The 72,089-nt window shown below is 43.2% G+C and overlaps 1 protein-coding gene across 1 annotated transcript; it reads right to left on the bottom strand.

Annotated features, from left to right (window-relative positions):
• Positions 1-32,375: 32,375 nt before the first annotated feature.
• On the bottom strand, positions 32,376-69,428 carry LOC143986830 (vomeronasal type-2 receptor 26-like). The gene is made up of 7 exons (XM_077485238.1): positions 68,801-69,428; positions 66,769-67,671; positions 60,473-60,795; positions 46,755-47,555; positions 39,798-40,016; positions 34,219-34,342; positions 32,376-33,420 (listed from the first exon to the last, which is right to left on the bottom strand). The coding sequence occupies exons 1-7, from the start codon at positions 69,426-69,428 to the stop codon at positions 32,510-32,512; spliced, it is 3,909 nt and encodes a 1,302-aa protein (XP_077341364.1). The 3' UTR covers positions 32,376-32,509.
• Positions 69,429-72,089: the final 2,661 nt, after the last annotated feature.

The following is a 72,089-nucleotide window of genomic DNA, read 5'->3' as shown; positions in this document are numbered from 1 at the left end:
AAAAGAAAACAGAGAAGGGCTGCTGCATTTCTCTTTTTTCTTTTTTTTTCTAATTGTTTTTATTGAACATGTTCACTTATACAAAATTGGACATGCAACATAGTCAAAGGTGTGATTGAATAAATGGAAGATCAACAAGTGTAAGATAACAATGAATAACATACTGATATTATTTTAAAAGTGAGCAGACATTATAGTGAAAAACATATGAATTTATCAACCTTGGCTATGAATGACTAAAGCTAATTAAACATTAGAAATGGTATAAGGTGAGAAAGAACCATTCGTTCCATACTTCATCAAGACTAGGTTTTTCGTCAGAACAAAAAGACCAATAGCTAAAAATATGAGATTTTTGCCTGCAGATGCTTATGAGTGTACTGAGTATGAGAAGAGACAGGAGTAGAAAAGAATAAGAGAAAAGAGAAACTGAAAATCAGGAGTGAAAGAAGACATACAGGAGAGGTAAAGGGGAAAGGGATCAAACTTCACGGAGAGCTAAATGTGGGGTCTAGGTGTGACGCAGACTGGACTTATGTTGGACAGCCATGACCCTAGAGCTAAAGAGATACTCCTATATGTCGGGCCCAGGGATCCCAGATATGCTTGAATTTCTCCAATGTGTCTAGGATAGTGTTGGAGATTTTTTTCTTGGGACATTATCCAGGATATTTTTTGTTTGGTTAGACTGTATGAAACTGAGGGGGATTTCCAAGCGTGTACGATTGTCAGTTTGGCACCTTGATCAGGGGTCTCCAAACTTTTTAAACAAACGGCCACTTTATTGTCCTTCAGACTTTAGGAGGGCCGGATTGTGGCCAGCAAGGGCAGAAAATGTCACGGGCCCAGCATCAGTGAGAATAAATATGGCCTCAGAGTTGGTGGTTAATAGGAGGAGTATTCCCCCTATTAGTAGAAGGAATAGTATTCCATCATTGGTATCGGTGGAAGATATTATTGTTGGTGTCAGTGAGAGGAATAGTGCCTCATATCGGTGGAAGGAGTTGTGCCCCAAGGGCCACATAAAGGCTAGCAAAGGGCCACATCTGGCCCTCGGGCCGCAGTTTGGAGACCCCTGACCTATTTATGAAGTGAATTAGAATCTGGGCTAATTTAGGAATCTTTGGAATCCGACAGTTGAGAAGTGTGATAGTAGGGTCTTGGTTAACCGCAATCCCAGTGGTCCTGCGGATTAAATTAAAAATTTTGTTCCAGTAGACCCTGATTCTAGGACATTCCCACAAGGTATGGAGGAGTGTGCCTTAGTGACAGCAGCCTCTGAAGCAGAGGGGGGAAGACTGAGGATAATATTTAGCGAGGTGGGCAGGAACCAGGTACCAGTGGGACATGACCTTGAGGTTGGCTTCTATCAAGGAATTGTTGAGAATCCCTTTAAACGATCAGGCAAAGTTAGAGTGCCATGTGTCAAAGTCCCAATCCATCTCAAGGTCACATTCCCAGATCAACATATAGGTCACTTTCTCCGATGGCTCAGCCAGGGCTGAGTATATCAGGGAAATACTCCCTCCCATATCCATCGCTGTGGAGCACCACTGCTCATATGGGGTTACTGATAGAGGGCTCGCATTTTGGTTCCATATCGAGTTCAGGAAATAGGATATTTGGTAATAGCAACTTTTTTCCGAGGGGGGCATTTCTAGTTTGGAGATGCAGTAGCTTAATTTGAGGGGTCCATTCAAATTGAAATAGTAACCAATTCCATAACGCACCCAAAAGCAGAAGGCAGCATTTCTCGAAGCAAGGCCTGAAAGTGCTCCATTCTGAAAGCCCTCTGTGACGGCGGTAACATTTCCGCCATTTTATGTTTGTACCGGGGGTCTAAGTACGTTGCCACCCAGTACTGGTCATTGACCCTTATGCTTTTTATACAGGGGTCCCTATTAAAACACTGGAGCATGAAGGCCCCCATTTGCACTAAACTGGAAGCGGTGTGGTGGCCTGGCTCCTGCTCATCATCCAGGATAATGTCGTCCTCTTCATTCTCCTCTCCCCATCCACGCACAACAACAGGGATCCCAGAAAGGTTTAAAGCATGCTCTTCTTGCTCCTCCTCATCCGCCCCGGCACCATCCTCCTCTGACTCCTCTTCAGACTCCTGTTGTTCACTTGTCTCAGATAGAGTAGCCCCCCCGGTAATTCATCCAGCATTGCGACTTCCTCATCTTCCCGCTCCTGCTCCTCCACAGCTTGATCAATGACACAACGCAATGCACGCTCCATAAAGAAGGCATAAGGTACCATGTCACTGATGGCGCCATGGCTGCAACTGACCAGTTTGGTGATCTCCTCAAATGGCCGCAGAAGTCTGCATGCGTCGCGCATGAGCAGCCACTGGCACGGTGAAAAAAAACCCAGCTCCCCAGAACCTGTTCTGCCGCAGAGTTCATACAGGTAGACGTTAACTGCACGTTTCTGCTGGAGCAGCCTATCAAGCATATGGAAGGTTGAGTTCCATCGCGTCGGGCAATCGCAAATAAGACGTCTGATTGTGTCGCCGCTGAATGTCAGCAAGGCGAGCCATGGCCGTGTAAGATCTTCTGAAATGGGGCAAGATTTTCTTTGCCTGCCGCAAGATGTCCTGGACCCCAGGGTATTTGACAACGAATCGCTGAACGATCAAGTTTAAGACGTATGCCACGCATGGCACGTGCGTGATTTTGCCCTGTTTCAATGCGCTAAGCAGATTGGCACCGTTGTCACACACCACTTTACCAACTGTCAAATAGAGCGGTGTTAGCCACTGATCTGCCTGTGAACGCAAAGCTGAAAGGAGTGGCGGGCCAGTGTGGCTCTTGGCTTCCAGGCACAACAGATGCAGCACAGCATGGCAACGTCTCACCTGGCATGTCGAATAGGTTCTGGGGAGCTTGGGCGGGCAGTGGAAGAGACGCTAGCAGCGGAAAAGGAGGAGTCAGCCGAGGAGGAGAGGAAGGAGGATGGAGTAGGAGGAGGAAGAGAAGAAGAGCCAGGCCTGCATGCAATCCGTGGCGGTAAAACCAAATCTAAACAGGTGCCACGGGTTACATGCTTGACGGCCGACAGAAGGTTCACCCAGTGGGCAGTAAAAGTGATATACCTTCCCTGCCCGTGTTTGCTAGACCACGTGTCTGTGGTCAGATGTATCTTGGCACCGACACTGTGTGGCAGAGATACATTCACTTGCCGTTGAACATGGCCATATAGCTGTGGGATGCCCTTCTCTGAGAAATACTTCCTTCCTGGGACCTTCCATTGTGGTTTTCCAATGGCCACAAATTTTCGAAAGGCCTCCGAGTCCACCAGTTTATATGGCAGTAGTTGGCGGGCTATGAGTTCTGACAAGCCAGCCGACAACCGTTGGGCAAGAGGGTTATCCGGCGTCATCATTTTTTTACGCTCGAACATTAGGCCCACGGAAGCCTGCCTTTTTGCAGAAAAACGTGAGCTTGGCGTGATGGAAGGTGGAGTGGAGGACAATTAAATGAGGAGAAGGAGAAGTAGAAGACGAGGCTGGACGGTGAGAGCCTGGAGTGTGGCTTTGTGTGTTCCATTGCTCCCACTGGGCTCAGTGATGGCTGCTCATGTGCCTTCTAAAGGCGGTCGTCCCTAGGTGAGTGTTGGGCTTACCACGACTAATGCGTTGACTGCAAAGATTGCAGATGGCAACGCTATTGTCAGCAGCGGACACGTTTAAAAAAGCCCACACTGCGGAGCCATGGGCCGGCATACTGGGAGCGCCAGATGTGACCGTACATGGTCGATGACTCGCTCCTGATACATTAGCAGTCTGCTTTGTCCCTCCTGTGCAATGTAAGTTATTCCTGCTTCTCCTCCCTATCTGCTGGTCCATATCTCCCTCTGAACTCCCCTCCTCTTCCTCTCTTGTGGGCACCCAGGTGACATCACTAGACACGTCATCATCTACGTCACGTTCCCCACCACTATAAGTAGAGATCTCAGAGTAGGCAGCAACACCGGGGACCAACCTCGTCCTTGGGCTGATCTGGGTACTGTCGTCAGACTGCTGAGTGGCGGTTCTTGCTACCTCCTCTTCCTGATCCAATGCCAAGAGTGGCTGTGCATCAGAAATGTCTTGATATGGATCGGAAACAATTCCTGTGACTCAAGCGGAAGGTATGTGGTGGTGGTGGTGGTGTTGTTGGTGGTAGTGTCTTTGGGGGTGCACTTTGGGAGATTGAAGAAGAGGGTGCAGATCGAGAGGATGAGGAGGGTGCAGAAGAGTAAGGCTGAGTGAGCCACTCAACCAAGTCTGCTGCGTCCTTTAAAGTAATTGAACGCACCTTCTGCAACTTCCCACTTTGGCTCAAGCCTGTTGCTCCTGCCCTACCCCTACCACCCCTGCGGAAGGGCCTGTCTCTTCCTCTGCCTGTCATTTTTTAAATGACCCTGTGACAAAACTCTCAGTCCCTATACTGATAAAGGACTGCTGCAGAATAGGGCAGCAGTCAGCAGTAGTGCACCTCAACCCTATATATTGTGAACCTATACCAGTCCTTAAGGATTAGCAGACTGTACCTCACTCAACCCTATGTACTGTAGTACTCTATAACTTACCAGTCCTTATAAGGACCTTTGTGGAACTAGTAGGTTGTGAATGATCAGCAGACTGTACCTCAGTCCCTATACTGATAAAGGACTGCTGCAGCAGAAGGGCAGCAGTCAGCAGTAGTGCACCTCAACCCTATATATTGTGGACCTATACCAGTCCTTAAGGAATAGCAGACTGTACCTCACTCAACCCTATGTACTGTAGTACCCTAGACCTTACCAGTCCTTATAAGGATCTTTGTGGAACTAGTAGGTTGTAAATGATTAGCAGACTGTACCTCAGTCCCTATACTGTGTGAGGGGTTAGCTCGGCAGCGGGTGTGTGTGACCCCCTGGATGGGTTCACAACACAAAATCAGGCACAGCAGACAGCGTTGTAGGTGCAAAAAACAAAAGATGCAGTCTATTTATGCTACATGCAGTGAAACATATAACAGCCAAACAAAAATAAAACATGAAAATAAATCCTGGTCAGCTTGACCTCTAATTACACACTTAGATTCCCTGTCTAACAACTGAGTGCAGCCTTGTGCTGCACCAGTCCCTGTTGTAGAGGTTTGCCACACAGGCGTTAACTCACCGCACAGAACAGGTATCACACTCCCCAGTCTATACACACAAAACTGGTTCCAGGATGCAGCATCTCCCTAAGCATGCTGGGGTTTTTTGTAGAGGTCTTAATGAGCCCACTTACTTCAGCTGGGCTCATTAACTCTTCCCCTCTAATTGTAAAAGTCTGCATAAAGCCTGAATCTAGGGCACACATATTTCCCATCCTGGATACAACCAGATGACTTTACCTGCGTGCTGCCACATACCCCCCCCCCCCTCTTGTTTCAACCTTGGGGTTGTAACACAAGCATTCAGACACACATGTATCCGAGACAAAGCATCCACATTCCCCATTTTAACACCAGGGCGATGCTTAACTGTAAAGTTAAATTCCTGTAGGGCCAGGAACCACCTATTTACCCTTCTATTGGTCTCCTTGTTCTGAGCCATCCACTTTAAAGGAGCGTGATCAGTCACCAGGTCAAAGTGCCTACCTAGCAGATAGTACCGAAGGGAATCTAGAGCCCACTTCACTGCTAAACATTCCTTCTCAATCGTGGCGTAATTTACCTCATGGGACTTCAACTTCCTGCTGAGGTAAATGACTGGGTGCTCTTCCCCGTTTCAGACCTGGGATAACACTGCTCCTAACCCAACGTCTGATGCATCAGTTTGTACAACAAAGTCCTTAGAGAAGTCTGGTGAGTACAACACTGGCTGGCTTCATAAGGCTGTTTTTAAGGACTGAAATGCTTCTTCAGCCTCTGGGGACCATTTAACCATGACCGACTCTTTCCCTTTTGTCAGGTTGGTGAGGGGCACAGCCTGAGAAGCAAAATGGGGAATGAATCGTCGATAATAGCCAGCGATTCCCAGAAAGGCTCGTACTTGTTTCTTGCTGTTGGGACGTGGCCAACTCTGTATGGCCTCGACCTTTATTGACTTGGGGTTTTATCACCCCCCTCCCAATAGTGTACCCAAGATATTTGGCCTCCTCCTGTCCAATGGTACACTTCTTTGGATTGGCCGTAAACCCAGCTTCCCGGATAGAGTCTAGGACTGCTTGTACTTTTGGCAAATGTGAGACCCAGTCTGTGCTATGGATAATCACATCATCCAGGTAAGCTGCAGCATATTTCTGATGGGGCCTCAGAATCTTATCCATTTTCCGCTGGAATGTTGCCGGTGCATTCTGTAACCCAAACGGCATTCTCTTATATTGGAATGCCCCATCTGGGGTTACAAACGCAGTTTTCTCCTTGGCCGACTCGGCCAGGGGAATTTGCCAATACCCTTTGGTGAGATCAAGAGTTGTCATATATCGGGCTGTTCCCAGCCGGTCAATCAACTCATCTATACGCGGCATGGGGTAGGTGTCAAATTTTGTAACTTTATTCAATTGTCGAAAATCGTTACAAAACCGCCAGCTCCCATCAGGTTTGGGCACTAGTACGATAGGACTGGACCAGTCACTCTGGGACTCCTCTATCACACCCAATTCCAGCATCCTTTGAACCTCCCCACGTATTGCCTCCCGTCGGGCCTCTGGTATTCTATAAGGTTTTAGTTTTACCCTTTCTCCTGGCGGGGTGATAATGTCATGCTCTACGCCAGATGTTTGTCCCGGCAGCTCAGAGAAAATCTCTTTGTTACGAAGTACAAACTCTTTAACCTCCTGTTGTTGGGCTTTCGATAAGGTGTCTGCTATTCCAACCTCAGGAACTAAGCAATCAGGCTGTGCTTGTGACAAAGTCTCTGCGACTAAGGATTCCCTATACCTCCAGGCTTTCAGCAGATTGACATGATAGATCTGCTCCGGCTTTCGCCTTCCTGGCTGTCTAACCCTGTAGTTCACCTCACTAATTTTTTCAATTACTTCGTATGGACCTTGCCATTAGGCCAGAAATTTGCTTTCAACCGTAGGGACTAGCACCAAGACCCTATCCCCCGGGGAAAAAGTACGGGTCTTGGCCCCACGGTTGTACACTCTCTGCTGTGCTAACTGTGCTTGGGTCAAATGTTCCTTTACGATTGGCATTCTATCTTGCATCAGGGCGACATGCTCAATCACGCTCCTGTGAGGAGAACTCTCATTTTCCCAAGTTTCCTTGGCGATATCCAGCAGCCCTCTTGGGTGTCTCCCATAGAGCAACTCGAAGGGTGAGAAACCCATAGAGGACTGGGGTACCTCCCTAATGGCAAACATCAGATAGGGTATTAGACAGTCCCAATTCTTTCCATCTCTATCCACCACCTTCTTTAACATTTGTTTTAGGGTTTTGTTGAATCTTTCAACCAACCCATCTGTTTGGGGGTGATACACAGATGTACGCAATTGTGTCACTTTGTACAACTTGCATAGTTCTTTCATAACCCTGGACATAAAGGGTGTACCTTGGTCCGTAAGCAGTTCCTTACAAATACCCACGCGGCTAAAAACAAGAGATAGCTCTTTGGCTATAGTTTTGGCCGAGGTATTTCGAAGAGGAATTGCTTCCGGATAACGGGTAGCGTAGTCCAATATAACCCAAATGTACTGATGCCCCCTAGCAGACTTCATTATCGGACCCACCAAATCCATTGCGATCCTCTCAAAGGGGACCTCAATGATAGGAAGAGGTACCAGCGGGTTACGGAAATGTGGCATAGGTGCCGACTTCTGACACACAGGGCAGGAGGAACAATAATTTTCTGTTTCCTTCATGACCCCAGGCCAATAGAATCTCTGCAGTACCCTCTCTCTGGTTTTCTCGGCCCCCAGATGACCTCCCAGAATGTGCCCATGGGCCAATTCTAACACCAACTTCTTGTAAGGTTTGGGCACTACAAGTTGCTCAATGGTTTCTTCTGCCCTTTGAGCCACTCGATACAGCAGGTCCCTTTCCATAGTGAAGTACGGATAAGTGCAAATCTTATCTGGGTTCACTAACTCGCCATCTATTTTCACCACATTTTCCCGTGCCTTTATCAGGGTGGGATCTTTTAACTGTTCTGTGGCAAAATTTTCCCTGTGAACCTCAAGATCTGAAAACTCCACAGACGGCATGTTTTCATCTGAGGATGTTGACTCCTCCCCAGTTTCTCGAGTTTCCCCCGCCAATACCGACAAGGGAAATTCAGGAGAGTCCTCACCACTCCCAGAGGAATTCTGGTCATCTTCCTGGTCTATAGGGGCACCAGTGGGGGGCTCAGGACAATCCCAGAGTTCCCAGAATTTTAGAAAATCCCTTCCCACAATAGCATCATGTGGTAAGTGAGACACTAACCCCACCTGATGAGAGAGGTTACCTTTGGGGGTCTCAAAAAACACTGAAGTTACAGGATACTCTCGGGTGTCCCCATGCACACAAATAACAGCCACCTTGTTCTTCCCAGAGACCTCTGTAGTAACTAATTCAGCTTTTATCAATGTTACCAGGCTACCTGAATCCAGTAACACATCAACATTTCTACCATTAATACACATTTTACATAAATGTTTCTCAGGTCCCCGAATGGCAGTGCATGCAACTGTCGCAAACAGCGACTGACGTCTCTCCCTTATAAAGTCACATTGCATAGGCTCATCCACAACTGGGCAATTGGCTGCAATATGTCCCTCTTGCCGGCAGCGGTAGCAAATAATCTTTTTCGCTGCCTCTTGCAGCCTGGGCTTCCCGGGCTGCTCCCGCCAGACCTTAGGTAGAACTCCTATCCTCTCACTCTCTCCACCCTCACCCCTTGGAGTCATCTTACCCGCCACTGGGAATGATCTGGTCTTAGGGTGGAAAGTCCGTGAGTCCCTGGAAGAGGTGGTCAAGTTCTCTGTAGCCAAGTACCTCTCAACCAGATCCACAAGTTTATCTGCATTTTCTGGGTCTCCATGGCTTACCCATTTTTGGATGACAGTAGGAAGAGCTCTCAGGAAACGATCCATAACCACACGTTCCACAATGTTTGGTGCGGTCAAAATCTCTGGCTGCAGCCACTTCCTGCTCAGGTGAATGAGATCATACATTTGAGATCTGGGGGGTTTTCCAACCTGAAAAGTCCAATTATGCACACGCTGAGCCCGGACGGCCAGGGTGACACCCAGCCATGCCAATATTTCTGTTTTTAGTACCACATAGTCTTTTGCTTGGTCAGGCTCTAGGTCATAATAAGCTTTCTGCGATTCCCCAGTTAACAGAGGGGCCACCAGTCCAGCCCATTGCTCCTTAGGCCACTTTTCCCTTTCAGCAGTCCTTTCAAATGTGGTCAAAAACACCTCCGGATCATCCTCTCCAGTCATTTTTGTCAGTAAACGGCTCACACCAAAGGATGCGGTATTATTGTAACCACTTGCTTCATTGGTCTGCGGACGTTGCTGTATCAATGTCTCTATTTGCTGTTGAAAACTCTGCTCTTGCTTCTGCAACAGGTCTATGAAGCGGGCTTCAGATTGCTGCTGGGCTTGTTGCTGAGCTTCCAAACTCTGCAGGTGAGCGTTCTGCTGAGCTTCCAGACTCTGCTGGTGAGCCTTCTGCTGAGCTTCCAGGCTCTGCTGCAAAGTTGCATTTGTCTGCTGCTGGGCTGCAAGGCTCTGTTGTTGAGCTGCAAGGCTCCTTTGTAAACCCGCATCTGTTTGCTGCTGATTTGCATTTGCTAGAGCCAGCTGTCTCAGTATCTCCTCCATGCTGGCCTTAAAAAAAAATAAAAAAAATAAAACTGCCAAAATTCTCCACCAACTGTGAGGGGTAAGCTCGGCAACGGGTGTGTGTGACCCCCTGGATGGGTTCACAACACAAAATCAGGCACAGCAGACAGCGTTGTAGGTGCAAAAAAAAAACAGAAGATGCGGTTTATTTATGCTACATGCAGTGAAACATATAACAGCCAAACAAAAATAAAACATGAAAATAAATCCTGGTCAGCTTGACCTCTAATTACACACTTAGATTCCCTGTCTAACAACTGAGTGCAGCCTTGTGCTACACCAGTCCCTGTCTCTGTTGTAGAGGTTTGCCACACAGGCGTTAACTCACCGCACAGAACAGGTGTCACACTCCCCAGTCTATACAACACAAAACTGGTTCCAGGATGGAGCATCTCCCTAAGCATGCTGGGGTTTTTTGTAGAGGCCTTAATGAGCCCATTTACTTCAGCTGGGCTCATTAACTCTTCCCCTCTAGTTGTACAAGTCTGCATAAAGCCTGAATCTAGGGCACACATATTTCCCATCCTGGATACAACCAGCATACACACGGTCATACAAAAGTTTGCTGAACTTTCGACTGTCAAGAATGCGGTGACGTACAACACTACGACGAGCTGAGAAAATTAAGTTCAATGCTTCCAAGCATGCTCTCATTGGTCTTTTGCTGGCCGAATTTCCGATCGGGCATAAGTTTACATAACCTGTGATGTGATTCACGTTGGGTTTAGATTGGGGAACAATGTTTTATTCCTAAAATATTTTTAAAAAGGGCTTTGTCATAGTGTCTCTGTATGTTCATTTATTTTACCATTTTTTTTATAAATGAGAAACAAAGAGTAATCAATGATTCACATCGGGACAGATATCTGGGGGCTTATTTATAAGGGGGCTACCCTTTTCCCAACGTATCCTCACATCCAGTATTCAAGTATAATGGCTTGAGGCTCTTTGTCCCCATTAACAAGGGGACAGTGTGCCTTGCCAATGATGTTGCTCCTGGCAAGGAACCCTCCTAAAGTTGGGGACATGTGACCTGGTATGGATTGGGGGGGTATGAACACTCACTGGCCTCCTTTTTTAGGTGCCACTGATATCCAGCACTGATGGGCATTGATAGGCCGCACTGATGGACACTAATGGGTGGCACTGGTGGACACTGAAAGGCTGCACTGATTGGTACTTATTGGTGGTACTGATAGGCGGCACTGCTGGGAACTGATGGGCACTGATAGGTGGCACTGATGGGCACTGTTGGGCATTGATACATGGCACTGATGGGCACTGATGGCATTGATAGGCATCACTGATGGCACTGGCAGGCATTGGGGATGGGCAATGATTGACAGCTGCCTGGGCAGTGGGCACTGATTGGCATTTTCCTGGTGGTCTAGGGTGGCATACCTGGTGGTCCAGTGTGGTGGCCATTCCTGGTGGTCCTGGCGGCATCCTGGTGGTCCTGGGTGGGCATCCAAGGGGCAGGCTGCACTGATAAACAATCAGCACAGACCCTCCTGTCAGAAGAGCAGCCAATAGGCTCTACTTTACTCGTGTCTGTCAGGCACGAGTGAGCAAAAGCTGATCAATAGCTCTTCCCGATTATATCATGATCAGTCATGATTGGACACGGCTGATCACGTAGTAAAGAGCCTCTGTCAGAGATCGGTGTAGCAGTATGTTAGACTGAAACACCGCACCACTGATTGCCGCAATGCGTGCCCCCATGGGCACACAAGAGTGGCCATTCTGGGCTCCGCCATATGGCGTCCACCCAGAACAGGAGCTGCACCACCCCGCCGACAGTGGGGCAGGCAACAAGTAGTTAATAATAAAAGTAAATAGAACAAAAATTGTCTAAACATAGCCAACGTTCGTTATCCGGAACGGATAGTCAGACAAGCCAGAAAGTCAGGAAGCCAGAGATCAGTGTAATGGAACAGCAAGCAGGATCTGGAGCTAGAAGGAATGTCAGCCAAGCAAGTCTTTAACAGGAATGCAGGAGATTTCTGTGATGTTGACCAAGGCAAAAGCAGAGATCATCTGGGCTGGATGGCTTAAGTAGGCAGGACTGACAAGTCCAGCTCAGAGGAAGGAAGGGCTGAGCCCAGCCTTGACAATGGGTCAATTTCAAGAGACAGTAAAGGAATTTTGCCAGTGTTTGTCAGAGTGCAAATAGAGGGCGTTTGAGAGTCAAATAGGCTGTTTAATAATAAGCAAGTGTGGGAGGAAAGGATTTCCTTCTGGATTTTGGATATCATATAACTGTGGGGAGGTTCATGTTTCAGTAGTAGAGTTCTGTTTTACAGGTCCTTCTGTAGGATGACTTCCCCACACAGGCTTCAGTTAACATGCCTATAATTGATATTACATTTATTGCTTTCAAGGGGGGTGGAAAGTATTGGGGAGAGAGGTTGAGTGTTGGAGGAAATGTCTGTTTTGCTACACTGTAAACTACGAAATGTGTGAATAAAAAAAGAAACTTAAAAAAAATAAAAATGAAGTGTTCTGTTTTGAGTATACTAAGTCAAGCAGGCCCAGAGTGGAAGATTAATAGAGAAATCCCTTACTTTCGGTTTAGAGGGAATGTGTAAGGCAATTAAATGAAATAATTTTGACTGATAGTGCCAACAGCACATTTAGGTTTCGTTTGTATTTTAAACTGTACCATGTTTAAACCTTAGTCTAACATACTTAACCAATAAGAAACAATAAGCATGAACACAACTAGATAAAGAGTTTTCCAGAGGGAACCAGAGAGAGCATTCTATGTATAGCTTATCTGGTGATTTATTGTTAGTATTGTGTTTAGGTGTTTATTGATATAGATATGAGAGGGGTTGGCCTGAGGGGTGATTGAGCCATAAATAAGGATGATTGTAGTGAATCACCATGCATCTATTAGTTCCCCTGGGATCCTCATCAGTTTGGAATACATTAAACCAGAGCATGCCATTAGGTTAAAGGCAATAGATGTGATAAATCAGGGAAGGGGTGTACAACTTTATGTTATCTGTTAAATGTGAGTGTAGAATAGTAAAATGTAAATGTAGTGTAAACTCTACATACTCACTCACAGGGGCGTTTCTTAATGAATAGCAAAGTCTTTGTGTAATATGTGAATCAGTAAAGTCTGTCTTCCTTCAAGGCATTTCAAACATACTTTCAGGAGTAGAAATTGAAGAATCCTTCGTTCATCCAATAGTTCGTTTATTGTTCAGAAAGAAAAGCAAAGACAAGATTGACATCTGGTAACATATGGCATGGTGATGGCCTCAGAAGGAGGAAAGGGTCTTCTGATCTACATTCTCCAAAGTGTAGAATCCTTTCTCTTCCCACCAATCCTCCCTTTCCTATAACCCTAGTCCATTCTTATACTGTTTCAAGATGTTTTGTCAGCATATCCTAATAACACCCACATTTGCATATATACCCAATATGGTTCAGTCTATAGATAAGTAGCATAACTCCACCCATTGTTCTGACATAGTAACTCAAAAATATAAATACCTCTCAGCAAAACCACTCCTATCTAAACTCTGTGTTGTTCTGTGACCTTCAGAAACCATCACTTACCACCAAACATATAACTTACATATATTTTCAGAAACTTTTATCTTTTAAGATATTAATTACCTCAAAAACTTCTAACATTCCCCCTCAATGCACTATATTCAACAAATAATAAGTGCATTCATCTTAAATAATAAATGTCTCTGATTCTCTTTTTTCCAATACAAACAATACAATAAACATTAATACAATACTCATTAATACATTTTAGTGAGTCAGAATTTGTACATAAACATTTTCAAAAATTCTGAGATGTTTCTATGAAAAATATTTAAATATTTCATTCCATTGAGAACGTATAAACTATTATATTTAATTTTAATTAATTCTCCATCTAAATCATGTAATATTAAATATTTTCTTCTTTCAACTTTATAAATGTATTTAACTTCTTGTGAAACTCTTATAACTTTAACCATATCATATAAATATTTTATGGATAATCTATGATCTTACTTTAAAAATGATCTTCTTTTCAAGTATATTGTTCCAATATATGACACACTCTCTATGTGTATTCTTATCTGTGAAACCACTGACCTACTGACCTTTAGTCATAAACTCTGGTCATAAAGAACAACTGGTACCAAAATGACATTCACACAACTTGAATATTAGCTAAATCACTCACACTTCACTTATGGCCCTTTCATACACATTTTGAATCAGTTTCTCCAGATGTACCACAGCTAATCACTGGATCAGATAAACCAGAAGTCATTTTCCGACTAAAAATACTTGTCATAATTTTTCATCTTTTTTTCATTTCTTCCTTAATCAATTTATAAAATTGTTTCATTCTAACCCTAATACAGATTTGAAATAAAATAAATAAAAACTTTCCCATTGTTTGATTGTCATATTTTATATATTCTATCATTCTATTTATTTTTCAATTTATTTATCCATCTATCCATGACCAGCAAGCAACTTTTTTATTTTTTTAAACATTCCAAAATTATTTAAATTCAACAATAACTTTGTTTAGACACATTGAATTCCTTTTCTTCATTTACTTCTAATTATACCTTTTTGTCTTTCCTATTATCTTATTACTATCATCATTATTCAGATAATTTATAAAAAAAAATCTTATGAGAAGCACATCCTAACTCCCTCTCACATAATGATCGACCGATCAATATGTCGCTTTTGATGCAAGTTCACCAAAAAATGATAGTCCTAGATAACATAATTAAAAAATAATAATTTTTGAAAAAACAAGAAATAGTAACAAATAGAAATTTTGTTGTGCTTGATTGCATTGTCATGGAAGAATTTAAAAAAAAAAAAAAAAAAAAGTTTTCTTTAAATTTAGAAACAAAAGACGTGTCTATAAAAGAAAATGAAAACAAGTATCAAATTCTTTTAAAAGTTATGTTTTCCTAAATAATTTTCATTAATCAATGTAAACCATTTTAGAATGATAATCCTTTCTGTGTTTACCCATTTTATTCTTATTTTTACCAATTATTTTTATTTTTACCAATTATTTTTGAAACAAAAAACTATAATCCCAACGTACCTTAAAAATAACAAAATAATCTTCCCAATTTATATCCCAGTTGACATTTCTGTTGACACCCTTGGTACCTTCAGATCTAGAATTATTAACCATAACTTTAGCTACTGGAATACATTTCTAAACATACTCATTAGAAGTAAAAATCTCATTCAAGACATCATTTCTATTTAAATTTAGCAAAGGCCTAGCCATGTTTTGTGAACAAACTTCTGAAATACCTATACCTGTTGTTTGCAAAATTTGCAACCACACTACTTTCTATACAACAGATAATATAAAAAAACTAAGTATGCTAATCTCAAAAGACTGTCATTAACTCAAAAAATTAACAAACCCTATGTTTAGAAAATAATAAAGTTTTTAAACTAAAACTATAGCAGGTAAATACGTCACCCAATATATACCTTTATCATCTTAACCAATACTATTCATACGTTCTACAATACCTGAGTACTTAAGATGATAAGAAACAAAAACTTTACTAAACCTAAAATAGCATACATGTCCTTCACTACCTGTCCTATAAAATTTTAAATCATTAACTGATTCCATGGTTTGAAAACCAACCCCAATGGAATATGACATAAGTTCACAACAACTTAGCTTTTATAAAAAATATTATTTTTTCTAGAATTACCTCAATTAATTTATCAAAAAGAAACATTAACTAAAAAAAACAATATTCTTGTAATCCTCCTGTAGCAAATGAAAAAACTAATATAATCAATCTATATATGTTTGCCAAATCCCTCAATACTTTGTAGCATCAGGTTAGGCCTCTTTCACTTTAGATAATTCTATAAACAAATAAAACAATGTTCAGAAGTTTGATGACAAAGTGTTCTAAAATGAGTAGTTCAGAATTTTTATAAGTTAAAACAAACATCAATCAATCAGTCAGGTACCTGGATATGCAAAAATAAATATTTTCATTTAAAAATAACTCTATCAATTATTGTTGGAATACAATTATTTTTACAATAAATTTTATCTCCTTTATCAGTCTGTACTGATTCTAACTAACACAACATGTCATAGTCCCTCTCTTTATCCTATGACTAATATTAAATCTTCTAAAAGAATAATCTTGCCAGATTACTGTTTTTTCCTCTACACTGACAATTTATTTTAATTTTGTATAAGAACATTGATTTAGGTTGGGCTTTCCTAAATATTCTGTTTCTGAAAGAAATTTGATCATGTTGAAGTTTCTTTACAGAACCCAGCATTCTCCTCATACAGTATGATTGAATGAACCACACCTGCTCTGTCACTGACTGCTAAACCAACACATGACAGTCTTAAATTCAGCTTTCAATGCGTCCACTAAAAGTTGAAAAAGTGACATTCTCATGATTAATTTACACAACTGTGGCTCTGTCCCTCACACTACAACTGTTTTTTTTAACATCCAATTTCCATTAGACAAAGCTGTGTGTATTGACACCTCCTATTTTCCTTGAAATAACACCTTTAGTGTAACATAAGATGTTTTTCAAAACAAATGGTGCTAAACCCACAATGTCTCAGATCTGTAGCATTGGACAATGCACCCCTAACACATTTATTTATAAATACAAATGAAATCTTCTCATCATCCACATACACTTAAATGTAAAATGACTGAGAGAGATTTCTATATTTACCAAAAATACTAAATTTATAAGGGCTTTCTTCAGATTTTCAAATGTTAGTATATAAGTTATCTTTTGTTATAAAAAATATATTTGCCCTACAGTAAGCCTATATAATTCATTAAAATTTACTCAGACAGATACTTTGTCTGCAAAAATCTCAATGAACTCTCGAAAAAAGTTATTAAGGCCTAAAAAATCTTATTTTTCAAAACAATTTCTTTTAGTAACTAATAATACCTTTTAAATATATATTTTCCTCATCGATTAACGTATCTGTAAAATTTAACACAAAAATGTATTGTGCTTTGATCCATAAAAGTGAAAAATGTCATGGCATGACTGACCAGTCTGTAACTTGATCTGCATCTCTCTGTTGGTAATACACTCCTCACATGTCACATACTCTTCAGAGAATGATCTGTTACTGACAGTCTTGGCTACCATGCTTTGTACACCCTACACTGTACAATTCGGTAACAATCTTGTTTCTCGTTTTTTAAAATGTTTAACCTTTTTAACACTTTTTAAACATATTTTGTTTGTACATCTACGAAAAATCATGTACACTATGTTATATGACTTTACTGATTATAATAATGACAAAAAATTGTTTAGAAGACAATCTTGTGAAACTCACAGATTGGATCCTTCCCATGACCTGCGATTGACCATTTCCCCGAGAAAACTCCTCCCGCAACCAAAGTTCTTACTTTTACCAGAAATACTCATTTACAAGAACTTTTAACAATAGTTATTTTTTTACAATTTTTTAGATTGAACAAAAACTTTCATATTTTAATATTTTCTCTGGGTAACCTTAAGTAAATTAGAACAATTTACTACTTTTAATTTAATAACCAAATCCAAGTTTGGATTTTTTGTAAAAATTGTTCAATCCTTAACTTATTATTTCCTAAAACCAAATCTGTAGAATTTTTGTAAAACACTAAACATCATGTTTTTTTCCATTATCTCAATTTCATACAGTTCTTTCCACAATCCTAATCAATATTTTTTCTCTGAAAACTTTGTTCAGAGCTTAAATATTCATAAAACATATACATGCAGCATTAAACTTAATTTTCTTCTTAATGAACTTCTTTACACTCTGGCATAAATTAATTAATTACCTTACTACTGCATGTATTCCTATATTCCATACATATGAAATATATACATTTCCCGATCGTACTGAGACTTACTTCTGAGCCTAGAGATGTTAACCATTGCCATATTGCCCTTTTATATTAACAAACACACTCACCCCTTGTTAGTATGATAGTCCTGTGTGTACTTAAAATAAAACAAGAGATGAATAATGTCCTTTTAACTTTGTTGTCCGTTGCTTTATCTTCATTTTTCCGTTCAATTCTTGTAGCTCTTTGCCTTTTTTATGAATTGTGTGCTGTAGTGTGCTGTAGTGTCTTGCCTGTTGATCTATTCTTTGCCTTTGTGCTTGGACCTTCCATCTTCAAACATCAAAATCCGACTTCCATATTAGCTCACCCAAAGTGTACATTTGCTTCTGTACCTACAATGGTGACTTTTTCAAATAACGTGAAGTTTTTGTTCCTATTTCAACACTTTTTTCTTCTTGGGTAACAACCCAATATTTTCTTATGTGAGACTCTCTCACCTTCTTAGGAACTAACCTTGGCAGATATCTTCATGTACGTAACTAAATTACGTCTTCACAAAGTCCTGGATTTTCCAAAAATAACTTGAAGTATACTGTCCAACTGGCCTTGTCAATCAACTTCGTAGGCTGTATCTTTTTTTTATTTTCTGCGTACAGAGAGTTGAGAAAACAAAGAGAAAAAACTCACCCTCCACTGTTTTTCTTCTGGACCGTTTGTCCACATCTGACGCAAACCCCTCCTTCTAGGTTCTTTGATCATTTGTTCCCAAAACTTGAAATTTGTGTGCACATTCCCCCTTTTTCAAGGAGTAGGGAAAATTGATCATTGTGGCTGGCACGACAATGTTAAATGTGAGTGTAGAATAGTAAAATGTAAATGTAGTGTAAACTCTACATACTCACTCACAGGGGCGTTTCTTAATGAATAGCAAAGTCTTTGTGTAATATGTGAATCAGTAAAGTCTGTCTTCCTTCAAGGCATTTCAAACGTACTTTCAGGAGTAGAAATTGAAGAATCCTTCGTTCATCCAATAGTTCGTTTATTGTTCAGAAAGACAAGCAAAGACAAGATTGACATCTGGTAACATATGGCATGGTGATGGCCTCAGAAGGAGGAAAGGGTCTTCTGATCTACATTCTCCAAAGTGTAGAATCCTTTCTCTTCCCACCAATCCTCCCTTTCCTATAACCCTAGTCCATTCTTATACTGTTTCAAGATGTTTTGTCAGCATATCCTAATAACACCCACATTTGCATATATACCCAATATGGTTCAGTCTATAGATAAGTAGCATAACTCCACCCATTGTTCTGACATAGTAACTCAAAAATAGAAATACCTACTCAGCAAAACCACTCCTATCTAAACTCTGTGTTGTTCTGTGACCTTCAGAAACCATCACTTACCACCAAACATATAACTTACGTATATTTTCAGAAACTTTTATCTTTTAAGATATTAATTACCTCAAAAACTTCTAACATTATCTTATGCATTTTTCTGGTTGGTTGTCATTCTGGAAGGCAAGTGGCATACTTACAGGTGATGTAGCTTTATAGAGTGGGTGAAAAAAAATGAAGGTGGAGATGAGGGAAGAAGGTAGAATTAATTGATTGAGGAAATGGGTAAGTAAGGAAAGAGGAGAGAGGAATATAGGGGTGGGGGGAGCTGGAAGTGAGCATTGGGGAGTAGAAAGCCTCATACGATGGATCACAAACATCTGTAAAATATGTAGTTCACAATTAGCAGTCCTTTTTAGGATCCTTTGATTCTGAGGAAACATGGAGATGATGGCAGGTTGAAGGTTTTGGGTGTTCAGTTTGAGCATCTCAGATATGAATGGCCATGTTGAGGTAGTTTGAAGGCATAGAGTCTCAGATTCCATGAGGTTGGGTGTATTTCAGGGGGTAATATGAATAGTTTGGCTCTTATCAGGGGTCAAGATCACTCAACAGTTTTGATTAGTTCAAAGAGGAGAGGTTGAGAGGTATTGCTACTTGTGTAAAGGTTTGTGAAGTGTCTTTGTGGGAAATGTGGAACAAAGCAGGTATCAGTTGAGGTAAAGTTCTCGGGATAGGTGAAATTGGTCTGATAGCCATCTGACCAGTGAGCATCTTTAAGTTTTAGGATGGCATGTGGTGAAGAGTTTTCCAGCTTATTAGGGGCTTGTTGATATGTTTGGAAGTTCCAATCTTTCAAGGGCTTGGGGTATGCTCATAGAGTAAGGGAACATTTGAGTAAATCTTGGGTAGCACTTAGTTGAGGTACACTTGGATAACAGGGGGTGAGAGATAAAAGGATGATAGAAAGATAACCAGAGAACAAGGTGTACAGACCTTAACCAGTGGCATGCAGAGCGTCGAGCCCTACGGTGAGCCAGAGAGGCTGTGGGGATGTCGTTCCTCGGAGTGTCCTGGGCAGCTGGTGGCGGCTAATACGGGGTGAGAGAGCGTCAGCACACAGGGCCGCCATGATATCTTCCATGGAGGTGGCACATCTCACTGGTGATATGCGGAAGTTGCTGTGCCAATCAGATAAATCAATCATCGGGATATTCAAGGCGTTGCAGAAGTGTTCAGGGGCTTCAGGAACTGTCAGGTTAGCTGAGCGGCCGTGAGTGTTTGAAGGAAGGCAGAAAGGGAATTTCGAGTGGTAGTTGATAGACCTTGAGCGTAGTAGGACCAAAAGAGGTCTCAGCTCTTTTTCTTGCATTGCAGGGTTATGTTTGATAGATCTTGATAGATGTTGACTTCAGTGCCCTGTTGTATCAAGTGGCCTCTGTGTGCTTTCCTGAGGATTTATTCTTTTTGAGGGAAACTGACCAGACAGCAAACCACATCTCTTGTCCTGGCCTCGTGGCCTAAGTGCTCTGTGGATGCATTTCGCTTCTATTGAGGCATCTGGTGGCCTCCCAAGAAGGTAGTTAAAAAGGGCTACTGTAGCTTGGGCAAGATGGTTGAGCTCTATAATCTCTGGGGAACCTCTCACCCTTAAGTTATGGTGGGCTGTTGTTCTCCCTACCTCCCCCACTCTAGAGTTCGTGGCACATATGTCGGCTTGTAGACCTGAGATAGCTGCAGACAGGGTATTCTTAAAGTGGAGTTCCATCCCCAAAAAAATAAAAAATCATTAATGTGCATGAAAAAATAAAACAAAAACATTTGGAGAATTATAATTTTTTTTTTACTCACCTCTTTAATGCCTGTTGCTATGGGGTCCCTCGTAATCTGCCTCCTTCAGCGACTGGGCTCCTGACGTCACTTCCCACGGCGCAGGAAGGGAGATCAGTTCTCCCCACTCCCTCTAGGCAATCATCTGGGACACATGACAGGTCCCAGATGATTGCAAGGCCAGTCACGGAGCGTGGCGTGGCTTGCGCATGTGCAGTGGGTGCCCGGCTGTTAAGCCACAGCCGGGTGCCCACAGTTAAAATGCCGGCAGCGCCGGGCTTCGATCCCCCACATCAGTGGACCCTGGGACAGGTAAGTGTCTGATTATTAAAAGTCAGCAGCTGCAGTATTTTGGCTGCTAACTTTTATTTATTTTTATTTTTTTTGTGGGAACTCCGCTTTAATGGTGGCAACAATCTTGTGCAGATTGTTAAGGCTTGGGGCTGATATCGCTCATGTGCTCAAAGAAGCAATGCTCCTTTCCTGTGAGTGGAGAGGGCTCCTACTAGGAGAGCGGGACATGGCATCCCTCTGTAGCTGCGTGCAGAGTAACTCTGGTATATTCCAGCTTAGCTGGGTTCCCTGATCTTTGGGTGATCAGGACCATTTAGCTGAGGCGCTGTTGTGTGTTCTTACCATTTTTTGTTGGAGTTTACCTCTGGTGGAAGAAATGCTGGACCTTGATGTGTCAGAGCTCAAAGATAAGGGAGCCACCTCAGACCAGGACCAGACCATGCCCACTGCCTTTACAAGCACATGAACTTTAATAGCATCCCAATCTTAATCCGTAGGGTTCAATATTGAGCTGGCCAACCCTTGTGTCCGTTTATACTCACCTATAAGGTTTGGGCAAATGGTTCGGACCAAGCATGAGTTTGGCCCGAACATTGGCTGTTCACAAATTCTCCGAACAACGGAATTAAAAGGCCGTTTGACTGCTTGTTCGGCCCGCTGAATGACCAGAATCTGTGTATCCGTGGAGAGTGTCTGTGTTGGGAATACTCAAATTAAAATGCACCAAACACCACTTTCCATTGATTAAAATCCATCCACATACACATTTAAACATCTTTATTACATTTTGTTAGTAAGCACCCCCCCCCACTCCCCCATCATGTCTGGGATCAAAGCAAGGAGAGGCAGATGACCCATTGCACTATAAGGGGGCCAGCAGCGTATGTGTCTACAGGTAAAGGTGGACATGGTCAGTCCTCAGGCAGGGCATTATTTCCTCTGTTTAGTGATATTGTCCATGCTATCCAGCCACAGCATGCAGAGGAGGTGGTGGACTGGCATACTAAACCGTCCTCATCTTCCTCATCCTCCTTTCACCAAGCAGAGACTAGTGCACAGTCCCCTTCAGCTGCCAGAGTGAAAAAAATTGCCTCCTTGTCCATATTGTCCTGCCATAGCCCCAGCATCAGGCAGGGGTCAGCAGAGTTATTTGAACACAGTGTCAACCACTTGCTCCTCGACAATACACAGCCATTACTCAATTCTGATGCTGGTTCTGTGTCTGAGGTTGAGGTTGAGGAAGGCAGGAACATGAGCCTACAGAGAGGGGAGAACACTGGTACAAAAAATGGCAGTCATGTTTCCCCAGCCACAGCATATTGCCAAGTTATCTCCAGTGGTAATGAGGATGGAAGAGATGGTGATGGTGATGAAGAGGTCACTGACTCGATTTGGATCCTGAATAGAGCAGAGGAGGAAAGTGAGGGTGAGGCACAACCCCAACAAAGCACCCATCATGGAAGAGTAGAGAGCAGCCACCCTATTCCATCACATTGTGAAGCTGTTATCTCCCGGCCCACTTCCCATAGCTCAGCTGTCTGGGCCTTTTTTGTAGATGTGCAGCCGATTGCACTTTTGCTATTTGCAAACTTTGTCTCAAGCGCATCAAGTGTGGCAAAAACACCAACCATTTGGGTGTGGTTCATGCCACCAGCTGGAGCCAGGAATTTTGGCATGTGATAATGGCACAAACCACCTGTCTGCCCTTAGACAGAGAAAGTTGACACATGTGCCATGCCTGGCACATGTCCTCAATTTGGTGACGCAGCATTACCAAAATAGGTACCCAGGGTTGAAGATCTACTAAAGCAGGCCAGAAGAGTGTGTAGCCATTTTAGGCGGTCATACACAGCCAGTGCTCGGTTGGCTGAAATTCAGCAGGAATTCCACCTGCCCATAAATCGTAAAACTGATTTGTGACATGCCCACAAGGTGGAACTGAACTTTGGAAATGCTGCAGTAGCTGCACATACAGCAGGGGGCCACCAATAAGCACCTGCGTGATTATGGCACAATGACAGGCTCAGGCCGTCTCCAATTTTTTTCCCCATGCCAATGGCTGCTCATAAAGAATGCATCCACTGTATTGTCACCGTTTGAGGAGGCCACAATTTGTAGGAAAAAAAGAACGTTAATTTTGTTTGGGTACAGCGTCTCAAGACCACGCAATGAAAGCAACACAGTGTCGTATCACAAAAAATGGTCTGGTCATTAAGGGGGAAAATCTTCCGGTCCTTAAGTGGTTAACAAGTTATTTCTCCCACACAACATAGGCATACTTAAAATTACATCCAACACACATTCTGCTATGTCTCCTGGGTATGGGGATACCGCATGTGAGACTTTTTCACTGCCTTGATGTATAGAAGGGCCCAAAATCCAAAGAGCATAAATTTAATTTCTTGACTACCTATCACATTTTTGGAGGCCCTTGTGCACCAGGAGATTAGAAACACCCACATAATTACCCCATTTTGGAAAGCAACTGCTCCATGAAATTTTTCTGAAAGGCATAATGAGTCTTTTGAAACAAACACAAACTTGTCAATTAAGGCCCCTTTCACATTGTCGGACCGTTCAGCTCCGCCTGTCAGTTTTGACGGCGGATGTGAACGGGAGCTCCATGCTGTTCTATGGAGCTACGGATGTCAGCGGTGACATGTCCGCTGACATCCGACCTGGTCCGAGCCACCAAAAGCAGATGGATGGCCCTACGTCCGGATCCGTCGATGGCGGATCGGGTCAGATCTGATGAAAACTGACATGCTGTCCATTTTCATCCGATCTCTCCATAGAAACCAGCAGCGCTCGACAAGCCCTTCCCCGCTCAGTGAGCAGAGAGGGACCTGCCATCCACCGGCTCAGCGGAGATCAACGGAGAGATCTCCCGCTGAGCTGGCAGACAGAGGCGGATTCCGTAGAAGCGGTTCCGCCTCATGGGAATGAGGCCTAATACAATTTTTCAAACACACAGCATAGGCATATTTTGCCTCGTACACATGATCAGATTTTCAAATCTTGGATGTGTGCTTGTTGTCGGAAAAGTCTGACCGTGTGTATGCTCCATCGAACATTTTCTTTTGGAATCTCCACCCACAAATGTTTGAGAGCAGGTTCCCAAATTTTCCTCCAACAAAACTTGTTGTCAAAATTTATGATCGTGTGTACACAAGTCCGTCGCATAAAAGTTCACGCATGCTCGGAATGAAGCAGAAGGAGCCGCTCTGGCTATTGAAGTTCCTTTTTCTTGGCTCGTCGTATGTCTTGTACATCACTGCGTTCTCACAATCAGAATTTTGGGCACATTTGTGTGACCGTGTGTATGCAAGGCAAGTTTGAGCCAACATCCTTAGGAAAAAAATCCACGGTTTTGTTGTTGTAAAATCCAATCCTGTGTACAGGGCATTAAAATTACACCCTGAAACACATTCTGCTACTCCTCCCGTGTATGAATCTAAAATGATCCAAGGAGCACTTTCAGGCTTTCTAGGGGCATAAACTAAACATCTAGTTTCCTTACTACCTCTGAGATTTTTGAAGGCCCTTGAGCACCAGCAAAGTCTTTTGAAGAGTTCATTTTTTGCCACATGATTTAGGAAGATGCAGAGTGTAGCATCACCCATACCAGTCCCCGTTTCCTGTAAGCCAAGCAAGTAGTCAGTTCATGCTGCAGGCAGTAAGCAAACAAAGTATTGGTTTAGGCAACGGGCAGAAATGTGGTCAATAAACAGGCCAGGGTCAGTACAGGCAGCAGGCAGAGACAACGCTGCATTGGTGTAGTGGTGATCAGGAACATTGTTGCTGGCTGCGCTGGTCTGGTGACACTGGGGTCTAGTATGGTAGCAATCAGGAACACTGCTGCTGACTAACATTAGTCAGGTGACACAGGGACTGGTGTGGCAAAAATCAGGAACACTATTGCTGGCTTACACAGGTTTGGGGACAGTGAAACTGGGGTTTGCGGTGACTAGGGACACTGTAACTGGTGTAGTGGTGTTTAGGGACCATATGACTGGTGTGGTGGGAATCAGTGACACTGTAACCGGTGTGGCGGTTATTACGGACAATATGACTGGTGTGACGGTGATCAGGAAAATTGTAACTGGCGTGGTGCTGTTTAGGGACAATATGATTGGTGTGGCGGTGATTAGAGACAAAATTACTGCCGTGGTGGTTTTCAGAGAAGCTTGTGTGGCAGTGATCATGGACACTGTAACTGGTGTGGCAGTGATCATGGACACTGTAACTGGTGTGGCTGTGATCAGGGACAATATGACACTGTGAACTGTGGGGGGTGGGTGCGCTTATTAAAACTGAAGAGTGAAATACTCTGCACTTAAACCGAACAACTTCCAGGTTTTAGTTTCAATATGTCTTTATTGAAAAGTTTTGTTGACACATCAAATCAAACAACAATCCAACGAGATACAGTAAGGCAACGGTTGTCAATAGAAGGGGTAAAAGAAGATAAAGATGGGAGGAAAGGATAAGATGGAGGGGGGGGAGCTGGTACAAGAAATATGAATTAAGACATTAAGCATATTGAATATACAGTGTCTACACATTCCGGAATATTGACGCCCACAGTAGGAGTTGAACCACACACACTCTGTGTTGTATTGCATTGGGAAATGTGTGGAATCCTATGGGTCGATAAGAAATTTAGGGGGGAGAGTTAATTTCTGTGCATAGTTGTAGTAAACAGTTGAGTGTTGAAGTCAGGGGTTCCACTGGCGAAAAAATGATCTTGTAGCATATAGGCTTTATCAAGGAAATACTCATATTGAGTGTGATCATTTAAAATGCCAGTAGAAATATCAGGTGAGGTAGGCATTTTCCATTTGCAGGTAATAACTAGATGGGTGGCAATAAAGATATGAGTGAGTATAGCTTGAAACTCAGAAGACCAGGCTTCCACACCTATACCAAGTAAAGCTAGTTTAGTCATGTACAGTGTTAATACCAGTAACTTTGGAAATTTACAGAAAGATTTGAGACCAGAAACTCAAGATAACAGGGCAATGCCACACAATGTGAGGTAGGGATCCTGAGGATCTACATTGTCTCCAGCAAAGAGGAGATTGATTGGGAAATATTGTAGCAAGCTTGACTGGTGTACACGTTTCTGCAAGGATTCCCAGTGTGTAATACAGCGGGAAAATTTCAGGGGTAAGGATTAGACATTCATTTTTATCCGAATTAAAAAATGATAACGAACGCGTAGAATCCGAAAACCGAAAGATCGGACATAAACAAATGCTTTATTTTCATTTTCATTGCAACAGTTTGATATAGATAGGAGATTCCACATGATGCTGACAATAGCAATCTGTGTCCATCGAACCTGTGGTCGAATGTGCCTAACCTTAGCTCTATTATTTCAAGATTATTCTACATAGAGAGAAAAGATTTGATATTATAGAGACAATAGCAAAAATGGTCGAATGTGTCTAACCTTAGGTCTATTAGTCCAAGATTATTCGACATAGAGAGAAAAGATTTGACATGACGATTCGACAAAACAGTCACCGCGAGCGGACATTTATGGTCAAATTCTCTGCCTATAGGATACAGAAGAATTCTAATGTTGGTTGACTAGTAATAATAATTAATAAATATAATTATTACTAGTGTCATACAACAGTAGAATTCTACTATAGTTTGTAGGCGGAACATTTACCGGAAATGTACGATTGCGTCGTACAGTTTAGCTGATCCATCAAATCTTCTTAGAACATTCGACAGACACCATAAGCCTTCAATGACAGATTCAACCTTAATTATTTTGATATTTTGGAGGAATGCATTTTTTAACAAAACAAAATAAATAAAAAAGAATTTCGGGAGTAACTAAATAAATTTATTTTTAATACGAAAACTAAATTCTGAAACAAAATATTTCAGTGTGCACATGTCTAGTAAGGATTGGGCGTGTTGCCATTGCTTGAGGGTGGATGATGATTTTTCCCAAAACAGCATTATTGTTGGTTTATCCATAGCATTTGATGTGAACAACAGGTTATATGGGAGAAAACCCTTTATGGGTAGACGGAGGAGAGTTGAAGATTTCCAAGATTGAGTCCAAAGATAAAGAGTTGATGATCTGTATACTTTGCAGGGCATGTCAGATTTACAGGTATTTGAAGAACGTGGAACGTTGTATTGGGAAGGAAGAGCATAGATCCTGAAAGGAGCGAAGATGATTGGAGGAGTATAATTCTCCTACTGTAAGAATGCCTGTAGTTTCCCAGGAGGAGATCAATATCTCTGGAATGAGAAGTTCCATAGATTTCAACTGGATATAATTATGTAGCACCCTCTACCTAAAGGTGCTAGAGTAGTATTTCTATAGCTGCAGGTACATTTAGCCATGCCTGTGCTTAAGGCTAGGCCTGGTTGTTATGATTTGGGAGTGTTCAGTGTAGTGGGGGTGTGGCCACCTGTACTTTGGCTCAGAGATTACTTCTCTGCTTTCAGATGGATTGTTCTGGAAGAGAGGTGGGACCTGAGACCTGAGTGGCAGGCAGCTCATGTGAGGAGCTCTGACCAATTAACTTTTGGTATTGGCAGGGGGCAGGCCTCCCTTATAAGTTGAGGTCACATGCTTCCAGGGAGGAGTTCTGTGGAACAGAAAGACAGAATGGATTTTTGAGGTGCTGTTCCACATGTCTCCACGTGGGGGATGTGATGAACGCAGAGGAGGGATGGAGGAACCACTGGGAAGGAGCTAAAGATACAGATCTTCAACTCTAAAGAGGCATCCGGCTGCTGTGACCGGGGAACACAGAACTTGGATGTAAAGAAGATCAAACAGAGGAAGTAGCAGGCAAGCGGAAGAGAGTAGAGCAGTATTCTGTGACCACGGACACAGAATTGTTCTGGAGGAGAATATCAGTGTAACATAAGAAGAGAAACTTGTCAGAGCAGAGTAGAATGCAGAGCAGAATGCTGTGGCCTGGGAATGCAGCATTGTTAGTGATGGACTAGCTGGAATCAGTAGTCCGCTTATTGCCATGTGTAAGGTCATCTGGGGGAGATAACGTGTCATCTCTGGCCTGGTTAGCACATTGGTAATACCTTCCAAAGACTGGGTGACTGTCGGATTTATGGAGGCTGGAGGGAGCAGCTGTGTGCAGTTCTGGCTCTTCGATTCATAAAGAAAATATCATTCCGGTTTAAAAAATGGGAATTATTCAGAGTGGTTCCTTTTGTTGTTTTTGAAAGGAAACTCAGTAACTATGCAGTGAAGGATTTATACAAAGAAAATAAGTAACAGTCAGTAAAGAAGATATTGCACAGAAATACAAAGATACAAGGCCAAGGCCACAACTAATTTCAAGAATGTGTTGTATCATGGGCATCTCATATTTCCCTTTTCTCCTATCCAAGTTGTACCCTACAATAAAAGCAACAAAACAGAGAAAAATTACTGTTCATTGTCTTTAAAATGGTGAATGGGAGGTTGGCAGCAGGGTGATTGGCGGATGCTAGTAACCAAATCAGCAGTCCTTACGAGGGTACCGCTACATGTAAGACCGTAGGAGAGTTTTTGGGAGTGATCCATTAAAGAGGTCCAGATTCTGAGGGCAGCCTTGATGATGTCCAGAAACTGTCCTCGCGTTAAGGGATAAAGAATAACTACTTCAAGGACAGCTTTTGGATATGTACTTTAAGGCAGTCGCTTCAATTTGGTTCCAGGAAATTGTAGAGTTAGGGTCCCACCAGGAGCGAAGTTGTGACAAGATGGAGGCTTTGTACTATAGTGCGATGTTAGGCGCTCCAAGGCCTGCAAGCTTGGTGGGGTGAAGAAGAGTCATATACTTTACCCGGGGGCATTTACCATGCCAGATGAGTTCAAATTAGTTAATAACTTTTTTAAGTGAGCTGAGAGGAAGGGGACAGGGAGGGCCTGAAACCCATACAGTACATGAGGCAACAAAAACATATTTTCTAAAGCAATAGGTTCTGCCCACAATGGAGACAAGGATTGTAGAGAAGAACTGTTTTGAGTAATCTTGGCTATGAGATTGGAGTAATTTTTATGGAACAGGTTACTTCTAGGGGAGGTTAATTGGATTCCTAAATATTGTAAGGAGGATGAAGGAGTCCACAAGAAAGGTGCGGCATTGGTGATTTGGTGTTTTTATAGAAGAATCTAAGCCAACAGGGAGCATACGGCATTTAGAGTGGTTGAGCTTATATAAGGAAAGTGTACTAAAATGGTCAGTTAAAAAAAAATCACATCATCAGCATAAAGACCTATCTTATGCTGTACATCGCCAACATTTATTCCTGAAATTGAAGGATCAAAGCAGATATGCTTGGCTTGAGGTTCCATAATGAGGGAAATAATGATGGAGGATAAGGGACATCCCTGCCTCATTTCGTAGGTTATAGAGAACGGGGGTGAGAGGAAACATGGGGTCCAAATTTTGGCTGTAGGAGAAGAGTATAAAGGGGTAAAAAGCTCTTTGACCTTAATGGTCCAGTGTATGCGATCAAAAGCTTTTTCAGCATCCAATGAAATCAGTAGAGAAGGTATGCGGTGATGTTCCACCCACTGAATAAGATTAATGCAGCAGTGGGTGCCATTGGAGCTTTGGCAACTCGGGACAAATCCCACTTGGTCCGAATGAATAGGAGACGGTGTTAGCTGTGCAATACGATTGGCTAATAATTTGGTGCATAATTTTGTGTCCGAATTATGGAGTGAAATGGAGAAGACATTAGCTGTGTTGTCAGATGGTTTGCCAAGTTTCGGGATAGTCACTATAATGGATTCTTGGAATTCTGCAGGGGCAGGTACCGCTGTACATAATATAGTTTAGGGAGTCAGTGAGGTGGGGAGTTAAGAACATAGTTACATAGTAGGTGAGGCTGAAAAAGTCCATCAAGTCCAACCCCTATGTGTGAGTATATGTAAGTATTACATTGTATATGCCTGTATGTTTTGGTTGTTCAGGTGCTTGTTTAACAGTTTTTTGATACTTTTGATGCTCCTCGCTGAGACCACCATCTGTGGAAGGGAATTCCACATCCTTGCCTAACAAATTAATGGGGTGGGCAACGACATGGCAAATGAGGTTTAATGTAGAAAAATTTTAAATAATGCATTTGGGTGGCAAAAATATGAATGCAATCTATACACTGGGGGGATGGAAAAGGACCTGGGGATCCTAGAAGATGATAGGCTCAGCAATGGCATTCAATGCCAAACTGCTGCTATCAAAGCAAACAGAATATTGGCATGCATTAAAAAGGCGATCAACTCCAGGGATAAAGCGATAATTCTTGGTCCGGCCTCATCTAGAGTATGCTGTCCAATTCTGGGCTCCAGTCCTCAGGGAGGATGTACTGGAAATGGAGCAAGTACAAAGAAGGGCAACAGCTATAATAAAGGGTTTGGAGGATATTAGTTATGAGGAAAGGTTACGAGCACTGAACTTATTCTCTCTGGAGAAGAGACGCTTGAGAGGGGATATGATTTCGATATACAAATACCGTACTGGTGACCCCACAATAGGGATAAAACTTTTTTGCAAAAGGGAGTTTAACAAGACTCGTGGCCACTCATTAAAATGAGAAGAAAAGAGGTTTAACCTTAAACTACGTAGAGGGTTCTTTACTGTAAGAGTGGCAAGGATGTGGAATTCCCTTCCACAGATGGTGGTCTCAGCAAGGGGCATTGATAGTTTCAAGAAACTATTAGATAAGCACCTGAATGACCGCAGCATACAGGGATATACAATGTAATACTGACATATAATCACACACATAGGTTGGACTTGTGTTTTTTATTAACCTCACCTACTATGTAACTATGAGTAGAATCCTCAACATTATTAAGCTATCTCTGAGTTTTTCGATTCTGCTTTGCTAGGAAAGCTCCAGTTCTGTTATTCAATGAACAATATTGGAGACAAAGTCTCCTGTCTTAAAAATCATAGGAATGTCTAAATAGGTTGCTAAGTTGGGAGTGGAGCTCTTATAATTAAGCTGCGATGACAGGATACATTTGTTTATTTTGGGAATCAGGAAGGTGTATTTGAGAGATAAGTTGGACAATAGATCTGTTGCACTGATGTCTCTCATGGGCTGAGATCTTAATGAGGTGACCTCTAATGTGGGTGTTCCAGATAAGAGTAGGGTCAGAGACTGAACCTTGGTTAGTAGCAAGGAAAGATTTAGATAGCAGAGTCCATCTGTGTCTGATAAAGGTGTTGCATCAATAATGTTTCATTAAGTCTCCATCAGGATTGAGAGAGTGTGTTAGTGGATGTAGATAGTTCCAGCATTATTGGAGCATGGTCTGACCATGTAGTCAACTGGATATTGGCCGGGATATGCGTTGTACGATGTATTAGTCTACCAGGAAGTCTGGAATAACATTATGTGGAGAGGAATAGAAGGTGGAATCTCTCTTGCTGCCATGGATATACCTCCAGACATCAAAAAGGTCTTCCTGGGTGATAAGGGAAGGGAAAGATGAAGAGGATCTACAGGTGGGGTTAGTGGAGTCCAATGTCAGATCCAGGACCTTATTCAAATCCTCATAAATTATAATTGGGTTAGATTTGTAGCCTGTGCTACTTTTTAAGGGATTGAGAGTTCCTACCATAGAGACTATTAGCTGCAAAAGAGGGATCAATCAGAGCTGTATAGACCAAGGACAAGGAATCAATTGGAGTTTTACAGAATTAAGGATAAGAATCAATTGAGCTATGTATATAGGGAGAAAGTTGTCCCCAGTTTAGTCTCTATCAAGTTGTGCATCCCATAATTCCTATCCCCATCCAAGTTATTTTCCCTAATAAAAAAACAAAAACTCAAGGAATGTACACTGTGTTCGGATGAAAGATGAAGCTTGTTGTGTGCCTGGCAGTGGGGAACGTCTTACACTGTACTGTGTGATCCCTGTGACCAATCATAGATATCACAGTAGTTCCAAATGGCTGCTTGAATGACAGTCATGTTTATTACTGGACATGTGATGGCTGTGATTGGTTACAATGATTACATGGTACCAGGGCAGAGCCCCGCTGCTCGTTACACAGACAAAGCAGTCACATGATTGTGGTCGTCGTACCGCTTATATGCAGTGGCCAAGCAGGAAGAGGTTAAGCATGGATATATGGGTATTATTGAACTTCATTGCAAGAGACAGGGGTAACCCTTCACACAGGTAAGGTTTTTTTTTTTTTTTTTGGGGGGGGGGGGGTTGTTTTTTAATGTTTTGAAGTTAAAGCAAACGTGAAGTCTAAAAGTAAACATGCTGAGTCACATGACTGACCAGAATGCATTTACAAAATTGCAATAGATGCAATAGCTGAAGAAAACTCATATACATATACTATATTCTATGTTATAGTTAGGAGTACAATTTATTTAAAAATTCTTCTCTCCATTATACTTGTTTTAGTGTTCAGTTCTGGTCTCCATAAGATAATGTAACATTTAGGGAAAAATATACAACCTAAAACTCCAGAACTGGAGCTCAGTATGGCAAATATCTCCACAGCCACCAAGTACTTCCCTCTGGTGCTCAGATAGGCCGGGATCATGGCAATCCACACACTGCAGAACACCAGCATGCTGAAGGTGATGTACTTGGCCTCATTAAAACTGTCCGGTAATGTCCTCACCATGAAAGCCAGAACAAAACTCACAGCTGCCAGAAACCCCATGTAACCAAGAACAGAATAAAACCCAATAACTGACCCTTCATTACACTGAACAATTATCTTGTCCTGATAAGAAGAGGTGTCAAGATCCTGGAAGGGAGGAGAAACAGACAACCAGATGACACAAATAATGATTTGAATGAATGAACATATGATGGCAATGACATTAGAAAATTTGGTCCTAAACAAGTGTTGCCACAAATTACCAGGTTTGATGGTCTTAAATGCTACACAAACTATAATGGTTTTGGCAAGGACACAAGAGATGGCAATTGTGAAAAGGATCCCAAATGAGATTTGACGTAACAAGCAGGATATGTCAGCAGGCCGTCCAAGAAAAAAGAACACACAAAGGAAGCTTAACATGATGGAGACCAAAAGAGTGAAGCTCAGGTTCCTGTTGTTGGCTTTTACAATGGCCGTATCTCGGTGTAAAATAAAAACTAGTAATATCAGTCCAGTTATGGCACAGAGAATGGAGGAGAACAAGGCAAAGACCAGTCCTAAATGGTCATTTGAGTAAGACAGAAAATCCAGCCGTTTTTGGACACACCGATCCTTCGTCTCATTGGGCCATTCATTATAACTGCATTGCTGGCAGTTTTCACTGTCTGGAAGATAAAAAAATAAATCATTCAGTGATATGGATCATTCAGTGATGTATAGTTGTTTTTTTTTAATTTTGCTTATCATTTGATTGTTTATCATTTGGTATGGTCATCATCATTTGAATGATTATCATCTGGTATGGATTTATTTTGATCTTCAGTCCTGACGTGTTCATACAAATTGAAAGTTTCATTACGGCTTGTAAGAACAAGTGTCTAGGGAAATATATTTGTCTTGATGTAGGCTAGATGACCATGTCTTTATTATCTGCTGGTGAATGCTGAATTGTCCTGATAATAGGAGTACATCATAAATTATTATACAAAGTGTTATATCATAAAACCTAAACTAACAGATGGGCAAAATAGTTTTTACAAATTACCCAATTATTCAACAATTCTAACCATCAAATGGTTTGTGTTAACCAACAACCTGTGTTTGAAAACATATAAACATGTGCACGGGGTAGGAAGGTGGCATGGGGGTCCCAGAGTTCATCCAACAACTTATAAAGCCCCCCCTCCCGGGATTTATAAGTTGTTGGATGAACTCTGGGACTGGGACCTTCTGAGGAACTAAGGAAAAACTACCAATAATTCTACTGATCAAATTTAGAGAAAGCTTTATTATGCCGAAGTCAGAGTAGTCCTCAAAGTACATAGAGAGCATCCAGAGCAGAAGAAGAGACACAACCAAATGAATTCAGAATGGCATTTCCCATTAAATATTTATAAAACTATTATTCAATATGGACATATATGGAAGAAACAACATCAGTAATTGTATAAATATCCATATACCGCTGACATTGGATATGTCTCCCTCTGAGCACCGGACACAGTCATAGCAGCAGGCATGGATTCCAGACCTTGGGACTTTCCTGGTTCCTGGTAAACAGTTCTCCGAACACTGAGACTTCGGGATCTGCAGATTAGGAAATAGTCTATAGAGATTCACATGCTGTGCCTACTTATCTCTATGCTTCTGCTAGTGTAGAACTACAATATAGAAATAATTTGACCCTACATATTTCGTATCAAAAGGAGGCAATGTGACATCATGGAATGTTTTCTCTCTATAAAAACATGAGCTTTTATTTTTGGGTTTACACCAGTAAACCTTTTCCAAATTACTCTCATTTCTAAATCTCCAAAGGATTCTGTATGTAAGCTTTTGCATTTCTTGCCGTAAACTGAATTAAAGTAAAAGATACCCAGAAGGACCTGAAAGTAGACATGTGCACTACCAAAAAATGTGTTTATTTTTGTTTTAATTTTATTTGTTTTCTTTTATTTTTTTTATTTATCGGATCATTCGTTATGATCGTCATTCGTTACTTGGGATTATTCGTCATTTCCGATATATTCGTATTCATTACGTTCCATTCATTTAGATGCGGCACTCGTTACATCAGATAATTTGTAATTAGGGATGCATTCGTATTTGTTACACTCCATTAGTTTAGATGCGGCATTCATTACTTTGGAAAATTCTTAATTTTGGATGCATTCGTATTACGTTCACTAACAGTTACTTTAGCTAAATTTGAAAGGAAATTCCAATACCTATAATTTATTAGTTTATAATAATAAATAATAATAAAAACTATAATAAAAGTTAATAATTTAATCATAATAGAAAATACGAAAAACTAAATTATCTGAATGTAATCATATAAGCTCGCTGGTTGAATAGTTTTTTCGTTCTCTTTGGATTTTCGTTATTTTGGCTTTTCGTTCTTTCAGATTTTCATTCTTTTGGATTTTCATTCTTTATGAAAAATTTTTTTGTATGCATTTGTCAAAAGAGTCTTTGCTTCCGAATGAATGAATATGCTGAATTTTGTCTGAAAACGAATTTGTAACAAAACTAACTGCACATGTCTGCACCAACATACCGCCACCGCCGAAATTTTCACTATCCCCAATTACCGTAGACACCGCAAAAAACATCATTAATAAACTGCGTGACAGTACCTCACCTATTGACATTATCCCCACAAAACTACTGAAAGAATGCTCCGACATCGTGGCTCCAACCATAACCCACCTCATAAACCGATCATTCCACAAAGGGATTGTTCCCAGCATCCTCAAACAAGGCATCGTCAAACCTCTACTCAAGAAACCAAACCTGGACCCTCAGGATCCAAACAACCGTAGGCCAATTACGAGCCTCAACACCATTTTGAAGATCATGGAGAAAGCTGTAGTACATCAGCTACAACTTCACCTGGATACTCACAAACTCCTGGACCCGCTGCAGTCAGGCTTCCGCCCGGGTCATGGAACAGAAACAGCTCTCCTCAAGATTTGGGATGACGCCCTCGAAGCAGCAGATGACGGAGAGCCGTGTCTCCTCGTACTGCTAGACTTGCAGCGTTTGATACAGTAGATCACAATACTCTACTCGTCCGCCTCACAGAAGTAGCCGGAGTCCAAGACATAGATCTCCATTGGTTCGCGTCCTTCCTAGGAAATCGGTCACAGACAGTGAAACTAGGAAAATTCCTCTCCGAAACTCGGGCAGTCACCTGTGGAGTCCCTCAAGGCTCTCCTTTGTCACCCATTCTCTTCAACATTTACATTCGCCCACTCCTTCAAATCATCAGATGCTCAGATCTCTGCTTCCACTCTTATGCTGACGACACGCAACTTTATTTCCGGATCAATGGAAAAAAAGATCACCAACAACAACTTGAAAACTGCCTCAAATCAATAGAGGACTGGATGACCACTAACTCCCTCCAGCTGAACGAATCAAAGACAGAGCTTCTTATCTTACACCCAAATCATAAGCCCGCAACCAAAACCTCCTGGTCTCCACCAACCGTCTTTGGGCAGACTATCTCCCCCAGAGTCTCTGGGTTATTTTAGATGCACAAATGTCAATGGATGTGCAAATAGGATCTGTAGTCAGTGGATCTCACCATCTGCTGCGCATGCTTCGCAGACTCATCCCTTTTATCCCAAAGAATGACAAAGCAGTGGTAGTTGGAACAATCATTAATTCACGTCTGGACTATGCAAATTCGCTTTAAATAGGATTACCACAATATCAACTTGCGCGATTACAACTGATCCAAAACACGGCGGCAAGGCTGATAACAGGAAAAAAACCCTGGGAATCCATCTCTCCTTCGCTGAGGAGCTTACATTGGCTAACCGTAAAAAATCGGATCACGTTCAAGACCCTTTGCCTCACCCACAAATGCGTGCATAGAGAAGCTCCGCAATACCTAATGGAGAAAATAAATCATTACACACCAAACCGCAGTCTTCGATCAGCCAAGAAAAACCTCCTCCTCGTGCCCAAAGCCCGGAATACATCCAAGGGTGATCGGAGATTCGCTGTCCAAGGGCCTCGGCTATGGAATGCTCTACCAATCAACATCCGCCTGGAAGAAAATCACCTGGCTTTTAGGAAAAAACTCAAGACCTTCCTCTTTTAGCAGATGATCAAAGCTCGCCACAGCGCCTAGAGGCGATTCAGTTTGCATTGTGCGCTATACAAGTATTTCATTCATTCATTCACATGTCTACCTGAAAGCATGCTGCATTTGACTTGCCTATTAGTCTTTGGGGTTGATTTACTAAAACTGGAGAGTGCAAAATCCGGTGCAGCTGTGCATGGTAGCCAATCAGCTTCTTCAATTAAGCTTTGACAGAAAAAAAAAATTGAAACTAATTGGTTTCTTTGCAGAGTTGCACCAGATTTTGCACTCTCCAGTTTTAGTGAATCAACCCCTTTACTCCATATACAGTACATTAACGTGGGCTGGTAGTCATGTAGTAGGAGGCCTCATGTTTGCTGCCCCTCTTGCATCACTGATGTCTAGACATGTGTAGTTTGTTATACGTTCAGACACAATATTATTATATATAATATTCTGACATGTTTGTTTTTCCTTTTTCAGGTATTAGGATATATCCAAATACATGAATTACAATATAAACAGAGGTTACCAAATGCTCTGAATAACTAAATGAAATTAGTCTGAATTTCCAAAATTTGAATTGAAATTCAAATCAAATTTTACTTCGAATTCCAGTTGAATTCGAAATGTAAACACATTTCTGAAATCAAGGACTGTGTGTGTTATTAGAGTTACCATTTTGAAATAATGTTGTTTTTGCCAAAGGTGATTTAAAGAGTCATTATACTCATTTGATGAAGATTTTTTTTTTGTGTGTTCACTTTGCCATATTCGAAAAAAAAAGAACTAAAGTTTTACAATTCAACTGATTCAAAATTGAGTGATATGAACGCTTTGAATCGTCAAAAAAAAGGTACATTTCAAGAAAACTTGAAAAAAGACATGAAACTAATTCTGAATACAAAATCTGAATCCAAATTGAACAAATCAACCAAACTGAATGAAACAAAATACCTAGATGAATGAACACATCATACACATGTCTAATCATTAGACATGTGCACTGCCGAAAAATTTGTTCATTTTCGTTTTAATTGTTTGTTTGTTTTTTTTGTTTTTTTTTCGTTTTTCTGGTCATTCATTATGATCGAAATTCTTAACTTCGTAAAATCGTAAATTTGAAAAGCCAAAAAAAAGAAAGAGAAAATCCAAAAATTCAAAAGCATAACTAACTAACTAATAATAACTAACTAACTAACTAACTAACTAACTAATTAACAATACATAACTATTAAATTATAGGTATTGGAATTTCCTTTGAAATTTGGCTGTTAGTGAATGTAATGAATGCAAATTTATTTGAAGTTACGAATGATCTGAAATAACGAATGCCGCATCTAAACAAATGGAACATAACAAATTAATACAAATTCAGAATGATCATGTCTACTAGTGATTTCATCTCATATATCTTACTGTACCTTTCATTTATGGTTTGCAAATGTTCCAAGTTTATTTCATTCAGTGTTTGAATTAGAATTTTTTCCTCATCTTGGGTGCAGTTGATCCTTATACTTTGTATGATAAAAAATTAGGCTAATGAAGGACTTCATAATTTGACTGAAGGACAGGTCCATGATAATTGGAAGGAGCTTCTGTAAGCCTTAGGAGTCATTTAAAGCCTTCAAAACAACAAAATAATACCATAAAGTATGAAATGTCACTGACATTTCTTAATTTTCTGCCAATATTTTTGGTGACATGGAAAATGGCAGTTCCATTCAAAACTACAAATGACCCTCCCCACCACTGTGGTCCATTTCTCACCCCCATTCTTTGAATACTTCTCACAAGTCTCTGTCTTTTCTTGATCTCCTTCCTGCATGCAATTCGGCACTCTCCAACCCTGGAATCATGTGGTTGTAAAGGCAGAAGGTTGTTTTTTTTTTCACCTTTCTTCATTCTATGCAGTAAGGCAGTGGTCATCAACCCTGTCTTCAGGGCCCACTAACAGGCCAGGTTTTACGTATCTCTTTGGGGAGATGCAGACTAGAATGCTGCAATCACTGAGCAGCAAATGATATCACCTGTGATGTATTTCAGTTATCTTGCAAACCTGGCTTGTTAGAGAGGCCTGAGGACAGGGTTGATGACCACTGCAGCAAAGTAAAAAAACCTTCTGCATGCACCTACCCCTAAATACCTACCTGAGCCTGATCTCAATCTCCATCCAATGATGTGCATGAGAGATGAAGTTCTCTTGGCTCTCTCCTTCCTCATTGGTTCTGATACAGGAGTAGGAGCCATTGGTGCGGGGGGCAGGTCTGAGGCATGCTCTGTATGTTTTTATGGACACAGAGCAGTTCTTGGTGGCGAGCATGCACAAGTTCCCCAAAAGCAAATGGTTTGCGGGGGAGGAGTCAGGGGCACCAGAGAAAGACCCAAGAAGAGGAGGTTTGGGGCTGCTATGTGCAAAGCCATTACACAGAGCAGATAATTATGACAAGTTTGTTATTTTAAGCGAAAAAAATTAACCATAAGCCCTCATTCACATTGACAGCGGTTTTGAAATTGTGCAACTTCATCTGAAATTGCATGATTTTAAAGCCACATGTCAGAGCAACTTTGGTTGTGACTTGGAAGACATCTGTGGGGCTTGCGATTGCTGTGACCAATCACAATGCACCAAATGGCAATTGTACACAATGAATGGCTTCCATTTATAGCCATTCATTGTGTACTATTGTGTTGATCTCTGTGATCACAGTGATCACATGGTACAGACAAGGCCAATCACAGCCCATCTGTACCATGTGATTAGCTCTGTGGCAAATCACAGCTAATCACAATAGTACACACTGGATGAATTATTTCATTCATAAAAAATGGTTGCTAATATTACTGTTATAAGCAATCATAGTGTGTAAAAAAAGAGGATGATAGGCCTGGGCAGGAAGGGGTTAAAAGTGTCCGTTATTGAAGTAGATAAAGAGTATATCTAACCTTATTAATTCCACTTTTCCAGATAATATTCTCTACCATGATGAAGAAATTCTTCTGAGATCTGTTTGTTGTTAAGGTTTTGCCAACTTGTCTTTGATTTCCATAACTTTTGTTTAAAGACCTCCAATTCATAATTCTGAACAATGTGACAAGTTCACCATTTTCTTTAAAAAGTAGGTCACCCTTTGAGGTTCTTTGATTTTTAACCCAATAATAAAGCTGTTAAATGAAAGAAAAAAATCATACATCATCTTCCTGTAATCCAATATCCTAATACTCATTAAAGTAGATTTAAATTCAAAATGTCATAGAATCTTTCAAATGTTAAAGTGACATTTCTAAATCTGTTTAACTCTACAGCTTCCATTAAAATAGGCAATCGTGGGGGCGTGGCTAGCCACGGAGCAAGATGGCTGCTGGATCCATAAGCTCCGCTCATCCTCGGGGGACAAAGCAACCTTCTGCCTGTCACAGCGACTCTTCTCCCCTCTACCCTACATCAGAGGGGAGTCGATACACAGGGTGTCTGAACGGTATGTCCAGAAAGAAACACCACTGCCCGTACAAGTCACGCCGACTCACAGACTTTTTCACACAGTCGGCCATGCAGCACAGACAAGATGGTGCCGGATCGGCGTCTCCTCCTCCGTCTCTGCCGATGAACATTGAGACAGAGGACCCTGCTGATACCACAGAGGATATGGACAGCACGGAGCCCAATTTAGCCCCTTCCCAAGTCTCACCTACTGACAGAGGTAAGTGGGCTGCACAATCACCAGTACTCTCACCTAACAAAGCCCCACTGTACAAAAAATAGCACTGGGATGCCCCTGACAGATCTCCTCATGATGATGAGGATCTGGAACACCTAGCTGCACATCCAGCCAGTGCCTTAGAGCAAACCCTCAAGCTTATGCTCCTTTCTCTACAGAAAGACTTACGCAATGAGCTTCGCTCATCTTATCCTCTGTGCATACTAGATTGGAGCATGTAGAGGAACACATGGACATGCTGGAAAGGCAGATTACAGAACATGCCTCTGCTCACCACAAGGCCTCTGAGGCCTCCTACCAACACTCTGAGGAAATGTGTCTATTACAAGCAAAAGTGGCAGATCTTGAGGATCGCTCAAGAAGGAACAATATTAAATTTAGAGGTATCCCCGAAACTGTTAAACCTGCAAATCTGATCCACTATATACAACAATTATTTCTCAAGCTCAATCCTCAAATTTTACAAGCTGATATAGCCATTGATCATGCCCACAGAATCGTCAAACCTAACTACCTACCAGAATCAGTCCCTCATGATGTCTTAGTGCATATACATTTTTTAAAAGTAAAATTATGGCTGCAGCATGCTCTACCACTACATTACCAGATCCCTAGTTCTCTATTTCTCTCCACAGATATATCGACTGCCACCGCCCAGAAGCGGAGAGAATTTGCCCAAGTCACCACAATTCTCAGAGATCGTAACATTGCATACAAATGTTGTTTGTTTCAGCAGCAAACAATACATATCTACACACCCAAGGAAGGCATAAAAAGGCTATTAAACTAAGGCCTTATCTCCTAACCTCCACCAGATCCTGAGCCACGCTGTCAGCAATTCCACGGTCCTGGCCACAACAATACCAACCATGCTCCACCTCGCTAACCTGTACTGCTGGCACTATTCCAACTCTACTTTCAATTGCCCTTGTACTGTAAAAAGCATACCAGTCATTTCTTTTCCTCTCAGCAACAGACTTATCCCAGATGAGTATTGACCTACCTATACTCAGTGCTCTTTTTTTGCTGTTGCTCGGTTCTCTTTGTACTTTGGGAAACTGGAAACCTTTCGAAAAAACACCCTAACATATGTGGCAACTTTAATCAAATAGTAGACCCATATTTAGACTCCTCAAACCCATCTCACAAACATTCCATGGCTCTCTACTCTTTACTCTGATCTGAAGACCTATATGACCCCTAGAGATGCCTCCTTACACCTTCTATTCGCACACACAAAAGTTATATTCCAGAATAGACATGTCGCTGGTAGACAAACACACCCTCCAAAATATCCATAATGCCAAAATAGACACTATTACGTGGTCCGACCCCACCCCAATACAACTCAAACTATTCCCTCCTCACCCCACACAAAAGGGAAACATGTGGAGGCTCAACACTTATCATCTCTCTACCTCTATCTCCAGAAACATGTCACAACTGAGATAGAAAACTACATTTTAACTACTGCTGGCTCTGTGTCGGACCCCACAGTCTGTTGGAATGCGCATAAGGCATGTATCAGAGGCCTTTTCATTAAACTCAGGGCTCACAAAAAAAACCTGCAATGCTACCACCTATAAATTATTAGTACAAATACGATCCCTTGAAATCGCATATAAGACCTAACCCCCTACACTCCTAGAAACTGAATTATGCAATGCGAGATGAAAGCTTAGCGACCAATTATATGTAGACTTCGACTTATCCCTGAAAAGCTTAGGTTGCACTTCTATGCACACCACAACAAACCTGGTGCTAGCCTTGCAAAACAACTTAAACGCCACCTGATCCACACCAAAATCCCATACTTCACCTCCGCCACTGGTGCCCGTGTCTCCAACCCTAAAGACATTGCCAACAGGTTTAGTCTGTTCTACACCAAATTGTACAACCTCGCCTCCTCAGGGGGACTTTCCCCCCACTTCTGAAGATATAACTTGGTTCCTGGAACATCTATATCTACCATCATTATCCCCAGAACAAATGCAAAGCATCTCTGGTCCCTTTCAACTATCTGAAATTGAACAAGCCATCGTTTCCCTCTCATTACATAAAGCCCCTGGTCCTGATGGATTTAGCAACAAATATTACAAACAATTTTCCAAACTACTTTCCCCTCACCTCTGCCTATCTATCAATCAAATTGTCCCCAAAGGGCGCCATACCCCCAGAAGTTCTTGAAGCCAACATAACCACAATTCCAAAACCTGGTAAAGCACCAGCTGCAGGCCTACCTCACTATTATTAATGGACACAAAACTGTATGCCAAACTTCTAGCCACGCGACTTTCCTCTATCATTCCATACCTGGTCCCCCCCCCCCCCCCCCCCCGACCAGGTGGGATTTGTGGCTGGTAGGCAAGCGTCTGACGGCACCTGTCGCTACATCAACCTGCTACAATGGGTAGAATACCATCGAACACCTTCTCTGTTCATCTGTTTGGATGCAGAGAAGGCGTTTGTCAGAGTCGACTGGAACTTTTTGAAAGCAGTTCTGACAAAATTTGTCTTCTCAGGTCCGATCATGCAAGCAATCATGGCACTTTATTCCTCTCCTAATGCTAAAGTTGTAACATCGGGAATGCTGTCTGACCCATTCCATAAAACCAATGGAACTTGTCAGGGCTGCCCCCTGCCTCCTCTAATCTTCACCTTCATCATGGAACCACTGGCCCACTCCATCTGCACAAACCCTCTTATATCTGTCATCAAAGTTTATGACCTCCATCACAAAATCGGCCTATATGTCGATGATGTGATCCTCTCCATAACCAACCCCACACAATCACTCCCTCACCTCCACCATACTCTAGACCTTTTTAGCAAGGCCTCAATTTACAAAATCAACTATTCCAAGTCCTCTATGATAGGAGCAAATATTGATATAAATACGAAACGTAGCATTGCTCATCACACCTATTTTCCATGGGCTCATGACTCTACACTTTCCTATTTAGGCAAACACCTAATTACTCCTACCTCTCATCTACTCTACTGAACTTCACACATTTTATCTCTAAACTTCAAAAAACAGCTCAGAACTTGCAAAATATTCAAGCCTCATGGATTGAGCGCATTGCACTAACCAAAATGTACCTATTACCACATGTACTATATGTATTTCGAAAGTTACCTATCAACTTCCTGCAATCCCACCTCAACAAATTACAAGCCATACTGACCTCCTTTATCTGGAATGGGAAACACCCAAGAGTCAAACGCTCTATCCTGTGCTCACCAACATCAATCGGGGGAATGGGTGCACCAAACATTTCAGCGTACTTTAAGGCAACCATTCTTGACCAAGTTAAACTCTAGTGGAAGCCTGATCTACAACATACCTGGCTCCAAATAGAAGAAACTGCATTAATTACCTGCCCCAAGAGGCTCCCCAGTGCTCTACTTTTGCAACAACATGGGCCACAATTTTATCTCCGCACTCTCAATGCTACCATCAGAACATGGCCAGCAGCTTACCAACAATATGGAGGCATAACATTCTGACTTCTGAACTTTATACAACTCAACACAATGCAGGCAATCATGCCTGATATTCCTATATCAAACTGGCTGTCAACTGGCCTCAAAACAATTGGAGATCTCTATCAGAATTCCACACTTCTTTCATTCCAACATCTGCAAAAGAGCCATCATATCCCTTCAAAAGACTTCTTTCATCAAATATCTCAGAATTTGCTCTGCCCTCTCCTGCACATCGTGGTGAGAGAACATCTTTTTTTGGCACCTTATGAAGTTCTATGACATGGAGAACCCCACTAGAGAGGCATATTCTATATCTACAAGTGCATCGCTGACCCTGCAGTCAAATCTAAAACTCTATGCTACACTGGGAAAGCCTTATAAAGCGCAATTACACACCACAACAATGACGTCAAGCACTTCAAAAACCATTAAAAGTCTCCAAATGCATACTGCACTAGGAAACCGTACATTAAATTCTAAATAACTGGTACCTGACACCAACCAAACTAGCAATGATCTACCCCTCTACATTACCTACCTGCTGGAGGGAATGTGAACATATCTGGATGACTTGCCCCCTCCTTTGACTGTGTCATTCAGCTCTCTCACATTCAGCTCTCTAGCCTTCAGTTGCAGCTCCCTGCTGCATGGCCCACCTCTGGCCTAGGTATTGGGGTTCTCTTGACACCCCTGATAGCTGCTAACTTAAATCCTGGAACCGAGACCTGCTAGCTTGTGGCTGGGTCCACTGACTCCTTGATGAGACCTCTTTCCCGTGGCTTCTGGCTGGGCCCTCTGACCCCTTGATGAGACATCTGTCTCGTTTCTTCTGGCTGGGGGCCCCCTGACCCTGGGTGAGACCTTCCGTCTCCAAACTGAAAGCTGCCTCCAAAATGAGAGCTTTGAGAAATTCTCAGACCTGACTATATAATGACCCCGCACACCTGTGTAGTGAGCAAGGTTGCAGGTGTCTAGCAAAACCTGCACCCAGGATTGAATGTTCTGATGGGCAAGACAATATCCAGGAGACAGAATGCATGCATCTTACTTATATAGAGATTTCCATTATGTACATTCCAAGAAATCTGACCCTGGGAGACATCTGGAGGCTGTGAGTAAGTGAGGTGGGGCATGTTACAAGACTTGCAGAATCCCTGACAGTACTTCCAGTACTCCTGCAAGTACCTAAAAAGTACAGTGTACCCAGAAAGTATTCATAGCGCTTCACTTCTTCCACATTTTGTTATGTTACAGCTTTATTCCAAAATTTATCAAATTCATTATTTGTCTCAAAATTCTACAAATAATTCCCCATAATGACAATGTGAAAGTAGTTTGTTAGAAATCTATACAAATGTATTTAAAAAAAATCCCATGTACATACAGTAAGTTTTCACAGCCTCTGTCATGATGCTCAAAATTGAGCTCAGGTGCATCCTGTTTCCACAGATCATCCTTGAGATGTTTATACAATTGATTGGAGTCCACCTGTGTTAAATGCAGTCAATTGGACATGATTACATGATTGGGAAAGGCACACACCTGTCTATATAAGGTCCCACAGTTAACAGTGCATGTCAGAACACAAACCAAGCCATGAAGTCCAAGGAATGGTATGTAGACTTCTGAGACAGGTTTGTATTGAGGCACAGATCTGGGGATAGGCACAAATCTGGGGAACGGTACAGAAAGATTTCTGCAGTCCCTATTAGCACAGTGGCCTCTGTCATCCATAAATAGAAGAGGTTTGGAAACACCAGGACTCTTCCTAGAGCGGGCTGCTCGGCCAAACTGAGCAATCGGGGAAGAAGGGTCTTATTCAGGGAGGTGACCAAGAACCCTGACAGAGCTCCAGCATTTCTCTGTGGAGAGAGGAGAGCCTTCCTGAAGAACAATCATCTCTGCAGCACTCCACCAATCAGGCCTGTATGGTATAGTGGCCAGACGGAAGCCACTCCTCAGGAAAAGGCACATGACAGCCTGATTGGAGTTTGCCAAAAGGCACCTGAAGGACTCTCAAACCATGAGAAACAAAATTATTTGGTCTGATGAAACAAAGAAAACTCTTTGGCATCATGTCTGGAGGAAACCAGGCACCGCTCATCACCTGGCCAATACCATCCCTACAGTGAAGCATGGTGGTGGCTGCATCATGCTGTGGGGATGTTTTTCAGTGGCAGAAACTGGGAGACTAGTCAGGATTTATGGAAAGATGAATGCAGCATTGTTCAGAGACATCCTTGATGAAAACCTGCTCTGCACCTCAGACTGGGGTGAAGGTTTATCTTCCAACAGGATAACGTCCATAACCATGAACATTTAAACAAAAATTGTGTATATATGTAAGGAACACCAAGTCCCACTGAGAAGACATTCCTAGCATTCTGCTTCAACATCTTCTCTCAAAATTTGGAGTGTTCACAATTCCTTAGGGTCTTATCGGCATGAGGATGAAGTCATTCCCTGCACCAGCGAAACACTTTTATTAAGGGTGGAGATTTGTGGTTTTGCTCCATCCTCTTATTAGTATTACCTGAAACATTATTTTTTATTTTATTTATTATTTATTATTTTTTTATTTTTTTTACTATTAGATAAATGTATACAGGAAATACAGTAAGTACTTCATATAGACAGCAAACCATCTTCATAATAAAGTAATTGCTTAACTGATGTAGATTGTTATGTACAGTACCTGAGCTATCTTCTCTGGAGCCTGACTTCCTATAGACAGATACATGTTGTGTAGAGCATGAACCAATGAATAAACTGCTTTATAAACCCGATCAGTCAAACCCGGGTTTTGAAAACTAATGAATTCAGTGACACGTTTAGTCCCAGAGCAGTTGAAAAGAGACACTTTATATACCTTACTATAAAATCTATTACTTGACTCATTGGTTCCTGAACAGTGTAGATATAGCAGCCATATGTGTTCCAGTAGCATGTCCTGAGGATGGTTCACAACCTGAAAACTGTCATAAAAACTCTTCATGTCAGGAACAGGCAGATTATAAAACTCTACAGCCAAACTACCTGTAAGCATTTCTCTGAAATGTTCCATAAGAAATGCATTGGAAGCAATTTTTGGTCCAAAAATGAATGTCTTATCATAGAGCATGTGGCGCACTTCTTTTAAAAGATCAGCCATAAATGAAGAAAAGGTCCCACAAAGAATTATAACCTGAGCAGATGACATTCTAATGGTCTCAATGCTATTTTTAAAAGTATTTTCTGTAATGCTCATAACACCTGGCTTTATCTTGATCATGTAGGCAACACAAATGCCCTTCATGGTTAGATTTTGAGTCAGAAGTTGGGTTTCCTCATTACCGCTGTCATCATCAGAAGGTAGAATTCCAACCCATGTCCAGCCAAAGAATTGGAGAAGATTAGATAATATGAAATAAATGGTCCGGTTACTTTGAACTGTCCGTAAAAATGTGGGGTACATATTTCTGTCATTGAGAACAGAAGTGGTTGCACCATAACTGACCTATAATATAAAGATATTGGATTCCTTGTACTATGTATCCATATAAAAATCTACAATTTTAAAAACAGATACATGTTAATTTGATTGTTGCAGTAATATACCTAAAAACATATTGTCACCTTTCTGAAACAAGTGACCATGTCTCTGCAAAGGCTGTGCCTGACCCCTATCATGTCATAGTGTATGGGCCTAGCAATTAGTAGTGACTGTTAGCCCACGTACGCACGGTCAGAGATTTTGCCAACCAAATCCGTCGGATTTTGCCCGTCGGATTTTGTCCGACGGATTGTGTCCGAAACTGTTGCATACACACGGTCGGGCCAAGTTGGCGAAAAATCCGATCTTTCAGAAAGTGATGACGTAATTTCGTTACGATGGGACTACATTCAGGCTAGTAGCCAATAGCTTTGATGTAGGAATTTGATCTGAGCATGCGTGGCACTTGGTCCGATGAAAATGCTCTACACATGATCGGATTAGGTCCGTCCGGCCCAGTTGGTCGGGAAATATTTCCAACATGTTGGAAAATTAGGTCGGACGGAGTTTCGGACGGAATCAGTCCGATGCATACCACACACAGTCGGATTATCTGACGACATGGTCCGATAAGACTCATTCCGACAGATTCTCCGACCGTGTGTACAAGGGCTTAGAGGGGAGCAGGTCCCACATGTCTCCCTCTTCCATACCTGAAAGTGCCAGTTAATCTCATCAGCAGTGGAGAAGGAGCTGCAAGGGGGATGCAGGTGCAATGAATACAAGGGGAGAAGGGTGTTGGCTGATTTTTCTAAAGACATTGTCAATTTGCCTTGCATCAGCAATGTTGTAGTGCCACATTAAAGGACAACTTCACCTTTAGTCAAAACACGTTGCTAATTTTGGTGGCTATAAAATAGATCCAATATATATATATTTTTGTCTTTCTGTGTATTATGCCGCGTACACACGAGCGGATTTTACGTCAGAAAAATCTTGGATGTTTTTTACCAACGAAATTCCCCTCAAGCTTGGCTTGCATACACACGGTCACACAAAAGTTCGCCGAATTTTCGACTGTCAAGAACACGGTAACGTACAACACTATGACGAACCGTGAAAATGATGTTCAATGCTTCCGAGCATGCATCAAATTGTTTCCGAGTATGCGTAGGAATTTTGCGCGTACAAATTGCTACAATCGGAATTTCCGATCAGAACTTTTTCCAACCAAAAAATTGAGAACCTGCTCTCAATCTTTTGCTGACGGAAATTCGGCCAGAAAAAGTCAGATGGAGCATACACAAGGTCACATTTTCCGACCAAAAGCTCTCATCGGTCTTTTGTTGGCCTAATTTCCAATCGTGTGTACGTGGCACAAGACTCTATTGTATATTAGACTAGGAATTGGACTGTGTACTATGATCCTCCATGAGCCTTTAAATCGACCTCCATACCGTGACCTCTGAATCACACTACGGATTTTTTTGGTTCTATCCCGTCTACTATGTAAGTAATGTCTATAGGCACTCATAGTGTAAGAACATTGTCTTTCATTTTTATTTCTGTGAAATCTATATACTTGTTGCCTTCATTGTTTTTTCCACCTTACTGTGCCCTGAAGAAGACTGTAATTAGTCAAAACGAGTTGTCTTTCTGTGCATAAGACTTAACCACTTGCCGACCGCCGCACGACGATATACGTCGGCAGAATGGCACGGGCAGGCATATGGGCGTATATATAAGTCCCTGCCTGCCCGCGGGTGGGGGGCCCGATCGGGCCCCCCCCCGGTGCCTGCGGCGGTCGGCATTTCTTCGAGAGCGATCCGGGATGAGGGGGCGGCCATTCATTCATGGCCACCCCCTCGCGATCGCTCTCGACGAATGGAAATCCCCCGTGACATCACTTCCTCTCCTGTAATGTAAACACAGGAGAGGAAGTGATGTATTCTCTCCTCCGTGTCGGTATTTTCCGTTCCGACACGGAGGAGAGCGGATCGGTGAGTTGCACCAACACTCTACACACACAGTAGAACATGCCAGGCACACTCACACCCCCCCTTTACCCCCCGATCACCCCCCCAATTACCCCTGCCCCCCAGTCACAGTGACACCAATGTCATTTTTTTTTTTTTTTTTTTTGCATTGGTGTCATTTGTGACTGTAATAACTGTTAGGGCAGTTAGAGTTAGCCCCCTTTAGTTCTAATGTACCCCCCTAACCCCCCCAATAAAGGTTTAACCCCGTGATCACCCCCCGTCGCCAGTGTCACTAAGGCTGGGTTCACATTGCAGCGGTTTATGAGAACGAATGTGATTCGCACCGCACTGCAGTGCAAATCACATCCGATCTCTGTGCGATTCGAGTTCAGCCATTCGCCGCACCCGCCACACCCGCCGCAAATTCGCACGGGACCCTTTTTTTGGCCCGCAGCAGAATCGGATCGCATGGGTGTTCACACCATGCGATCCGAGTTTGCAGATCGCACTGCGATATGCGAACTGATCTGGGGGTGTCAGTAACATTTCACTGACACTCCCAGCAGTTCGCATAGGGCAGTGTGAACTGCCGCCGGGAGGCATGCGATGCGGGAACCCGCCGCGGATTCGCGGCGTTTCCGCATCGCTCCAGTGTGAACCCAGCCTAATAAGCGATCATTTTTCTGATCGCCGTATTAGTGTCACAGGTGACGCTAGTTAGGCAGGTAGGTATTTAGGTTCGCCGCAGCTTTTTATAGCGCCAGGGACCCCCATATACTACCGCATAAAGCCCCCTGATTGCCCCCTAGTTAACCCTTTCACCAGTGATCACCATATAACTGTTACAGGTGACGCTGGTTGGTTAGTTATTTTTTTATAGTTTCAGGGCACCCGCCATTTATTACCTAATAAAGGTTTAACCCCTGATCACCCGGCGGGTGTCATTTGTGACTAATAACTGTTAGGGCAGTTAGGGTTAGCCCCCTTTAGTTCTAAGGTACCCCCCTAACCCCCCCAATAAAGGTTTAACCCCGTGATCACCCCCCGTCGCCAGTGTCACTAAGGCTGGGTTCAGATTGCAGCGGTTTGAGAACGGATGTGATTCGCACCGCACTGCAGTGCAAATCACATCCGATCTCTGTGCGATTCGAGTTCAGCCATTCACCGCACCCGCCGCACCCGCCACACCCGCCGCACCCGCCGCAAATTCGCACGGGACCCTTTTTTTGGCCCGCAGCAGAATCGGATCGCATGGGTGTTCACACCATGCGATCCGAGTTTGCAGATCGCACTGCGATATGCGAACTGATCTGGGGGTGTCAGTAACATTTCACTGACACTCCCAGCAGTTCGCATAGGGCAGTGTGAACTGCCGCCGGGAGGCATGCGATGCGGGAACCCGCCGCGCATTCGTGGCGTTCCCGCATCGCTCCAGTGTGAACCCAGCCTAATAAGCGATCGTTTTTATGATCGCTGTATTAGTGTCACAGGTGACGCTAGTTAGGCAGGTAGGTATTTAGGTTCGCCGCAGCTTTTTATAGCGCCAGGGACCCCCATATACTACCGCATAAAGCCCCCTGATTGCCCCCTAGTTAACCCTTTCACCAGTGATCACCATATAACTGTTACAGGTGACGCTGGTTGGTTAGTTATTTTTTTATAGTTTCAGGGCACCCGCCATTTATTACCTAGTCTCACTAGTGTACCCCTAAATTTAGGGGTGTCTACTTTCCAAAATGGGGTCATTTGGGGGGGGTTTGTGCCATCTTGGCATTTTATGGCCTTCAAAACTGTAACGCCCTTAGAAAGCCTGAAGGCGGTGCTTGGTTTTCGGGGCCCCGTACGCGGCTAGGCTCCCAAAAAGTCCCACATATGTGGTATCCCCGTACTCAGGAGAAGCAGCAGAATTTATTTTGGGGTGTCATTTCACATATGCCCATGGCATGCGTGAGCAATATATCATTTAGTGACAACTTTGTGAAAAAAAAAAAAAAAAAGTTTGTAATTTTCCCGCAACTTGTGGCAAAATATAAAATATTCCATGGACTCAACATGCCTCTCAGCAAATAGCTTGGGGTGTCTACTTTCTAAAATGGGGTCATTTGTGGGGGTTTTGTGCCATCTTGGCATTTTATGGCCTTCAAAACTGTAATAGGTAGTGAGGAGTGAAGTCAAATATTTACGCCCTTAGAAAGCCTGAAGGCGGTGCTTGGTTTTCGGGGCCCCGTACGCGGCTAGGCTCCCAAAAAGTCCCACATATGTGGTATCCCCGTACTCAGGAGAAGCAGCGGAATTTATTTTGGGGTGTCATTTCACATATGCCCATGGCATGTGTGAGCAATATATCATTTAGTGACAACTTTGTGAAAAAAAATAAAAAAATAAAAAAGTTTGTAATTTTCCCGCAACTTGTGGCAAAATATAAAATATTCCATGAACTCAACATGCCTCTCAGCAAATAGCTTGGGGTGTCTACTTTCTAAAATGGGGTCATTTGTGGGGGTTTTGTGCCATCTTGGCATTTTATGGCCTTCAAAACTGTAATAGGTAGTGAGAAGTGAACTCAAAAATTTACGCCCTTAGAAAGCCTGAAGGCGGTGCTTGGTTTTCGGGGCCCCGTACGCGGCTAGGCTCCCAAAAAGTCCCACATATGTGGTATCCCCGTACTCAGGAGAAGCAGCAGAATTTATTTTGGGGTGTCATTTCACATACGCCCATAGCATGTGTGAGCAATATATCATTTAGTGACAACTTTGTGTAAAAAAAAAAAAAAAATTTTTTTTTTGTCATTATTCAATCGCTTGAGGCAAAAAAATAAAATATTCAATGGGCTCAACATGCCTCTTATCAATTTCCTTAGGGGGTCTACTTTCCAAAATGGGGTCATTTGGGGGGGTTTTGTACTGCCCTGCCATTTTAGCACCTCAAGAAATGAGATAGGCAGTCGTAAACTAAAAGCTGCGTAAATTCCAGAAAACGTACCTTAGTTTGTAGATGTGACAACTTTTGCGCAAACCAATAAATATACAATTATTGACTTTTTTTTTACCAAAGACATGTGGCTGAATACATTTTGGCCTAAATGTATGACTAAAATTGAGTTTATTGGATTTTTCTAATAACAAAAAGTAGAAAATATCATTTTTTTTCAAAATTTGCGGTCTTTTTACGTTTATATCGCAAAAAATAAAAATCGCAGAGGCAATCAAATACCATCAAAAGAAAGCTCTATTTGTGGGAAGAAAAGGACGCAAATTTTGTTTGGGTACAACATTGCATGACCGCGCAATTACCAGTTAAAGCAGCGCAGTGCCAAAGTGTAAAAAGACCTCTGGTCATTTACCAGCAAAATGGTCCGGTCTGAAAGTGGTTAAAGTGGGGTAACCCCTAAAAAAAAAAAATTTAAAGTCAGCAGCTACAAATACTGCAGCTGCTGGCCTTTAATAATCGGACACTTACCTGTCCCAGGGTCCAGCGATGCGGGGGAACGAAGCCCCCCCCCCCTCATTCCCCGCTCTGCTCGCGGCACCGTCATGCGTACTGTGGGCACCCGGCTGTGGCTTCACAGCCGGGCACCCACTGCGCATGCGCAAGCGGTGCAGGGCGCCGTGATACGCCGTACAGTCACCTGGGACACGTGACGGGTCCCAGGTGAATGTGTGGCGCGAGGGGAAGTGATGTCACCAGCCCGGGCAATGAAGAAGGCAGACTACGAGGGACCCCCTAGCAACAGGTATTTAGAGGTGAGTAAAAAAAATTTTTTTTGCCAATTATTTATTTTTTATTTTTTTTACGAATTTTAAGCAGCTTTTAATTTTTTGGTGGCAACACCACTTTAATTGCATATTAGACTAGAAATTGGACTGTATAGACCTGGATTCAAAAATTTTAAACTTCTATGTTGTTGTCCAAATCCATTTTATTTTTATTTTTTATAAAGAAACACATTTGGTTTGTACTTTTATTGTTGCAACAGAATCCCATGGGAGATACTCTTTTTTGTTCTCATTTGTGAAGTGATGGAGCAGCTACAGTATCTCACAAAAGTGAGTACACCCCTCACATTTTTTGTAAATATTTTATTCTATCTTTTCACGTGACAACACTGAAGAAATTACACTTTGCTACAATGTAAAATAGTGAGTAGGGATGAGCCGAACACCCCCCTGTTCGGTTCGCACCAGAACCTGCGAACAGACCTAAACTTCGTGTGAACTTTAGAACCCTATTAAAGTCTATGGGACTCGAACGTTCACAATCTAAAGTGCTCATTTTAAAGGGTAATATGCAGGTTACTGCCCTAAAAAGTGTTTGGGGACCCAGGTCCTGCCCCAGGGGACATGGATCAATGCAAAAAGAAGTTTAAAAAACGGCCGTTTTTTCAGGAGCAGTGATTTTAATAATGATTAAAGTGAAACAATAAAAGTGTAATATTCCTTTAAATTTTCGTAGCTGGGGGGTATCTATAGTATGCCTGTGAAGGGGCGCATGTTTCTGGTGCTTAGAACTGTCCCTGCACAAAGTGTCATTTGTGCAGGAAAAAAAGTCTTTTAAAATCACTTGCGGCTAAATTGTCGGCTCCCCGTAATACAGAGAACACTCAAAAAAAAAAAAAAAAAAGCGTGGGGGTTCCCCCAAATTCAATTACCAGGCCCTTCAGGTCTGACATGGATATTAAGGGGAACCCCGTGTCAAATAAAAAAAAAAAATGACGTGGGGGTCCCCCTAAATATCCATACCAGACCCTTCAGGTCTGATATGGATATTAAGGGGAACCCCGCATCAAATTTTTTAAAAAAATTGACGTGGGGTCCCCCTAAAAATCCATATCAGACCCTTTAACCGAGCACGCAACCTAGCAGGCCGCAGGAAAAGAGGGGGGACGAGAGAGCGGCCCCCCCTCCCTCCTGAACCGTACCAGGCCACATACCCTCAACATTGGGAGGATGCTTTGGGGGTCTGTGACCCCTCAAAGCACCTTGTCCCCATGTTGATAAGGACAAGGGCCTCATCCTCACAACCCTGGCCGTTGGTTGTGAGGGTCTGCGGGCGGGGGGCTTATCAGAATCTGGAAGCCCCCTTTAACAAGGGGACCCCCAGATCCCGCCCCCCCCCTGTTTGAAATGGTAAGGGGGTACAAAAGTACCCCTACCATTTCACAAAGAAAGTGTCAAAATGGTTAAATAAGACAAACACACTTTTGAAAAATTCCTTTATTAAAAATGAAAAAAATAAAAAAAAGATTCCAGCGGTGCTAATCCACTCTTGCTATCCAGCGACGGATCTCCGGGGTCCAGCGATGGATGATCATATCCAGCGACGGGGGATCTCTCAGTCCAGCGCAGTCCATACATCCTTCTTCTGTCTCCACTCCGGAGACACTGCAGAGAGCCCAGCGCTGATGTTTCTTATATTAGGAGGGCGGGGCCACCCGTCACCTGACCCCGCCCCCTCTGATGCTGGTGAAGGGAGCCAGGGGTTCCCCAGTGATGTGTGGGCGACCCCGCCCCCTCTGATGTAACGGAAACCTGCGTTACATCAGAGGGGGCGGGGTCACCCACACGTCACTGGGGAACCCCTGGCTTCCCTCTCCAGCGTCAGAGGGGCGGGGTCAGGTGACGGGTGGCCCCGCCCTCCTAATATAAGAAATGTCAGCGCTGGGCTCTCTGCAGTGTCTCCGGAGTGGAGACAGAAGAAGGATGTATGGACAGCGCTGGACTGAGAGATCCCCCGTCGCTGGATATGATCATCCATCACTGGACCCCAGAGATCTGTCGCTGGATAGCAAGAGTGGATTAGCACCGCTGGAATCTTTTTTTTATTTTTTTCATTTTTAATAAAGGAATTTTTCAAAAGTGTGTTTGTCTTATTTAACCATTTTGACACTTTCTTTGTGAAATGGTAGGGGTACTTTTGTACCCCCTTACCATTTCAAACAGGGGGGGGGCCGGGATCTGGGGGTCCCCTTGTTAAAGGGGGCTTCCAGATTCTGATAAGCCCCCCGCCCGCAGACCCTCACAACCAACGGCCAGGGTTGTGAGGATGAGGCCCTTGTCCTTATCAACATGGGGACAAGGTGCTTTGAGGGGTCACAGACCCCCAAAGCATCCTCCCAATGTTGAGGGTATGTGGCCTGGTACGGTTCAGGAGGGAGGGGGGCCGCTCTCTCGTCCCCCCTCTTTTCCTGCGGCCTGCCAGGTTGCGTGCTCGGATAAAGGGTCTGATATGGATTTTTAGGGGGACCCCCACGTCAATTTTTTTTTTATTTGATGCGGGGTTCCCCTTAATATCCATATCAGACCTGAAGGGTCTGGTATAGATATTTAGGGGGACCCCCACGTCAATTTTTTTTTAAAATTTGACACGGGGTTCCCCTTAATATCCATGTCAGACCTGAAGGGCCTGGTAATTGAATTTAGGGGAACCCCCACGCTTTTTTTTTTTTTTTTTTTTTATCAATGAATGAATGAATTGTCGGCTAATACAGAGAACACTCATTGAGTGTTCTCTGTATTACGGAGACCCGACAATTTAGCCGCAAGTGATTTTAAAAGACTTTTTTTCCTGCACAAATGACACTTTGTGCAGGGACAGTTCTAAGCACCAGAAACATGCGCCCCTTCACAGGCATACTATAGATACCCCCCAGCTACGAAATTTAAAGGAATATTAAACTTTTATTGTTTCACTTTAATCATTATTAAAATCACTGCTCCTGAAAAAACGGCCGTTTTTAAAACTTTTTTTTGCATTGATCCATGTCCCCTGGGGCAGGACCCAGGTCCCCAAACACTTTTTAGGACAGTAACCTGCATATTACCCTTTAAAATGAGCACTTTAGATTTCTCCCATAGACTTGTATAGGGTGTTCCGGCTTTTCGAATTTGCTGCGAACAGCCCAAATTGTTCACTGTTCGCTGAACAGGCGAACAGGCAATGTTCGAGTCGAACATGAGTTCGACTCGAACTCGAAGCTCATCCCTAGTAGTGAGTGTACAGCTTGTATAATTTGCTGTCCCCTCAAAATAACTCAACTCACAACCATTAATGTCTAAACCGCTGGCAACAAAAGTGAGTACACCCCTAAGTGAAAATGTCCAAATTGGGCCCAATTAGCCATTTTCCCTCCCCGGTGTCATGTGACTCATTAGTATTACAAGGTCTCAGGTGTGTATTAGAGAGCAGGTATGTTCAATTTGGTGTTATCGCTCTGAATCTCTCATTTTGGTCCCTGGACGTTCAGCACGGCACCCCCTGACAAAGAACTCTCTGAGGATCTGAAAAAAAAAATGTTTTTTCTTTACATAAAGATGGCTTATGAAAAGTGAAAAAACAGCGCTGTCTATAAAGAATTATATGGATATCCGTGAACAAAATAAAATATTGAAAAACTCCTGCTGCAACTTAATGTGAGATACACACAATGAAAACCAATTTAAGAAAAAAAGCTGCGCTGAAAATCATATACCATAAATAGTGCTAAAATAAATCATTACCGCCAGGAAAAAACATATTTCCCACCATGTGTACAAAAATTATTGATATTAAAACTCAAATGAAAATAAAAAACAATGATAGAAAACGAATGAAAATAGTCCAAAATTGAATGGAAAGCCGATGGTTAAATATAGAGGCAGGAGGATAGGGAAATAAAGCTTCAGTCCACTTAGGTGACACCGCACACAGCACCCTCAGAATATCAAGCAAGTGCACCAAGGAAAGAATCCTCCACCACTAGATCCAGTGAGGCTTACCAGCTATCTCTTTTTAAGGAGATCGAACGTGCCTGCAAATTTAACCCCCAGTCTGGACCTTTAAGAAACACCGCTGGTAACTCCGATCAGTATATCTCCACCTTAGAGCATCTCTCATTCCAGCCGCATTGATTTAATGGGATAAAACAGACAGAAAAGGTCCCATATCGTAACTCCACAAAAGACTTATTAAAACATGTAAAAATCAAGATTTCAAACTCAAAATTTAGCCATATACAAGCGTGTGTGTAAAATAACGAGCCGGCCGGCTCTCTCTCGTTCTCACTGCCCGTCCTTCCTAGAACAACGGGGAATGGCATCAGCATGCCGCTCAACCCTACGTCGTTTCATCAAAGCTGACTTCTTCCTGTGGTACGGGCGGCGCGCTGATCCACCGCCTTAAGTATACAATGGCTACACTTGTAAACGCCCACTTCTGAGCTCCTGGTTCACCCTCCCAATTCGCCATTTAGGAATAGGGCAACGCTGCCCTAATCATCAGGCATATACTATAAAATGTCTTAAGGGGGAAAAACCACTTCACATTTACGTGGATGGATTCCATTATATAACCACCACAGACAAATGTGTATAGCTCAAATGGGGGCATCCAACTCTCATCATTCAATTCACACATACCAATACCAATACACCATTTTGAGAAAGGGCTAATGTCCAAAATTGGTGTACAAAAACATGAGAACATGTGTATAAAGATGGCCTAGGCTATAAGAAGATTGCCAAGACCCTGAAACTGAGCTGCAGCATGATGGCCAAGAGATCATAAAGCAGTTTACCAGGAGAGGTTCCACTCAGAACAGGCCTTGCCGTGGTTGACCAAAGAAGTTGAGTGGCCATGCTCAGCGTCATATCCAGAGGTTGTCTTTGGGAAATAGACACATGAGTGCTGCCAGCATTGCTGCAGAGGTTGGAGGGGTGGGGCAGTCAGCCTGTCAGTGCTCAGACTATACGCTGCACACTGCATCAAATTGATCTGCATGGCTGTCGTCCCAGAAGAAAGCCTCTTCTAAAGATGATGCACAAGAAAGCCTGCAAAACAGTTTGCCGAAGACAAGCAGACTAAGGTCTTGGATTACTGGAACCATGTCCTGTGGTCTGATGAGACCAAGATAAACTTATTTGGTTCAGATGGTGTCAAGCGTGCGTGGCAGCAACCAGGTGAGAAGTACAAAGACAAGTGTGTCTTGTCTACAGTCATGCATGGTGGTGGCAGTGTCATGGTCAGGGGCTGCATTAGTGCTGCTGGCACTGGTGAGCTACAGTTCATTATGGCAACCATGAATGCCAACATGTACTGTGACATACTGAAGCAGAGCTTCAGCCCCTCCCATCAGAGACTGGGCCACAGGGCAGTATTTCAACATAACGAATCCAAACACACCTGCAAGACAATCACTGCCTTGCTAAAGAAGCTGAGAGTAAAGGTGATGGACTGGCCAAGCATGTCTCCAGACCTAAACCCTGTTTAGCATCTGTGGGGCATCCTCAAATGGAAGGTGGAGGAGTGCAAGGTCTCTAACATCCATCAGCTCCATGATGTCGTCAGGGAGGAGTGGAAGAGGACTCCCGTAGCAACGTATGAAGCTCTGGTAAACTGCATGCCCAAGAGGGCAGTGCTGGAAACTAATGGTGGCCCCACAAAATATTAACACTTTGGGCCCAATTTGGACATTTTCACTTAGGGGTGTACTCACTTTTGTTGCCAGTGGTTTAGACATTAATGGCTGTGTGTTGAGTTATTTTGAGGGGACAGCAAATTTACACTGTTATACAAGCTGTACACTCACTACTTTACATTGTAGCAAAGTGTCATTTCTTCAGTGTTGTCACATGAAAAGATAGAATGAAATATTTACAAAAATGTGAGGGGTGTACTCACTTTTGTGAGATACTGTATGTAACCCATATTACACTCACCACTTTTCTTTTTGATTAGTGAAGTAACCCTTTCAATGTCCCACCACTAAGAGAATTCTTTGCAACGCAAAGTATTCTCTGATTAGATGAGGTGAAGGGCATGACATTACTGCCCTGTCTTTCCACCTCATCCAATCAAAGAATGGTTTACATTCATTGAAAAAATGCAAAGCGATCTCATAATGGCACCTGAAAGGTGTCTTTTACAGTTATATTTCAGCTACTGGAAGGGCATCTATTGACGTCCTCCCAGAACCACGCCCTCCCCCACCCACTGCAGTGTGCACTCAGCCTTTGGACACAGCTGATCACAGATCAGGGTAAACAGCCAATCACAGCATCTCTTTACCACAAGATCAGCTCTGTCCAATCACTGCTGATTACTATGTAAACACATTTGCCAGTTATAAGCATTGCTTTCTACACGTCACAGCGTGAGGAGAGAGCCGGTAACCAGCTTGTGTAAAAGGGGACATCTGCACTTATAATTAGGGCACTAATCATCAATGTCCTGATTATCAGTGCAGCCCCAACAGTGCCCATCAGTGTTGCCTATCAGTGCTAATCAGTTCCCATCAGTGCTGCCAATCAGTGCCAATCAATGCTGTCAATCAATGCCCATCAGTGCTGCCAATCAGTGTCCATCGGTGCAGCCTATCAGTGCTGCTGTTAATCAGTGCCACCTCATGTGTGCCCATCAGTGCTGCCTATTAATGCCCATCAGTGCTGCCTATTAATGCCCATCAGTGCTGACTATCAGTGCTAATCAGTTCCCATCAGTACTGTCAATCAGTGCCAATTAATGCCCATCAGTGCCACCTCATTAGTGCCCATCAGTGCTGCCTATTAATGCCCATCAGTGCTGAGTATCAATGCTAATCAGTTCCCATCAGTACTGTCAATCAATGCCCATCAGTGCTGCCTCATCAGCGCACATTAGTGAAGGTGAAAAATTACCTGTTTGTAAAATTTTATAACAGAAACTAAGAAATTATTATTATTATTTATTTTTTTTTATCTTTTTTCATTTGTTCAGCAAAAAAATAAAAAAATCAGCCGTGATTTAATACCACCAACAGAAAGCTCTATTTGTGTACAAAAAAAAAGGAATATGGGTACAGTGTGTCATTGACCGCATAATTGTCATTGAAAGTGTGGCAGCACTGAGAGCTGAAAATTGGCCTGGGCAGGAAGGGGTAAAAGGGCCCAGTAGGCAAGTGGTTAAAATACCACTGTTAAAATAGGAGTTACAGAGAAACCATTTGCATACCTGGGTGTATCTATACAGGGCCAGTATCTGCGCTATGTTCACTGTAGTTTCAGAGTTTTGATCCCCAATAAAACCGATTAACTTGCCGCTTTTCCTACAGGAATAATTTGGCACCGTCTGTCCTGGACCAGATAAGATCTGTAAGATGCTTTTCACAGCTTTCCGATTGTCATTACATGAATCATACATGTGGAATCCCAGAGTCATATTTGGTAAAATTGTTGGATCTTTATTAATTTCATTGATGGCAAAAAGCATTGTCAAGAAATATCGATAATATGGAGGAATGGGCCTGAGGAAGTGATATTTTGAAAAAATAACATCTTATATAATACAATGTATATGTCTGATCCCATGAGGAGTCAACAGAGAAACTGGTAGATGTAGTCAAATTTGATTTCAAGTGCATACAAAGTAAACAATGTCTACTGATGTTTTAAGTCCGTTGGTCATAGTTCAAGGCTATACAGTTCATTTAATAAATTCTGCCAGAGAAGTCTGCAAATAAATTCTCTGGGTCTCAAAAGCACATAAAAATAAACCATGCCTACTGATAGTATGTGGCTAGCAAATCAAGGCAGAGGAACGGCGGTGATGTTCCTCAAACCAGTTGGCTATGATTTAATTAAGAAAGAAAATCTATCTCCTTTTTTTTTTTTCCGTCAAATATTTTTTATTGAGATTTCAATGATAAAACAGTACAATAGTAAACTGCAAACAATACACAGCAAATATCGAAAATTAACAGGGACATTCACCAATAGATATAGTTCGGACTGGAGAGAACAGGTAAGCAATTGTTGCATCCAAGCCAAATACTAGGCAATAATGCAGCATACAACAGTAGCAGTCAGTTAGAGTTTCAGCTTTGTCAGCCTGGGCACTGTCTCGACAACCCCGACACCCCTTAACGGGATCTTTCTGTGCCTTGGGGTGTCCGACACCGCCCACAGAGCTGCATAGAGTAGACTGCCTGTAATATCAAGCACTAATATCTTCTCAAACTACCGAGAATAGTCGAGTGGCATTCAGTCATCTAACGTCGATACCTATCCACTCTACCTATGTCATTTGTAACTCAGGTCTGTTGGGTGAAAGTTTTATACCATTGAAGCCAGGGGGCCCATGCCCTTTGTTCTTTGAGATATCGTGCGTTCGTGGTGGTAGTCAGTAGTTCTTAGAATAATGGGTTTGAGTAAGAATTATGACATCGTTCAAGGAGGGCGGGGATTCCGATTTCCATCTCCTAGTAAGTGACAGTCTAGCTGCCAAGAGTATATGTGTTACTACTTTGTGATGTGCAGGGATGATAAGGTTGATGTTTATGTTTAATATGGCCAATTCTGGGGAGGCTCGAAGAGGGGTGTCAATTACTTCCGAAATCAACCGGAACACCTCTTTCCAATATTCTTGTATGGTAGGGCAATCCCAGAGAGTATGAAGTAATGACCCAAATTGGTCGCACTTTCTCCAACAAGCAGATAAGGTGATACCTCCAAATTTTGATAAGATCGACGGCGTTAGGTATCTCCTTTTGGATTATTTTTTGGGTTAATTCCAGTAGCACAGGTTGTTGCCTTACGAATCGATTGGAAAGAGGCTATCCATTGAGATGGGGTAAAGTGGCATCCCAGGTCTAGTTCCTATTTAGCGAGTGGGGGTATTAGGGTAAATATATTCTTTTCATTTAACACTGGGTAGATGGTTGATATTCCCTGCAAACCTGCAGTGGGCTTAGTTAAGTACGACCAGATCTTGACAGGGATGCGAGCACGGATCTGGTGATTGGCATTAAGGCAATGTGCCATTTGAAGATAAGTGAACTGAGTAGGCGCTGGGAGATTTAGATAGTTTTGAAGCTGATTGTATGGTTTCAAGGCCTCTTGGTCATATAATATATTGATTTTGGTGTTATATTCCATGCTTTAATATTAAGGTTGGGGATTAGTCAGTGGAGGATCGTCAGAAGTGGGTTCAGTTTAGTGGTCGGGGTATCCTTCCATTGGTATGTTATGACACGGCGCCACGTCGAGATGATGGCCTTAACTGTGGGCGGAAGGTAGGTCAGGATAGGTTGTTTGGGTCTTTGACTAAGTAGCCAGTGTTGCGGGTTGGGGTGAGATATGAGTGTTGTCTCTATATCTCCCCAAAGTGTGGTGGTTGAGGGGCTGAACCATTCTTTCAGCTGACTTAGAATAGTGGCGTCATAATAGTCAGTGAGATCTGGGATGGAGGAACCACCCACTGATATGTGTTTGATAAGAGTTTGTCGTGGACATCGGGATTTCTTTTTCTACCATAAATAGCATCCCAGAATACCTTGAAGAGAGTTCAGGTAGTTTCTAGGGAGGTGGATAGGGAGAGTTCTAAACAGGTAGAGCAATTTTGGCAGCAACATCATCTTGACCCACCCAAGAGAATTCAAATTTACTTAGGGAGTTTAGATCTGATTCGAATTGTCACCTAAAGGGGTAGAAATTTGCATGAAATAATCTATTAGTTGCTTTAATTAGAGTCACACCTAGGTATGGGATTCCGTCATTCGACCATTTGTAGGGAAATGTGGCAGAGAGGGAACGTCTAGTGTTACTGTCTACGCCCAAGTCCAATATTTGTGATTTGGTCTCATTCACTTTATAGTAAGATACTGAGCCAAATTCCTGTAAGATGGTTTGAAGTCGTGGGAGAGAGGTAGTAGGGTTCGTGAGTATAAGGGCTATGTCGTCTGCGAATAGGCTTATTCTATGATCTGTTGATCCGATACGTAATCCTGTAATAGAGGGGTCCGAGCGAATTCGTTCTCCTAAGGGTTCGATAATTAAGTTAAAAATTAAGGGAGCATGCTTGCCTTGTACCATTCGAAATGTCAAATGGGAGGGATAGCATTTCATTAATGTAAACTTGAGCTGAGGGCTGTCTATAGAGGGCTAAGATGGCAGAAAGGATATGTCCTGCAAATCCGAACTTCATTAGTACCTGTCGGAGATATCCCCAGTGGACCCTGTCGAACGCCTTCTCTGCATCTAAAGAAAGAAGCAGAGAAGGCGTTCGAGAGTGACCCACATGATGGATAATATTAATAAGGCGTGTAGTTGCGTCGGAAGTCTGTCTTCCTTTGTTAAACCCTGTTTGGTCCCTGTGGATGAGCAAGGGCATATACGTCATCAGTCTTGTCGCTATCATTTTCGCATAAAGTTTGATGTCGGTATTAAGGAGGGATATTGGTCGAAAATTTTGGGGAACCTCTGCTGGTTTACCAGGTTTTGGGAGGTTAACCACTAAAGCTCTTAGCATTTCGGCAGGGAAGGTCGAGGAGGAGGCAGCATCATTAAACAATTGGCATAAATGAGGAGCTAAGGTGTCTTTAAGGAATTTGTAATATTCTGCTTCTAATCCATCTGGGCCGGGGGATTTTCCGATCGGAAGGGATTCAATGGTTGCTATGATTTCTTGCGTAGTGAAAGGGGCGTTAAGGGCCTCGAGTTGGGCGTCAGTTTGAGACGGCAGGTGAACCGTGGCTAGGAATTTCTGTATCGATTCAGGCGTAGGAGGAAGGGTGCTTGTATCTGTGTCCAGATTGTACAATGTGCTGTAATAGCAGCTAAAGGCATCCGCAATAGCCTGGGGATCTCGTAGTTTGGTGTTAGTGCTAGGGTGGTATAGGTACGGAATTTTGGATTGCTTTATTACTAGTAGGGATGGCCGAACAGTTCGCCCGGCGGTCGTTTCGTGGCGAATTTCGGCTGTTCGCGGTCCGCCCGTTCGGCGGACTATTGGCGCCGTTCGCCCGGCGGACTTCCGTGTTTTTACTGTGTAAAAGAACTTTGACCTGATGACACATCCATCATGGGGTACAGGACAGCCAATTGAGACATTACAGCACATGGACACTTGGACATTCCCCCTAACTTATAAATACACCCGATCCAGCGGCCATTTTACATTCTTTCTTCTGTCACTATAGGGAGAGGTTGCTGTGTGGAGCAGGGAGAGATACATCGCTAGCTATTTGGTACACAAAAGTTCTTTTCAGGACTGGTATAGGTGTTAGGTGTAGTTCAGGATAGGCAGTGTTGTGATAGTGATTGTTGCAGCAGTCTGAGTGTCTTTTGTCAGTTTAGAGAAAGGGACAGGACGGTGTGTGCTGCTGTAGGGACAGCCAGATTAGTCATCATCATTAGCTGTTACTATCAGGTCCACAAAAGTGCTATTCCAGTAACCAGTTATTGTTCCAGCCTCTGTTTTGCCAGTTTATATAGGGACAGGCAGGAAGCAGTGTGTCAGGCAGTGAGGGTCAGTTTAAACAGTAGCTGTTACTATTAGTTCCACAAAGGTTCTTTTCAGGACTGGTATCAGTGGTATGGTAATAGGCTTGTACACGTATAATATTCTTTCTTCCAAATATAGAAAGAATATTATACTTGACTGCTGCCCTTCTGCTGCAGTCTGCTAATCATTCACAACTCACTTGTTCCACAAAGCTCTTTATCAGGACTGGTAACTTGGTCTGTCTAGGGTGCTACAGTACATAGGGTTGAGTGAGGTACAGTCTGCTATTCTATAAGGACTGGTATCGGTCCACAATACATAGGGTTGAGGTGCACTACTGCTGACCGCTGCCCTATAATGCAGCAGTCCTTCATCGGTATAGGGACTGACGTACAGTCTGCTAATCACTCACACACAACCTACTTGGTCCACAAAAGTCCTTATAAGGACTGGTAACTTGGTCTAGGGTGCTACAGTACATAGGGTTGAGTGAGGTACAGTCTGCTATTCCGTAAGGACTGGTATAGGTCCACAATACATAGGGTTGAGGTGCACTACTGCTGACCGCTGCCCTATACAGCAGCAGTCCTTCATCGGTATAGGGACTGATGTACAGTCTGCTAATCACTCACACACAACCTACTTGGTCCACAAAAGTTCTTATAAGGACTGGTAACTTGGTCTAGGGTGCTACAGTACATAGGGTTGAGTGAGGTACAGTCTGCTATTCTATAAGGACTGGTATCGGTCCACAATACATAGGGTTGAGGTGCACTACTGCTGACCGCTGCCCTATACTGCAGCAGTCCTTCATCGGTATAGGGACTGACGTACAGTCTGCTAATCACTCACACACAACCTACTTGGTCCACAAAAGTCCTTATATAATTTGGCTCACTTCCTTGTCCAAAAAAAGCACACCGTACTATATGCCCGTACCCTCCTCTTTGAAGAGGTTGAGCGGTGTCATATTTCTACTGGGGCTGCTTATTATGAGGGGCTCCCACCATCCCTGTGCTGTGCTGACATCCTCCTGGGGCTGTACCTCTGCTGTGCATATTATGAGGGGCTCCCACCATCCCTGTGCTGTGCTGACTTCCTCCTGGGGCTGTACCTCTGCTGTGCATATTTTGAGGTGCTCCCACCATCCCTGTGCTATGCTCATTATGAGGGGCTCCCACCATCCCTGTGCTATGCTGACTTCCTCCTGGGGCTGCTTACGGTGCAGGTGTCAGTGCTGTATATCACGGTGCTGATGTCAGTGCTCTCTGCCACGGTGCTGCTGTCAGTGCTGTATATCACGGTGCTGGTGTGAGTGCTTTATGTCACGCTGCTGATGTCAGTGCTCTCTATCACGGTGCTGTTGTCAGATGACTCTATCACGGTGCAGGTGTCATTGCTATACGTCACGCTGCTGATGTCAGTGCTCTCTATCACGGTGCTGCTGTCAGTGCTGTATATCACGGTGCTGGTGTGAGTGATTTATGTCACGCTGCTGATGTCAGTGCTCTCTATCATGGTGCTGTTGTCAGATGACTCTATCACGGTGCAGGTGTCATTGCTGTATGTCACGCTGCTGATGTCAGTGCTCTGTATCACGGTGCTGCTGTCAGATGACTCTATCACGGTGCAGGTGTCATTGCTGTATGTCACGCTGCTGGTGATCATCTCCTGCACCCTCTTCTTTGCCTACCCTGGTCCCTGACCTTCCATCTCCTCCATTGCCTTCATGCGCTCCACAGTCCTGAATTGTCACAACAATTTCCCATATAAAAAAAGAATGCTTGTAGTTGTCGATCCCAGATTCACCTCATACATGTGTTATGTCATTGGCCATGTGGTGGGACTATGTTTGCACAGCTAATAATTATTTTGTGGCTGCAAATTTGACCTATAGGTTTGCGAAGTTCGCCTCCCATTGAAGTCAATGGGGCCCGCCGCGAACGTTCCGGTTCGCGAACTATCACCCGCGTCCGCGGTCCGCATTCGCGAAACATCCCGTCGGAAGTTCGTCCATCACTAATTACTAGTATGATAGTATCTGGCTTTCAATTTATGATATTGTTTTTCATAGACGTCTAATAACACCGCCCTTAGTTCCTGTCTTAGCGTTAGAAGTTTTTGTTTTAATTGCGGGGTTGGTCGGAGTTGATTGAGGGCATCAAGAGCTTTGATATCCGCGGTGAGGGTATCTAATTGCTGCGTCCTCCTCTTCCTGGCCTGGGCATTTAATTGTATTAGAATCCCTCTACAAAATGTCTTATGGGCGCCCCAGAGGGTGGCCGAGTCTGACACCGAGCCCACATTGTTTGCAAAAAATTCAGCCATCTGTTGTCTTAAAGTGTCTGCTGAGGTAGGTATTTGAAGAAGTTGAACGTTGACCCTCCATACTTTATGTGTTGGTTGTGATTTCACTATGTGAAGTGTGGTACTGATTGGGGCGTGATCCACCCATGTTATAGGCGCAATGTCAGACTCCGCAACCCTCTGTAATAACCATTTATCAGTAAATATGTAGTCAATACGAGTGTAGGTATTATGAACCGGTGAATGGTAAGAGTATTCCCGGTCATCTGGGTAGAGGCATCTCCAGGTATCATAGAGATCATTTTTGAGCAAAAACGGTCCCATTGTGAGATGGTTCCTCGTTTTAGGGTTAGACGTATCTAGTTCTGGGTCGTGAATTATGTTGAAGTCTCCGGATAGGACCAAGGAGCCCTTCTGTACCTTGCGGATTTTCCGCATCGTGTTGTTCAAGAATGACAGTTGTTTGCGATTAGGCGCATAGACTGTCGCTATAGTTAAGGGAACAAAGTCAATAGTGCAAGTCAGAATAAGGTAGCGGCCGTTAATATCTGAGATGAATTCCTGAAGTTTGAAGTCTACGGAACAATGAATAGCGTTAAGAACTCCTCTGGTTTTGTTGGTACCTGAAGAGCAGAAGATATGGGGATAGTCCGGATGCGTGCATTTGGACTCTTCGCCTCTTTTGAAGTGCGTTTCCTGCACACATAAGACTTGGCAAGAATGGGTTTTGGCTGTGCGCCATAGGGAGTGTCTTTTGGCCGGGTGGTTAAGCCCGTTGACATTGAGAGATAAGACTTTTGTGGTCATGTGAAAGAAGTGGTGGCGAGATGCAGTATAGTACTCACTAGATCCGATATTAGATGTAAGGGGATGCAGCTGTCAGGCAGGCGTAGTGAAGCAACGCGGGTGCTGTTAGAGCCTCTTGCTGTCCTAGAAGACCTGCGCAGTTAGTGCAGTAGTAGTGATGCATGGTGGAGTGCTCTATTCTCCTTCCGTAGAGTTGAATTGCTGTGTAGAAAAAAAACAAAAAACAAACAAAGCGAACAAAACCAAAAAAAAAAACTAAAGAATGCGGTAGTGCAAAATGCACACTTTGCTGCATTGTTACTGAGTGGGAAAAGTTTGAGGGCCAATAGGTATGGATCTGACATAGTGGAGCATCATGGCGGTTAGTTGAGAAAAATAAGTGAATAGTCACCAAGGTATAGCTTCAGTGGACCATGCAGAGTGTAGCGAATCTGTTAGTGCCATTGAGGTTGGAGTCTCTCTATATTCTTCTTTGCTCCCACTGGCGGTGCAGGTTCTGGGATAATACCCCAGGTGTGGAGCAGCGCCAAGCCCTTGTTGACAGAGGACACAATGTAGGAGGTACCATCTTTCTGTATAGAAAGTTTGGATGGTGTTTCCATTTGTATTCAATTCTATGGTTGCGGAGCGCCTTTGTAATTGTGAATAGCTGCCTTCTCATGTCTAACGTATGTTTAGACAAATCCACAAATAATTGGAGAGCAGTATACAGTTGCGGCAGTTGCCCCATAGACCTGGCCTTATAGAGAACTTGCTCCTTAGTGTGACAAAAATGGACTCTCATCAGGATGTCCCTAGGGGTCTAAGGAGACAAGAAGAACGGTTTTGGGAGATGATGTATATGGTCAATTGTAAGCTCAATGGCCGGGAGGTCCGGTAGTAAAGTAGAAAAGAGGTCTGTGGCGTATTTTTTGAGATCGGGCGTTTGGACATTTTAGGGGATACCTCTGATTTTGAGGTTGTTCCTCCGTGAACGGTCCTCAAGGTCGGCCATTTTGGCCTTAATCCACACCTTATCTTCTACATTTTCATCGTGAGCATCTACTAGCTCATTAATGGTAGAAGTCATATCCCCCATAGACTGTTCAATATTGTTAACTCTATCTCCGAGGGCATGAAATTCTCTGGAGAATTGTTTAGTTAGTGTACACAGGTCATTATGGAGGGAATTGTGGAGAGTCATCAGAATCTCTTTAAGTTGTGTATCCAGTATGAGCTGGTTAGCTGTGGGGAAGGCCGCTATAGAGGAGAGCTCAGGCCTGTCAGGGCCTAGAAATGCAGTAGGGTTTTGGCTTACCTCACTGCTTGTGTAGTCCAGCTTTTGCCGTGTCTTCACTGGGCTGCAGCATGATGGGCTAGGAGGATCTTCTTCACCCAGAGGAGGAGAGTGTCTCTCTGCTCCATCAGTGGGTAGCGGTATGGCATCTGGCATGTCTGTGTAGGGAGAGCTGGCGCTGCACGCTCCTCTGTCTGTGGAGAGACCAGCGCCATCTTGTCTTCCCCCGTGCAGAGGTGGGGGGAAGAAAGAAGTACGTTTTTTGGGTCCCCGGTCATCTTTACATTTCCTGGTCATGCCAGTCGTGATGGGGGATCAGTTCGCCACTCGAGTGCTTGGAGCGATGCAGGCTGTGGGTCCGGTGTCGCTGTATATACCGCTGATGCTGCGGAGCTCTCTCCCTAAACGTCCATACTGCTTGCGCGCTGGCCACACCCTCTATCTCCTTTTTTTTAAACTGTTTACATGTTGTGGGACATTCCTTAAAGTGGTTCTGCACCTTTAAAAAAAATATTAAAAGCCAGCAGCTACAAATATTGCAGCTGCTGACTTTTAATAAATTGACACTTACCTGTCCCAGGGTCCAGCGATGTCGGCGGCAGATGACGAGCAATCGCTCGTCTCTCTGCTGCCCCCGCCGCCATCCTCTGTCAGGGAATCGGGAAGTGAAGCATTGCGGCTTCACTGCCCGGGTCCCATCTGCGCATGCGCGAGTCGCGCTGCGCGTCTCTGCTGGTCCCCGATGTGTCCTGGGAACTGTGTGTTTCCCAGAACACAACGGGGGGCGGGGCATCTGCAGCGGTCTGTGGCGGTCTTGTCCCGGAAGTGGGTGCAGATACCTGGATTATCCAGGTAACTGCACCCCCCTCCCCCCTGAAAGGTGCCGATTGTGGCACCGGAGGGGGGGAGGGATCAGATGAGTGGAACTTCCACTTCAGGATGGAGGACCGCTTTAAGTATGGACTTATCATGATGGAAGTTTTTTTAATGCATATCTTTAAATGCAATTGGATCTGTTTATAAAGAAGCTGTGTGACCATGGTGGCTGAAAGCTTCTTCTGTTTTTTGTTTTTTTTTCCTGGTAATTCTCTAAACAAGTATGTAGCCACCCTGACTTTTGCAATAGTATCTGTTCTTGCTGTATACCAAATAGGTTGATGGTGCTGATTAGGGATGAGCCGAACACCCCCCGGTTTGGTTTGCACCAGAACTTTCGAACGGACCCCAAATTCGAACGAACTTTAGAACCCCATTGAAGTCTATGGGACTCGAACGTTCGAAATTAAAAGTGCTAATTTTAACGGCTAATATGCAAGATGCTGTCCTAAAAAGGGTTTGGGGACCTGGCTCCTGCCCCAGGGGACATGGGTCAATGGCTAAAATGTTTTTAAAAATGGCCGTTTTGGCGGGAGCACTGATTTTAATGACGATTAAAGTGAAAAAAAAAAAGTGAAATATTCCTTTAAATATAGTGCCTGGGGGAGAAGGCATTTGATACGGTAGAGTGGGTGTATCTGTGGGAGGTGCTCAGAAAAATGGGTTTTCCACTGCAGTTTATAACCTGGCTGCGCACATTGTACACCGGCCCCCTTGCATGTATTAAATTGAATGGCTCCTTGTCTCCTCCGTTCCCCCTGCGAAGGGGCACCAGGCAGGGATGCCCTCTCTCCCCGTCCTTGTTTGCCCTGGCAATGGAACCTATCGCGGAGGCCCTTAGATGCTCGGCCGAGATCTGTGGACTTAAGGTGGGCTGGCTGGAGGAGAGAGTGGCTCTCTATGCGGATGATTTACTGCTTTTTTTAAACGATGCTGGTGACTCTTTGCAGGGCGCACTCGGAATTATGGACAATTTTTCCACCTTCACCGGGTTAAGGGTGAATTGGCATAAGTCTCAGCTTTTCCCAGTGGACGAGGGGGCCAGGTCCTCCTCGTCCCCCTCTACCCCACTTCAATGGGTGGATAGCTTTACCTACTTAGGTATCATTATTTCAAGGGAGAGCGGGGATTTTGTCCGGCTTAACCTTGAACCTGTTTTGATGGGGATTAAATCCAAACTAAGGGCATGGGGCAATCTTCCCCTTTCCCTCATTGGGCGCATTAACCTTCTTAAAATGAAAGTCCTCCCCAAATTAACATACATATTTAGGAATTGCCCACAATGGCTAAATAAAACCTTCTTTACTTCACTTAAACAACTTTTCCTTTCATTTATTTGGGGGGCTGGAACACCTAAATTCAAGTATACCACTCTGACCAGGCCTGTGGACAGTGGGGGCTTGGCTCTTCCGGACTGCCACAAATACTTCTTGGCCGCTCAGCTTGTGACCGTCCATTGGTGGTTGCAGCCTGATCTTACCAACTCTGCTACGGTGTTGGAGGCGGCTATAGTGGGGTCCTTGGAGGCTTTGAAAGGGCTGATATTCAGGGGGCCAAAAACGCCTCACTGCCTCACCCCCTCTATGCGCACCACTATGAGGGCGTGGAAGGTGGGAGAGGCGTTGAGAGCATCTCTGCCGAACACGAGGTCTCCTCACACCCCCCTGTGGCTGAATCCCAATCTACCACAGTTTATCACTATCCCGGATCCACAGGCCTGGGCCAGACATAAAATACTGACTCTGGAACACGTTATCACCAGTGGGGAGCTTGCTCCCTTTCATGTATTGTGTACCAAGTTTAATGTGCCTGTACAGGCTCATTTTAGGTATCTCCAGATAGCCCATGCTTTTAGATGTCAGTTCTTAGGTCAACCAGTCATGCTGGAATATTCAGAGCTTGAGTCCACCCTTCGGGTGAGGGACTTGGAGAAACCCACTTCTCAGATTTACAGGTCCCTGTTGGTTGCTGCCGTCCCCAGACTGTCCTCCCTCCGCAGGAAATGGGTGGGGGACATACCGGAGTTAGATGACGATGACTGGAGGGAGATTTGGGTTTTTCCGTTCTCCCCTCTGGTCTCAG

This window comes from Lithobates pipiens, unplaced genomic scaffold, assembly GCF_037356315.1.
Source record: "Lithobates pipiens isolate NorthernLeopardFrog02 unplaced genomic scaffold, aLitPip1_a1.2 Scaffold_18, whole genome shotgun sequence".
NCBI classification, from domain to species: Eukaryota; Metazoa; Chordata; class Amphibia; order Anura; family Ranidae; genus Lithobates; species Lithobates pipiens.
This window is presented reverse-complemented; position numbering and strand designations above follow the sequence as displayed.

Coding starts and splice junctions, on each gene's coding strand:
- LOC143986830 (XM_077485238.1), bottom strand. CDS start 69,428: ATGACCAGGAAATGTAAAGATGACCGGGGACCCAAAAAACGTACTTCT. Junction 40,017..46,754: donor CTCCAGAGAAGATAGCTCAG/GTACTGTACATA, acceptor TTCATTTAACAG/CTTTATTATTGGGTTAAAAA. Junction 33,421..34,218: donor AGACATATCCAATGTCAGCG/GTATATGGATAT, acceptor TTTATCTTCCAG/ACAGTGAAAACTGCCAGCAA.